The 71,272-nt window shown below is 41.6% G+C and overlaps 3 protein-coding genes across 6 annotated transcripts; 1 reads left to right on the top strand and 2 right to left on the bottom strand.

The window, feature by feature from the left end:
• Positions 1 to 16,779: 16,779 nt before the first annotated feature.
• LOC103713333 (probable plastid-lipid-associated protein 14, chloroplastic) lies at positions 16,780 to 27,662 on the bottom strand. Its single transcript, XM_008800220.4, has 13 exons — positions 27,163 to 27,662; positions 27,033 to 27,076; positions 26,842 to 26,920; positions 26,599 to 26,715; positions 26,165 to 26,347; positions 25,989 to 26,075; positions 23,100 to 23,206; positions 22,906 to 22,993; positions 21,737 to 21,817; positions 21,542 to 21,618; positions 21,128 to 21,263; positions 20,797 to 20,859; positions 16,780 to 17,591 (listed from the first exon to the last, which is right to left on the bottom strand). The coding sequence occupies exons 1-13, from the start codon at positions 27,487 to 27,489 to the stop codon at positions 17,013 to 17,015; spliced, it is 1,968 nt and encodes a 655-aa protein (XP_008798442.2). The 5' UTR covers positions 27,490 to 27,662; the 3' UTR covers positions 16,780 to 17,012.
• A 6,733-nt stretch (positions 27,663 to 34,395) lies between these two features.
• LOC103713330 lies at positions 34,396 to 48,873 on the top strand. 2 transcript variants are annotated; one of them, XR_005511367.1, is made up of 5 exons: positions 34,396 to 35,449; positions 44,061 to 44,736; positions 45,802 to 47,247; positions 47,344 to 47,433; positions 48,198 to 48,417. XR_005511367.1 is itself a non-coding variant. In XM_008800218.4 (5 exons), exons 1-5 carry the CDS (start codon positions 34,762 to 34,764, stop codon positions 48,807 to 48,809), a joined length of 3,501 nt encoding a protein of 1,166 aa, XP_008798440.2. In that variant the 5' UTR covers positions 34,397 to 34,761; the 3' UTR covers positions 48,810 to 48,873. The 2 variants fall into 2 exon arrangements, 1 of the variants encoding a protein (XP_008798440.2); XM_008800218.4 differs by having other exon boundaries at positions 34,397 to 35,449; positions 45,802 to 47,236; positions 48,198 to 48,873.
• A 3,905-nt stretch (positions 48,874 to 52,778) lies between these two features.
• Positions 52,779 to 70,292, bottom strand: LOC103713329 (histone-lysine N-methyltransferase ATX4). Of its 3 annotated transcripts, none has more exons than XR_003386831.2 (25): positions 68,678 to 70,292; positions 68,460 to 68,515; positions 68,176 to 68,386; positions 65,139 to 65,252; positions 64,936 to 65,004; positions 64,576 to 64,667; positions 64,370 to 64,447; positions 62,775 to 62,913; positions 62,243 to 62,336; positions 62,018 to 62,117; positions 61,741 to 61,865; positions 61,253 to 61,398; positions 60,993 to 61,097; positions 60,007 to 60,071; positions 59,351 to 59,552; positions 58,564 to 58,650; positions 58,397 to 58,453; positions 58,220 to 58,309; positions 57,319 to 57,405; positions 55,284 to 55,358; positions 55,088 to 55,188; positions 54,007 to 54,141; positions 53,608 to 53,821; positions 53,386 to 53,518; positions 52,779 to 53,278 (listed from the first exon to the last, which is right to left on the bottom strand). XR_003386831.2 is itself a non-coding variant. In XM_026807046.2 (22 exons), the coding sequence occupies exons 1-22, from the start codon at positions 69,647 to 69,649 to the stop codon at positions 54,051 to 54,053; spliced, it is 3,156 nt and encodes a 1,051-aa protein (XP_026662847.2). In that variant the 5' UTR covers positions 69,650 to 70,291; the 3' UTR covers positions 53,854 to 54,050. The 3 variants fall into 3 exon arrangements, 1 of the variants encoding a protein (XP_026662847.2); XR_003386832.2 differs by having other exon boundaries at positions 54,051 to 54,141; XM_026807046.2 differs by lacking the exons at positions 52,779 to 53,278; positions 53,386 to 53,518; positions 53,608 to 53,821 and having other exon boundaries at positions 53,854 to 54,141; positions 68,678 to 70,291.
• Positions 70,293 to 71,272: the final 980 nt, after the last annotated feature.

The raw sequence follows: 71,272 nt of genomic DNA, 5'->3' as shown, positions 1-71,272 counted from the left end.
TGAAGAAGGGAGATGACTCGGGGAGTCGGCTGCCTTTCGGCCCGTGGTTGACAACATCCAAGGTATGGCAGCCGAAGGCGAGTAAGCCTATGAAGAAGGCCAACGTGACGAAGGTTGGCCAGACTGTGCCGGTGCGAGATCACCCCCCTGAGTCGGAGCCGAGGTCTCCTACTGCTGCGCCGAACGTCCTGGTGTCACCCACGGATACAGACGGATAGCAAAAACCCACTAAACTGGCTAGGAGAAGATCGCCGGAGATGAAGACGAAGGGTGTTCCGGCGACGGAAGCCGAGATGACCCCACTCGGTGGGGTGCTAGGGTCCGACCTGGACTCTGTTAAAGGGTCGGGTTCAACCAGTTTCGTGGGACAACAGGGGGGAACGGAGCTGGGAACTATTCTGGGCCTGACCCACACTGGCGGTGACGGGCTGGACCTGGCGGAAAAGAGCCTGGCTACTGCGACTGGGCTGGCCCATGGACAGGGCAAAAGCCCGTTGAAACGAGTCAGAAGTCCGGCTAAAGGGAGCGGTGGATCGGGAGCGGGTAGGGCTGGGTTGACTCAGTTGGCCCGGTCGGCGTCTTCGACTTCTCTCGAAGACCCTCGACTACGCCGGAGGGAGGAAGGTCGGAGGCACTTCCGGAGTGCCTCCCTGCCGCCGGCGAGAGCCCCCAGCCGTCCGAAGACGGGCGGTGGCCCAGCCGTTCCTGATGCTGCGGGGACCCGACAAGCGGAGGAGGGCATACCTGTGGCGAGTGCGATGATGGCAGCAGGCGAGGTTCCACTCCCGGGTGCGGTCGTGGCTGACAACGGCGGCAGTGCTCCAGCTAAAGGGAAGGAGGTGGCGATGGACCTGCAACAGCGGAGGGAGTTGCTTCCGGTACCGGGGTCGCAGGGGAAGGCATCCTCTTTGAAGGGTCAGAGAGACAAGGGGAAGGGGAAGAAGGAAACAGTGGATGTGGAGGAATCCCTCAGCCCGCTTGCAGCTCCGGTAAGGCAATCCCCATCGTCTTCTGCGGGGGTGGTGATGAGGGGAATATTAGGGGGCATGGGACAGAGCACCACTTCTCCTATTCAAGAGCATGGGAAGATAGTGGACTTGCTACGTGCAGCAATTCAGGGAGAGGGAGATTTGGTGAAGCAGGATGGGACTGCACATGTTGTGGGAAGCCCGAGTAGACAGGGCCACACCTCATCCCACAGTGTTAAATGAAGATTTTAGCTTGGAATTGTAGGGGGGCGGCCAAGCCTTCATTCATGTCTACTTTCAAAAGGTTAGTGCAGCTTCACTCCCCAGAGATCTGCTTTCTTTGTGAAACGAGGGTGTCTGGAGAAGGGTTGCGTCGAGTGCAGCGACGCATAGAATTTGAGTGGGATTCCTTTGTAGTAGAGTCTCAGGGTATGTCTGGTGGTATTTTGATGCTGTGGAGGCGAGGGGTAGCTTCTGTGGATGTCTTTCGTAATTGTGCTCAGCAGGTGGTGATGGTCATCTCAGAACCGAATGAGCTACCATGGGTCCTGTGTGGGGTGTACGCTAGTACTGATTACCGGTCGAGGAGAGTCCTTTGGGGTGAGCTGACCGGTTTGTTGACTCAGGGAGTCCCGACTGTGGTGGTGGGGGACTTTAATTGCATTCTTAGCCCTAATGAGAAACGGGGTGGTAGGGCCTACTCTGATTCAGTGGACAGGAGGGAGTTTCGGGAGTTTGTTGATGATGCCGGCCTTGTGGACCTTGGCTTCTCCGGGCCGCGATTTACTTGGTGTAACAACCAGCTTGGACGTGCGCGAGTATGGGAGCGGCTGGATAGGGCTCTTGCATCTTCGGACTGGATCCAACGCTTCCCATCATACCAGGTTAGTCACCTTGCTCGGGTTGCCTCAGATCACTGTCCTCTTTTGATTTCTACAGATCCGTGCTCCAGCCACCATAGTCCATTCCGATTTGAGAAGCTATGGCTGTCGTACCCCCAATCTTGGGAAATAGTTAGGGGGGTCTGGGGCATGCCAGTGCATGGAGACGCCATGCAAAGGGTGTCGCGCAGATTGGAGCTTACTAAAAGACGCCTTCGCAGATGGAACCGGGAGGTTGTGGGCAACATCTTTCGGAGACTTGAGGAGGTGGAGGGGTTGATTACGGAACTTCAGGGAAGAGAGGATCGAGATGGGGCGCTGGAGGAGGATGAGATGGCAGACCTACGGCGTCACTTGTCCTCTCATCACTCGTTACTGCATCAGCAGGAGATCTTCTGGAGGCAGAAGTCGAGGGCACAGTGGGTCAGGGAGGGAGATCGAAATACTAGCTTCTTTCATCGATCGACGATCATCAGGAGGCAAAGGAACATGATACGATCTCTGAGAGTTGGGGCGAGTCAGCGGGTGGAGGGGGACTCGGCAGTGAGGCAGGTGATGTTCGACTTCTTCAGGTCTAGATGGACGGAGGTGGGGGGGGCACATATGCTTGGTGAGCTCCCTAGGCCGGCGGTTAGGATTGAGGAGGGTGATAATGAAGCATTGATTCAGCCAGTGTCAGCTAGAGAGGTGCAGGAGGTTGTATGGGCCTTAGCAGAGGACAAGGCTCCTGGACCGGATGGATTCCCACCTTTTTTCTTTCGGAGATATTGGAGCATCATCCGGTGGTCTGTGGTGGAGACAGTGCAGCTATACTTTAGCAGGGCGGTGATGGCAGATGATTGGCAGGCTACTTATATTACTCTGGTTCCGAAGCGTCAGGATGCGTCGGAGCCGGGCCACTATCGGCCTATTAGTTTGTGTACTACTTTGTATAAGATAGTGGCAAGGATTATGGCAGGGAGGATGAAGGCCTTGATGCCTAGCATTATCAGTCCGGAGCAGGGTGCGTTTGTGGGAGGGAGGAGTATCTCAGATAACATCTTACTAGCTCAGGAGATGATGGGAGACTTACAGCGGGCCCCGAGGAGGCGATGTTTGATGGCAGTGAAGCTGGATATGGAGCGTGCTTATGACCGTGTTCGATGGGATTTTCTTAGATGGGCACTGGAGAGCTTTGGGTTCCATCAGACCTGGATTGACTGGATCTTTGGCTGCGTGCAGGGGTCTAGATTCTCCATCTTGGTCAATGGTACGCCATCGCCCTTCTTTCGAGCTTCTCTAGGGCTTCGTCAGGGGTGCCCTCTATCCCCTTACCTGTTCATCATATGTTCTGATGCACTATCTCGAGCTTTACATGTAGCAAGCGAGAACCGGGAGTTGGCTGCTTATAGCCCAGCCCCGGGAGCTCGCCCTATTTCTCACCTCCTTTTTGCAGATGACTGCCTGCTACTAGTCAGGGCGAGGGTGAGGGATGCGCGAGCCCTCCGGAGGGTTTTGATGGAGTATTGTGCGGCATCTGGACAGAGGATCAATTGCCAAAAGTCTTCCATTCACTTCAGTCCGAGCACGGAGCGGAGAGTCAGACACGAGATCAGAGCGATATTGGAGATGCGGGAGCAGGAGGGGGCATTGGACTATCTGGGAGTTCCCATCACAGGGAGGAGGCTACGGACGACTGAGTGTTCCTTTTTGGTGCAGAGGGTGCGGAGCAGACTCGAGGGCTGGAGAGCCTCGTCACTCTCCATGATGGGCAGGTTGACGTTGATCAGGTCTGTCTTATGCTCTATGCCTGTTTACATTATGGCCCATACTACTGTGCCGAAGACGGTGTTGGCAGGGATAGAGCGGAGTATGCGCAGCTTCCTGTGGGGCTCCTCTGGGAGGGGTCAGGGGGTACACCTGGTTGCCTGGGGGAGAGTTTGTCTGCCTCTGAGGGAGGGGGGCCTGGGGGTGCAGTCACTTTTGGCGAAGCGTGAGGCACTCCTGGCGCGACGAGCAGTGCAGGTTGTTCTGGAGCCACACGGGCTTTGGAGTCAGGCCATGATAGCGAGATATGGTCGGGCTGGCTCAGTAGGCCAGGTGGTGGGCGGCCGGAGGGCGTCTTTCATGTGGCGGGAGGTTGGGAGGTATATGCATATGGCTTTGACACATACTAGGTGGTTGATAGGCGACGGACGGAGCATTGATGTGATGGAGGACCCTTGGGTGGACGCACTCCCGCTGAGGCTGTGGCCGACGATGATCAGCGATGAGGAGACTGTTGGGCTCCGAGTGTACGATCTCTTCAGGCCTGGGGAGGCCGGGTGGGATGAGGACAGGCTGGGTCAGTTATTCGGGGAGCACTTAGCTGAGCGGGTACGGGGCCCTCCCTGTCCCGGGATCAGCAGGTCCGGATGTTAGGGTATGGAGCACCACTTGTACAGCCAGTGTCAGGGTTGGTGATGTCTCTCGGGTTATTCAGCAGGAGTCGGAGCTGGAGAGGGACTGTGGCTGGGTTTGGAGATTTGGGCTACACCAGAGGGTTGCATTATTCCTCTGGAAGGTAGCCTGGGATCGACTGCCGACGAGCTTGGTGCTGAGCCGACGGGGAGTTAGCATTCCTCCTCTATGCCCGTCCTGTGAGACAGAGGAGTCGACGGACCATGTACTATTCCAGTGTGTCTGGGCGCAGTCGGCTTGGAGACTTTCTGGGCTTCCGGAGGCTGCATGGAGGCGGAGGGACTATTTTCTAGAGGAGGTCCGGGGTGGTCCGGTTCCCACCAGATGCGTTCTGTGGCCATTAGGGCGTCCTGCATAGTCTATCAGATATGGTTGGCCAGGAACGCCTGAGTTTTTGGTGAGCCTAGCCTGTCCCCACGATTTGTGATGGAGCGGGCGCGGGCATAGGCAGCTGAGATTCTTCAGGCAGGTCCGGATCATAGACCTTTGACAGCTCAGGACATCTGGGGCTCCCATGCTGCTTTGGCAGCCTCTCATACGGTGTTTTTCACCTGGGAGCCCCCACCCCTAAGCTTCCTCAAGGTCAATTTTGATGGCTCGGTCCGGGATGGTGGCAGGAGGGGAGGAGCAGGGTTTGTTATCAGGGGGCCGAGTTCCAGCACGGTGGCAGCAGGGGGTTGTCAGATCTTTGACACCTCGGTCCCTGGGGCTGAGCTACGGGCGGCTTGGATGGGCTTACGATATGCACGACATGTACTTCGGGCGAGTTCCATTCTCTTGGAGGGTGACTCGACCACGGTGATTGGCTGGGTCCGACAGGGCCCCCACAGAGGTGGAGGGGCTCATCCTTTGCTCCGTGATATATGGTTGATGGTGAGGGAGGGGTGTACTTTTCAGGCTAGGCATATATACCGTGAGGCAAATGGGGCAGCTGATTGGGTGGCGTCGTATGTGGCGAACCACTCAGGAAGCACCCTATGGGTTGGGGTGGATGACTTGCCCGGTGCATTCCGGGACCTTTTGTTTGCAGATTCTGCTGGGTGTATTCGTACCCGTGTAGTATGATATGCCCGTTGCTAGCAAAAAAAAAAAAAAAAAAAAAAAAAGAGGCACACTTTCTTGGATTTGTTTGGGAAAGTGAAGATGATTGATGCAATAGCTAAACAAAGCATAGTTGTTGAGGTTTGGAGGATTAGTGAAAACCTTGTCTGTTAAATGAAGGGAAATGTACGAAAGGTTGCATGCTTTCGGCCTATCTAGAAAATGTTAAATCTTATATTTGCCTGATGGGATGGCTTCTTTTTTTTTGCTACAGGTGGACACCGAGTTGGAAGAGCAGCAGGCTGATGGTAAAGTACTTGGATGGGAAAACAAGGGGCTGGAAAATGGGCATATTTCATCACAAGAGTATGTGATGATTGATCTTGATTATTATAGTACTGGAAGAATTTATGGAAGTGGGCCCTGAAAAATTAAAAGAGGTTTCAGTTCTTCCCCTCCACCTTGTTTACTGTTTAGAGCTTTCAGTGTCGGTAAGTGTTAGGCTAATAATGCGATGCATCAGATGTATAAGCCTGGATGTTGCACCATGGTTCTAAAATAGGTGCCTTACTGGTTATTCATTCATATTGTTTACTATCTTAAACCTTTTATGGTTATTTCTTTTCCCTGCAGTGATGAAGGAAATTATTTGCTAGGTCTTAGATGCTCATGGATTGAAAACTGGCAGTACACTTCAGCAGCATCAGAGCACATTAACTGGCAGTACTACTCAAATGCATTTTGTTCAATATGGCAGTTCTGTGCTACTTAAATATTCTGGAAAAACAAGGTTGCTGCCAATATCTGGAAATTAAAAAAACCTGGCATGAAGTTTTTAAAGATTCAAAAAAATTGAATGTAAATCTGATTATTAAATTTTCTTCAGAAAAGTTACAAGATGTGCTATTTTAAGTTTTTATCTGGCCATTTAGGTCTTAACATGTGAATCAGTGAAGCTAAAACAATTCATCCCACTTGTACTATTAAATTATCAAAAACATTTTAGATAATGCTTTGACAACTAAATTCAATTTTAGTTGTTCTTATGAAAGTATATTTCAACATTCTATTACAGATCCACACCTCCAAGTGAAATGTATATCTTTAACAGTGTATTTTGGTACTAGATTTTCTACAGATTTGCGGGTTCTTCATATATTATGTGAATGTCTCTTGAGTTCTGGTATCCAGAATCTTATTTACAAGCCTTTAACAACATTTTGTGTTTTCATTTTCATGAGTTACTTATATTACTGCTATCTTCTTAATTGTTTTTAAGAAGTTTCGCTCAACTGCATAGAGTGCACAACCTTTCAAATGCAGATATACCTTGATTGACTATTTTATCTTGCCAGTTTGAGTTATTGCTGTTTTCTTTGATTCTTTGTTATGGATCTTATAGAATATATGATGTTTGCAGTTTAAGTAGAGTTACTACTACCAGCAATGCTTGTCTTAGTGATAAACTGCTACTCATAATGTTTTATCTTGGCAACCTTGATGGTTTCTACGTCCATCTTGGAATCACACCATACTTGTGAGTTGTGACATTAATATGCTTTGAGTAGTGCTACAGTGATTCAAATATCACTCGAGAAAAGTTAACACATTGATGTGTTGCTTTTCAATCGATCCAGTTATCGGCACAATGTCTGGTTCGAGGTACATGGGAAGTTAGTCATGGCACCATTGGTAGTTTATATTATGTAACTTAGAAGTTTTGTTGCATTGATCTCTCTTTCATCATATAATGCTTTTACATGCAGTTATCATATAGAGCTAAAATATTAGCTTTACATTTGTTTTGTGTTTACTTTGATATGTTGCTACATGGATTTTATTATGAGTTCATGTACATGGTTGAGTACACTTTTTTTATCTTTTTTTTATTATAAAAGTAACAATTATTGGTTTCTTCCTCTGTTTCATCTCAAGGAGATTGAGAATTGGGTCATAGATGGGAAGGTCGTCATAATTTTATCTGCTGGTTCATAACCATTATTAGTTCTGATTCACTTGCTATTTGATGATCATATCATCTTTTTCAGGAATTCAAGCGTGAAATATATGGGAATTAGTTATTGGGGATGACGGACATTTGGGCGTCATTTCAAGGAGTGCCGGCACCAGCATGGGATGCGTTGTCTGTGTATATACCTAACACTAAGAACTTCACTGAAATTAAATCCGTTCAGGTACAGATTTCTCTTTTTCTGCAAGTTCATTAAACAATAACTCATTCTGTTATCATCGATCTTGAGATCTTTATTAGGTTCTTATGCTTATAGATTGAAATTATGTGATCTCTTTAGCCTACTGACACTTAAATGTAATCTTTGGCCATAATGGTACTTCTGTGATAACTAATATTGTCATGCAGTAGAGATATTTTTTTAAAATCTCTTTCTAAATTTCCAGCTAACATCACTAATACCACATAACTATTCAAAGGGTCAAAAAGCAATCACCTCTATCACCTAACTACTGAACTTTCTTAAGATTTGTGATGACATGACTGTTAGCATATAAAACTTTGTACCAAATGTAAAGGTTGGACGTAATCTTAGGTAATATTACTCCGAGCTTACTCTTCTCCATGGTGTTGCCAAGATAGTGGTTTGCAACTGTTAAGATTTTATTTTTGAAGGATCATCCCCATAAGCATGAGTCTTAAAGTCAACTACCTATTACATGAAAACTTACATTTATTGTTTAGTTTGAATTTTTCTTTCTGCTTGCAGGGTAAAATGAAGCAGCCTCTAAAATGTTTCCAATGCATGAACTTGCAACTATACTGGTTCACATGAGCAGGATTCAGGAAGCAAAGGATCTGTAGGATAAAATACAAGAACAAAAACAATTGACCAAGTGGCGGCCAGACCTTGAAGAAGAGCATGAAGACGGAGGGTAACATCTATAAGAAGAAAACATACCCTGACGTTTATCACGAGGGCCTCATCTAACAGTGGTATTATGCTCCCCTTAACACCAAGTTTCAATGTTTTGCCTCGTTTCTTTTGTATTCATAAATAACATGAGGCTAACTAACTCTTGCATCTTAAACTTCTTACTGATTGTATGAGATGGAGAGGGATCTTCTGAAGACTGTTTGATCATTACTGCTTCAAGAGCAGGACTGTAGGGATAACGCCATTTCTAGCTGCTTGGTTTTTGTATTAAAGTAGGGGATCTTTGTTTCTAAATCTTAATAGGTTTCATACTGCTATTTTAGATAAACCTTTGACTGGGTGCGGCAGTTTGCAACTTACGTGGTCACACTTTCTTACGCTGCTCTTTCTTGTAGTGCATACTATGGGGCCATTAATTTCCTGTTCCAAAAAGAAAAGCATGGTGCTTTGTTTTTTTGATCGTTGAAAGTTGAAATACACTATAATTCTAATATGAAGTACGTTCAGTGTTGACGAGTTAATTCTTCTTTTTCTATCCTATATCAACCCTACTTCTTCAGGGCTGACTCTAGGCAGAGTAAACCCGTTCCATTGCCCTAGTGGTGAGGGTGATACCACCGGAGCAAGCGCTTGGTGGTGTGTACTCGTTGCTGCTGTATGCTCCTACCAACTGAAAGCCTTGCTAAATCGAATATGCAACGAGTTGTCTCTCTGAGTGGCCTAAGGTGTAGAGATGTGCAGGTGACGTGGTTAGATCTATGTCAATCGTATTCTGTTGCTTAACAATTGATGTGTATCGAAAGAAAATGCATCATGGAGCATCGGGATTCTCACTGAGGCAGCACTCGCTGCATCAAAAATCGTGCAAAAGGAGACCACCTATTGGACGCCTGGTGGGCTACGCCGATGGCAGCCCACGCTTCCGGCTTGCCAAGGGCCAACAAGGGGGCCATCCAACCGGTTGCTCCTCCGGGGTGGCTGGGACCATTCCTAAGTGGTCAAACGTGGTGTAAGGGGCCACACGGCAGCTGGAGCAGCCTAACCCTCGAATTACAGAAGCCGAGTTGGTGGAGCTTCACAGCCTCTGCCTCGAGGTGGTCGTGGTCCCGACTGAGCGGGTGGCGCGAGCAAGGGACGCATGGGCGGAGACGGCCGTCATCGCCAGAGTTGGTGGCGCGCAACCACCAAAGCTAAGGTAAGCTACATCATCCCATTGAAACTTTTCCTATGGTGGAGGGCCTCATGACGCTCCGGTTCAAGACTGCTGAGAATAGGGCGGCGACAATGGCGGCTGGCCTATGGTTGGTGGCGGGCCAGTTGCTACCCATGGAGGCTTGGCGGCCCAGTTTCATCCCCGGCACACACACTGTGAGCCGGGCACTAATGTGGATCCGCCTACCCTGCCTACCCCTTGAGTTTCGGGACAATGACACCATTATTGAGATAGCAGGGGCAGTGAGACGACCAATGGCGCTTGACGTAGTCTCCAGCGAGCGACAGCACATCAGGTTCACAAAGGTCAAGGTGGAGGTCAACACTCTTATCCATGGCTCTGGGAACCTTTGTGCAGGGCAAGCCGACCCGCTTTTGGTAGGTCTTCGTATTCACAAGGGTCAAGGTGGAGGTCGACACTCTTGCCCATGGCTCTGGGAACCTTTGGCAGGGCAAGCCGACCCGCTTTTGGTAGGCCTTCGTTTATGAAGACCTGCCAAGTCTGCAAGTAGGCTTGAGTTAGGCACTAGGCAAACGCCTGTTGGTTCACTGGATTTGGGGCGGCGTCGGAGAAGACCGGGGCCTTAGGCACGACGGAGGGGCCAGAAGCATCGTCGGGGATGTCGGAGGCCAGATCCGGGGAGCAGGGAGGCAGGACTGTGTTCGGCCCATGGATGACCGTCATCCAAGCTCGCTAGAGCAGGGTGGCGCCGCCACCACGACTGGGTGCTCGGTGGGGAAGAAGAACGAGCCAACCCTTGTGTCAACTAAGGGCTGTCTCCATCGCATCCAAGGCCGAGTGTGCCCGACTCGCTGCCATACTTAGAGGGCTGGCAAAAGCCCAAAAAGATTGCCCGGTGACACTCGTCGGAGAAGGGCGGCGGGACCGACGACTGGGCACTTGGCACGGAGGATAGACCAGCGACTCAGTCCGAGGTGAGGCTGGGTCCACCTCGTTCGGGCAAGAATCAAGTCCAGACCAAAGGCCCGGGCCCTAACTTGCGGAACCCAGTGGGCGGCCCCGTCGAGGCGGTGGAAGAGGGTCGGGCCTACGCTCTGGGGAGCCGGGCTGGGTCGGGGCCGATATAAGATGAGGGGCCTAACTTAGCCCAAGGGGCGGGCCCATTGACCTCAACGGGCTAGAGCGTGGGGACAACAGAGGCGGGCCTGGCCCTAGTCCAAGGAGGTCAGGCGGGCCCAAGGTCGGCAAGCGCTTGCTGTGGGCCCAACCCGATGAAGCGGACCAGAAGCCCAGCGAAGCGAATCGAGCCGATGGACCGGGGGCTACCCAACGAACTAGGGCTAGCTCGGTGCCGGGTGGAGATGCAGCATGCCTCGGGGAAGGGCGCCAGAAATTTTGCAATTGCAGCCACTCGCCGGCGGTCAGAGGAGCGATGTGGCTCTCCGGCGACAATGCATGGCGGCAACGGGTGTATGTTGGGCCTGTTTTTCGATGAGGGGTCGCGGTCCACGTCGGAATTAATGCACCGGGGTGTGCCCCAATGGAGCCAACCACGGTGGCCGGCGGGCAGCCCTCAGCCGGGGTGGCCACGGACACGGTGGGGCATAGGCGTGCAGGGAGGCAACAGGAACAAGGCAGAGGTAGCGAGGCTGGGCAATCTGAAGTGGGTCGGAAGACCTAGGAAGGGCACTTAGGGGTCTCAGTGGACAACGGGGGCCTAGGTGTCAGTGGACCTTCGGCTGGGCCGGCGCACAACGTTGTGGCCCAGCAGCTGAGACGGGCACTGGTGCCATCTAGATATGAGGAGCTAATGGTTTGTGGTGTGGTGGGGGAGTTGCAAGACCTAAAGGATGCAACAAGCCTTGCCAACCCCCAACCTTCGACATGAAGATCCTCTTGTGGAATTGTCGGGGTGCCGGCAAACCGTCATTTAGGCCGGCTTTTAGCAGATTGGTGGACCTGCAAGATCGAGGTCAGGAAATTCCAGGACTTCATCCTCTCCAACGGGCTAGCTAATCTTGGCTTCACTGGTCCGAGATTCACTTGGTGCAACAATCGTCTGAGGCAGGCGCATGTTTGGGAGAAAATCGATGGGGTTTTTGCTTCGGCGAGTTGGATCTAGAGGTTTCTAGATTTTTGGGTGTGCCACTTGCCCAGGATCGCTTCAGACCACAACACCGTACTGGTGAGTTCTTCACATGTATTTCCATCCCATAGTCTTTTTCGTTTTGAGAAGGTATGGCTCGCCTATCCCTGATCATGGGATGTGGTAAGGGAGGCATGGCGGATGCCAATGTGGGGGGACGTGATGTACAGGGTGACACGCAAGTTGGAGTTGACTAGGCGCAGACTTCTCAGATGTAATAGGAAGGAGGTAGGAAACATCTTCAGGAGGGTGGAGGACACTGAAGCCTCCATTGCCAAGCTCCTATCGCTAGAGGACTGTGGGATCGATCTATCAGATGAAGATCAAAGGGAACTCAGGGGATTGTTGGTCAGGCATCATTCTTTACTTAGACAGCAGGAGGTATTCTGGAGGTAGAAATCCAGAGTGCAGTGAATCAGGGAGGGTGATCAGAATACGAGTTTCTTCCACCAATCGACTATCATGCGGAGACAATGGAACAGGATTGGCAGGATCATGGACAGTAGCGGGCAGGTGACCGAAGATCTAAACGACGTCAAACAGACCCTAAAGCAGTTTTTTGGAGCTAGGTGGACCAAGTCACCGGGCAGGACCGAGGGGGCCTGTGGGCCAGGCCCAGCATCAAGGATATCAGTGGACGAGAATGCTGCTCTGGTTCGACCTATTTCTGATACGGAGGTCCAGAAAGCGCTTTGATCCCTGTGTGAAAACAAGGCCTCGAGTTCGGACGGATTCCCCCCAGTGTTCTTCAGGGGGTATTGGTACATTAGCAAAATGGAGGTGTCAGCGGTTGTTCAGCAGTTTTTCTCTCTAGTGGCGATGCCCGATGAATGGAAGCGGACCTTCATCACCCTGATTCTGAAGAGGCAGGATCCGGTGGAGCCTAGTGATTTCGGCTAATCAGTCTGTGTACCACCTTGTACAATATCGCGGCGAAGATTCTGGTTCAGAGGATGAGGGGCATCCTACCTAGACTCATCTGCCCTGAGTAGGAGACCTTTGTTGGGGGTGTTTCATCTCCGACAATGTGCTCATTGCTCAGGAGTTGATGTCCGATCTACAGAGAGCGCCAAGGTGTATATGCTTGATGGGTGTCAAGCTCGATATGGAGAGAGCCTACGATAGGATGAGGTGGGACTTTGTGACTCATTGCTTGGAAGGTTGGCTTTTACCTATTGTGGATCAGGTGGGTCCAGGGCTGCATTCTATCCCCGTCCTTTGCCTTGTTGGTAAATGGGTCCCCCTCGCAGTTCTTCGAGTCAATGGTGGGATTGAGGCAGGGACGCCCCCTGTCATCTCTGCTGTTCATCCTATGCATAGATTCTTTGTCTAGAGCTCTCCGGCAGGCATCTGTGGCATAGGAGATGGAGGCGTACAATCCGACGGTGGGATCAGCTTAGTTATCTCACCTATTGTTTGCAGATAATTGCTGCTTGCTGGCCCGTGCGACGAGGAGATCAGCCATAGCTATCCACAAGATTTTGGGGGTGTACTATGAGGTGTCCGACCAGCAGGTCAACTTGGCAAAATCAACTATCTACTTCAGCCCGAAGACCAACCTAGGGACGAAGGCTTTTGTCATGAGTATTCTAGAGATCGACAAGCAGGAGGGGACCCTTAGGTACCTAGGAGTTCTAATCACTGGATGGCGCCTGAGGAGGGGGGAGTATACCACCATGGAGGCGGGCATCAGGCACAGACTGGAGGGCTGACAGATCCATGATGGGTAGAGTCACTCTAGTACGGTCGGTCCTGAGCTTTATCCCCATTTATTTATTGTCCAACACCTTGGTGCCCCTAGCAGCGCTGTGGTGCATGGAGAGACTGTTCAGGAGCTTCATTTAGGGGAGGCGCGGGGATAGAGATGGAGTTCATCTATTGGCCTGAGAGACTTTATGTCAGCCGACCAGCAGCGGGGGGCTGAGAGTTCATCCTCTGCTTGAGCGCCAGGAGGTCATGGTGACCAGGCTAGTAGCCAGGTATCTTCTAGAGTCGAAGAGTCTCTAAGGTGCTATGATGAGGGTGAAGTATGGGGACTCGGCTGATTTGTCAATCATCTGTAGCAGACGAGGATGTTCTTTCATTTGGTGAGAGATCTGTGTCAGAGCTCCGATCGTGCCCCGATAATTAGATGGGGATCGGGGACGGACGGTCTATCAATATCCTGGAGAACAGGTGGTTATCCGAGATTCCACTACGTGGTTGGCACACCTTGATTGATCAGAGCTGGCTGGAGGGACGCAGAGTCTTCGAGCTTTTCACCCAGGGGAGTGGAGATGGGACGAGAATCTTGTTCGGCAGGTTTTTGGGATGCAGCTTGCAGAGTAGGTACTGTCTCTACTGATCCCTTCAGGAGAGGCAATGGATTGTTGAGTATGGAGTATGACTGGGAGGTCGGTGGTGCAAGCTCGGGACTTGTCTGGGTTGGTCGGGAGGCTCTCAGTTCAGCATATTGATGGGAGGTGGATCTAGAGGATGTGCATTTATCCCTGTATAGCATTATTTATTTGGAGGGTGGCTTAGGGTGTCTGCCTACTAGAGGGGTGTTAGCGAGGCAAGGAGTGAGGATCCTGTCGACATGCCCGGTATGTCTGGAGGTGGAGGAGTCCATATACCATGTGCTGATAGAGTACCTGTGGGCCAGTCAGATTTGGGAGTATGTTGCAGTCGACCCCGACCAGCGGTAGAGATGGATGTCGATCGAGGAGTTGTTGCACTTCCTGGTGGCCTCCCTGTAGGGACCCAACTCCCTGGAGAAGGGGACGCGGGCACCATTGCTGCCTATCTGGCTTACCATTGCTGACTGGATAGGAACGCCCGAATCTTCGAGAGTGGCAGCGCTCCTTTGAGGGTGGTGGCAGACAGAGGCCTACTGCAGGCAGCGTAGATTCTTGGCACTACTGCGGCTTCACCTTCTGGGATGGTTGAAAAAATCTGGGGCCCCACCCTCTTGTGGCGTCCAAGGACTGTACTTGTCTCCTGGGTGCCCCCACCCTCTGGCCATCTCAAGGTGAACTTTGATAGTAGCATTGGCGACGGCGGGAGTTGTGGCGGTGTGGGCTTCGTCATCAGAGAACATGGGCCAGACTGGTGGTGGCCGGAGGTTGGCGTATCGTTGACACGTCTACTGTCTGTGCCGAGCTCTGAGCTGCTTGGGAGGGCATTACCTTTGCGAGGCGCATCTTGGGTGCAGATCGTCTCCTCTTCGAGAGCGACTCGACGACGGTGATCAAGTAGATCCGGAGTCGGAGAGCGCTGCGGAGGGATGGCCGTTGCTTCACGACATTTGCAGACAACTGGGGCAGTGTGACTCCAACACGGCCATGCATGTCTATAGGGAGGGGCACGGTTGACTGGGTTGCGTCCTTTGCTACACACCACTCTGGGGGCTTTGTATGGAACAACCAGGAGTCCCCGCCGAAGCCTTTTAGTGAGCTTCTGTTTTTTGATTTTGTTGATCGCATTCACACCCGTTACGTATGAGCCGCCATTGTACAAAAAAAAAAAAAAATCAATTTGCTCTTTATGTTTTACAGTAGTTGTATCATTTGGTTTTCGTAGCTTATGTATGTGATACCATTGAATAAAATACATGGGGGAAGAACCACGCGGCGAGCATGTGCCCATGAACGCTAGTATTTTGCATAGGGAGAGTAAATGAACCGAACACAGGCGGGCTGAGATCTGGTCGGGCTAGGTTTGAAATTGCAGTGGATAAAGCCTGGCTAGACTTTGACCCAGCTAAGAAAGTCTGGCCCCGGCTTGCAAACAATTGAGCAGCTTAAGCTTGGTTCATTAGGACTAGAGAAGAAATGTAGCAGTATCCAAGCCAACGGGCTCAAGGTCAGAGATTGCTTAGGAGGAGCTCAAAAGAATGGAAGGTGCCCTCCTCTTCATCCACCGGTCACCATCTTGAGGTCACAATGGAGAGATGGAGTATGCAACAATTTGTCATACTGTCCTTATTGACCACCAACCATCACCATAGCCACCTTTCTTATACTGTAGCCTTAAGCTCAAGTCTCAACCCATGCATGAACCAAAGTCTCAATTAAGTTTTTGGCGGAGTTTGCAGCATATGGTATTAGAGCCATACTCATCATGCATCGCAATTTTTATTAGTCATATGGACCTCTCACCGGAGAATACCAAAATCGAGGACTCGGGCTATGGGTGGCTCCTCCAGTATCCCCTCTCTCGAGTAGAAGCCAGTCGTGATGAGGGCATCGCGAGGTTGGATGGGGGACAATATTATAGTCCCATATTGACTAATAAAAAGGGTGTTCTATGAATTTATTAGTTGGAGCCGGTCTTCTTCCTAGCAGCTAAAGTTTTTGGGTGAGTTCATGACACTCAACGCTCTTAATCTCCATCCTTCACCGGCAATAGGAAAGGCATCCTTGGAGGGGGTTTTTTTTAATTATTATTTTTATTTTTTACTACCGTAGGATGCAGGCTGAGGCGATTGGTTTGACATAGGCATGCTCAAATAAGCTGCCTAATCTATGAATCCAGCAGAAGATTTATAGCCTAATTCTATTGGATTATCTACGTAGCCTCTAGGCGAGAGCAACATGGTTGGAGGAAGCACTGAGACATGACTGACTGCTGAGGGTGGAGGCAAAGATAGGCCGTGGTAGAAGCCAAAATGGAGACCATGATGCGAAGGTAAGGGCTAGTTTCGAGCTGAAACCAATCCAGCTTAAGTTCAACTAGTTTACCATTCAAGCACGCAAGCTGAATTTTCAGTCAAATACTAGCTCATTTGCAAGTAGCTTGTGAATTACACCCGTCCCTGTCATTCTGCAGCTAAAACTCAAGTTATGTACCACAAAAGTGACCCTTGTTTTATTGTGGCACCGAGATCCTCCTACAGGAAATGTTGCAGATGAAAGCTTGGGGAACTTTTTATCCACTTTGCAGCTCTTGGCATTTCCTTGCAGGCGCACCATACCTCACGCACCATGAATTCATTTCTCGTCTATTTTCGCCATGTAGTCTGTATCACAATCCTCAATCTTTTCTTCGGTGCAAGCAGAACTAATGGATAATATTTACAGTAGTTATTGAAGGACTCCAGTCAAATATCCAGATGAAGTAAAAAAGTTCTGCTTGTTTGAGTGCTTGAGTTGGTGACTAATGAGAAGGATAACTCGTTAACAAAATTTAACGTGATCCTATTAGTTAGAAAATAATTTTACATAAACCATTTGAAAGGAGATGCTGAAAGACAGGATAAAGTAGAATTAATGGTTTGGGATTATACAAACAAATGTACATGTCAAGAAAAATAATGGAAAATTACACCTGAAGAAGCTATTAGTAACACAACAATTTGATAGGAGTCCATTTGAAAGAAGAGATATTGAAGGGAGAGGATAAAGTAAAACCAAGGGATTTGGGATTATACAAAGGAATGGACAAATCGAGAAAAACAATGAGCAATTATGACTTTCATGTAGTTGTCAAACAAGATCTGGTGAAAAGCAAAGCTGATCCATTGACCCCACGAAGAACCATCATTCTTGAGTCCACGTAAGTCCCACAAACAAGTTCGGACACATCAAACATTTCAGGTGGGATCTGAGTTCGAACCTCGTGAAGCACACTCTTGGCGGAATCAATACTTGATGAAGAGCCAATCCTCATTGATATATCAATTCCCTCTACAAGAAGTTTAACTGCAGGGAGGCTGGATGGAGGCTCCTTGATGTGACCAACCCTCTTCCACTTGGCTTCAGTTTCTTCTTTGAGATAAAACCTTCGTCCAGGGGCTATTCTGACTGAAGACTTGATATCCAGACTTCCAGGAGCACCGGCCTTGTCATGAGGCCACTGAGATTTGGGCATGACTTTGAAGCTGATGTCCGAAACAATTGAAAATGCAGGGAAATCTGAACCAGTAGATCTTGTAAAGGTGAGGTATGCATTGCCAATGAGGACTCTAGAGGAAGGTTGACGAAGTGTCAGTCCTATATGTCTTCCTGTAGAGTACACTAGGCGCCACCTACCAGGCAGGAATTCAAGCCAGCTCTGCAGATTTAAAAATATATATAACAATCAATCTATCTAATAGATGAACCATCATATTTGCATGAGGTATGTTCGTATGTGCATTATATGTATATATATGTACAAGCATGCATAAAGTGCATGCGCGCGCACTGGTGGGTGGGAACGTAAAATTTCAAAAAAAAAAAAAAAACAGTCCCCATCTCTCCCTCCTTTCTGTTCTATAAACAACTATGGACACTTATTTAATCATGATTGAACTGCAAGCCTTTTTTGATAAAGCTGGCGACTGAAAAGGGCTACCACTTAAACTGTTTGTCACCAAAAATAAGATGGACCGATATAGCATGGGTCAACAATCATAAATTGGTCATAGCTTTGGTCAAATAATTCATGAACACATGCACGAAATCTGAAACAGATCATTATTGGCCACTTGTCACATATTTAAAGAGGCCACATGGAGGTGGTTTCTGCTGAATTTTACCACCAAGGGGTGATTTTTCATGGGAAAAACTACCTAGGGAAGTTACTACCAACAATAACTACCATTTCTTCCTATCATAAAAAGTATGCAGATGACTTCGATTGCCTCTCTCCTTCAACACATCTACATATAACATTTCTACAGTCAGCTTTTAAAATCTTATGGAGCACTTGGTCTAACGACTCCCTCCTTGGATTCTTGGATTCAAAGGCTTTCTTGGCGGTAAATGATCTTTCAATTATCAGTGCAGCTCCAAGTCTGCCCAGAGCACAAAGGTTCAGTTTGCTCTCACATGGATGACGAGCGGCCCAAAGAGTGAAGGTCCAACCTACTTTTGCATAGATGTCGAGGTTTTCGCAGAATGAACGTTTAATCTATTCGCACATGGAGGTCAAGGGACCTATAGGGTGGACAATCAACATGCTCATGCATAGAGTTAAGATTGACTTGTGAAGTTGGTGGCGAACATCTTTCTGTTATCAAGAAAGCAGCATGAGTCTCGCCTACAAGCAAAGGAGTCGACTTATTCTTCTCTCTGGGGTTCAAGTGACAGAATTGGTCCGTTTGAAACCATGGTCTGCTATGCTGGTACCGGATACCGAATCGGTTGCCCGATGGCACAGGTCGGTATGGCCCCGCACCGTGCCGGGCCGGGCCCGGCTTGTGCTGTGCCCGCACCGACATAGTAGAGGAGAGGGAGAGGACGAACGAGAGAGAGAAAAAGCGAGAGAGAGAGAGAGAAGGAGAAGAGAGGGAGGGAAGCTGGTGGAGGGCCGTCGGAGGCCGACACTCGATCAAGAGGTGGAGGCCGCAGCCAGGGTCCCTTGTTTCGTTTGAAACAGGGATCTTGCTGTTAAAATTTCGCGATTTTTAAGTGAAGTAGGCAAATCATTTGCCGATTTTACTTAAATATCGCGAAATTTGCCGACTTCACTTAAAAATCGCGAAATTTTTTAGCTGTTGGACCCTTGTTTCGAACGAAATAGAGAACTCAGCCACGGCCTCCGCCTCCTACAGGGATGCCGGCCTCCGCCACCCTTCGTCGGCCTCCCTCCATCTCCCTCCCTTCCCCACTCGTTCTCTCTTTTCCTCTCTTTCCTTCTCCTTCTCCCCCTCCAGCAACGGATTTCGTTCCGTTGCTGGAACCGTCCCGGTCCACTGCCGGAACGGCTCGGTATAACTAAAACCATCCGATTCGGGATGGTTCCGCTGATCCTGATTGGAACAATGGAGATGATTTATTCCTCCTTTTGCCATGATTAATTCTTTTATGAAGTTATATCTTCAGTCACATGTATTTGTTACTTCTCTCTATCTATCTTCTATTTTCTTTATATCAATCATTCACCAAATCTAAAGTCCTCCAGAGGCATTAAAAAGATCCTAGACACACTACGAAAGGGTTTGCTACACCAGCCAGGTCACACCTTGTTCCTACCACAAACAACAGAGGAAAATGGTTTGTGATTCCCTTCCCTACTAAGGGGTTTGATTTTAAGATCCAAAATAGATCTCCAAGATCTGATACCTTTTTTCACTTTATTGAGGGAGAGAAAAGAGTAGGTCAAATGTTTACACCATACTTTAAATAGATTGATATACTGTGAGTCAACAATGGTGATCGGCCGTAGTTTTGGTCAAGTTATTCATGAACTTATGCATGACATTTGGAATATATCATTATTGGTCGCCTGCCACATGTCTATGAGACCAAATGTAGGTGGTTTTGCTGAATTAAACCATCAAGGGATGGTATTTCACGGAACAAACTGCCCAGGTGAAGTTATTTTTAGCAATAACTACCCTTTCATCCCATCATAAGAATTACCTTTGCTTCAATATAATCAACACATACAACAGTTCCACTGGTAGCTCATTGCCTTATTAGATTACAATTCTATGGAGTGCTTGGTTTGCCGTCCCCCTCTTAGGATTCCAGGATTCAAAGCCTTTCTTGGCAATGAATAATCTTTCAACCATCAACAGGCATAGCTCCACTTCTACCCAAAGAGCAAATATTTAATCGGCTCTCACATAGCTCCACTTCTACCCATGGATGTTAAGGTTCCCATAAATTGAAGGTTCAACTTGTTTGCATGTGAAGGTCGAAGGACCCATAGAGTGGAGAGTCAACCTACTCATGCATGAAGTTTGAGTGACTTGTGAAGTAGGTGGTTGACATCTTTCTATCATAAGGAATGCATCTCTAGTCTCACCTACAAGCAAAGGCATCGACTAACTCTTATATGGTATTCAAGAGATAGAATCGATCATGATTGAACAGTGGCGACTACTTGTTCTTCCTCCTCTTTTATCATATTGTATCACAGTTATTTTTAATGACATCTATTCATTACTTCCTATATATCAATCTTTTACTTTATTTATATCAATTGCTCAACAAATTTAAAATCCTCTCTTATTGAGGCATGAAAAAGAACCTAGACACCTCTGATAGATCTCATCCATGATCAGTTGCAAAGAGGAAAATTTAAAAATATAAAAACAATGCCTAATGATCTCAAATATAATTAAAATCAATTATATATCCTAAAGATATCAAGATAAACATGAAAGAAGAATAGTCTCATTTGTGGAAATAGCAACTTCTGATTGCCAAAATTTAACTCCAGCTTTGACAACATGGATGCCTCATACGTGTGGGAAAAAACAAATCCAAAGCCCTGAGAAACCTAGCAAAAACAGGAAAAATCAAGAAGAGTTTAGGCTGGTTTTTACCTTTCGTCTTGGATGGGGGTTTAGCAACTCCATCAATTCAATGAAATAAGATATCCGGCTACGCTGTAACCACAAAAAAAAAGAAACAGTTAAAAAATCTAATGCAGTGATAAAGCATCATGAGTTTATCATGGTAATGCTTTATATACCACCAGCTTTCCCTCTTGTAGGGCCAATACCTCTAAAGGAGGGTCTTCTCAGTAGTCTCTAGAGCATTACCCTTTTCATAATTATATTACAATGGATTTAAGCTAAACAAACTTGTTCGAACTGCATTGTAGCAGAATCATCATGAAGTTCTATCTTACATATATATCAGGAATTTGGATACCTGATGTTGGCCATAGATGTAATCTTCTGCCATCCGAACAGCTGTTGAACCTAAACCCCACCTGATGACGTGCATAGATGGGCGTACACGCCATCTAGGCCCACACAGAAAGGGATGCCTCAGCGCATCCAAGCAACTGTTTGAAAACGGACAAGAATCAGCATGACTCGTAGAAATGTAAAAAATATGTGGAATTTGATGTATGATGTGCTTACAAATCATTCCCTCTCATGTAATGATGGATAGGAACCAAGAAAAAGTAACTCTCCAAAGGGCAAGAAGATAAGGTCTTAACAAAAAGAATGTGTTGCATAACTGAATTGTTGACAGCATTCACATGATATACTAACTAAACAAGGAAAAATAATAATCTTTTCTTTGCTATATATAGTGGCTTTTTGCTACAAAATCTACCTTATCCTTGCAGAAGGTTTTGTTGCTAGCAGCAGTGACAGAAGATTCCATCCGGCACCCCAGTTCCTGTCCAGCATCTAAATAAAGACAAAAATCATTTTAACATATTATAGATATGGAGGTAAGAAACCATGTTTACTAAAGTTTCCATAATTCAACTATGCTAGAAGCTATAGAATGTAAATTGATATTAACTTGCAAACCAGCATTTCCAGATGGAGAGTCTCGGCATAGAATTGGCAAGAGAAACTCACGCAGGCATGATGGGTTATTCCCCTGTGGTCACACAATCATGATGGTTATTCCATGTTAACATGGAGTCGACTTATAAAAATGAGCAGAAAACGAGGGCCAGAAGCATTCATGTTCTACACAAAATTTATCCATGTTGAAAGTTTTCAAGGTCTGATTTCACCATTTAATAGATGAATCTAATAGTAAGATTTGTCCCAGCTGTTTCTTCTTCTTCTTTTTTGAAAAAAAAAGACATGAGATCTGTCATAGCTGTTTTATCTTCTGCACCATCCAGGGGTATCTCAAAGGCATGAGAATTCAAAAGTGATGATTATTTTATGGACAGACAATACAATATTACTTTCATCAAATGAATAATTGGATCAAACCATAGGCACCTGAATTCATAATCTAACCCATTCCAGTTGTCACTCCTTTCCACCTACATTCCACTAGACTAGATTGCTAAAAAAGTCCTACAAATATAAATAGTTTGACATGTCCCCTTGGTGTTAAATCAATACCCAATGATTTCCATCTCCATATGTCGGTTTCAACCAAAGAGTTTAGAGTTACCAAAATCAATTTTCATAATTGAAGAATATTGTTCTTAAAACATATACAACCTGTCTGGAATTTCACAACAGAGTCCTTTACAAGAATGACAACAGCTACTGCTACTGCTACTAGTTTTGTAAACTATCCCATGCAACTCATTCAATCCCAGAAAAGCCTGAATTGAGTGCTCATAAACCTATGCTGCATAACCAAATTACAGCTTTTTAAATATTCACAGAAAACAGCTAATGAAGGAACCCACACAACTGAGCATTCTCGGAAGGACACTATACATGAAGTGCATATCAAACTAAAATGACTGACATGGAGGTTGTGAGGGCATACGATAACAACACCATTGATACATATCATGGGTTCAGTTGAAGTACTTGCACAATAAATATAGGAAGTTATGCTATATATTTTACTTCAGTTGCAAAGCAATAAATGAACATCCTAAAGAAGTGCCATGTCAATATTGTGGAAGAGCAAGAGTATTTACAGGTAACTTTGTACAGTTTCTTTTTATTTATAAGCAAGAAAAATTCTTCATACAAAACTAAGAAACAAACCTTATTCAAAAAAGACTTAAATTTCAGGAAGACTGAAGCATCCATGAGCTCCCTTAGGACCAATTTTGCCATGATGAAACCAACACATCTAGGCAACAGATTGAAAATAGAGTTTTTCAAAATTGCAATGAGATAAGGTATGTAATACCATAGACCTTTACAAACCCATTAGCTCAAAATGTTTGCTTTCATACCTCATGTCAAATGCGATCATCAATCTCCTCCTGTCAGTGTTTCCCTCCACCATGCTATCACTTGAACTGTTGTCAAAGAAATCAACTGCATTTCCAAGAATGCCCACCTAATACTAATCGTATTAATAATGTCTGCATTACTAAAAAAAATGCCAAAACTACAACATGAACCAGTATATATATATATATATATATATATATATATATATATATATATATATATATATATATATATATTAAATGACTGAGCCCACACTGAATGCAACTTCAGAGCAATATTTCATTGCCCAATATAGGCCCATATCTTTAACACAGCACATTTGTTTTTGCATGTGCATGCATGCATGAACAATAATATGTTTGTATATTTGTCTTTCTACACACGTACACACAATTTTTTAGCTAAACTGTTGATACTTGAACTTTGCCTTACCTCCCCTACTCAAGAGTAAAAGTATCCATCTTCAAGTGAGGTTCCATAAAGTTTTGAAACTGATATCGAAATGGCATGCTTGTCCCTTGTTTGATTAACAAAATGCCCAAAAATTTTAACTATGAATATTTATGTATGGCTGGGGTTCAACAATCACATTGAAGGAAAATTTAGAGTTCAAAGGGGTCAATAAACTAAATCATAATTAACCACTGCTTGCTAAAATGACCTTACTCCTACAGGCAGTGCTTCTTATTCCAACCCTAACAATGCTTTAAATTTAATAAATCCCCAATTTACTTAACACGTAATTGACCTGAAACTTTGCTAATATGATCTATATCTCACGTATCTTCTAACATAATTGAAAAACGAAAAAAAATATGTAGAATTTCTAAACTTGAATATACATGTACCATTCTTGAGTTGGTTTACGATGCAAATCAGTTCAGTGTCACAAACAATAGTTACAATTTTACATAATATTAGACACTTCCTCAACTAGAGTTTGTTACTAGCCTATCCCAAACTTAAGAGAAATCCATCCAACCTTAGACTCTAAAATAAAAGGAAAACCACATCAGAAAATTTATAATCCTAAACCTATTAATTACAACAAAAAGAATATTGTTTACTATAAAAACAAGGTTCTAGGATCTGTACCTCGTGCATCAACTGCTGATGGTGCACGTAATATCTGAAGATGAACCAATTGCTTGCTCCATATTCATAGGTCAACATTTTGCACTTCAATATTCATAGGTGTTTTACTGAAGTAAAACACTTCCAATCTTAAGGGTGTTGGGTTGCTTGGAACTTTCAAGAAAAAAAGTCTTCTTAATGAAGCTTACTTTTGTCAGATATATATATGTATATCCTCTCTAGTGTGAAAACACAATGTTATTTAGCTTTCTATAATCCAATGTTGCAAGAGCTGCTTAGGCATGAGAGATTGATGTTCTGTTAGAAATCACCACCTGGTAGGATATTAATTATACACTAAACTCAATATCTCCCATGCTTCCTTGATAAACTTGCTATGAGTAATCCACTACAAGTTTTAAAGGAGTAATTGTATAATAAGAACTTGCTGATATGTTGTAAATATATACTCTCATCAATATCGATGGTATTAATGTAAGTGGTATGCTCACCACTGTGAAGTATTTCACCAATTATTGTTGCTACACAATTGGGCCATATCCAAAACATACATTTTTGACGACTATGACTCCTTGCAGTTCCAAGCATAAAAGTCTGTTATTGCTGTTCATATGTCAAGATATTCTTTATCAGGAGATCTTCAAAGTTCAGTTAAAATGGAACTCCAGTTAGCAACCTGAATAGCATAAGTTGTGGAAAGAAAGTCAAGTAAACATGTGTAAGATTAAAGGTTTCTTGCGCCATCAACCAAGGCTAATGGTCGACCAAACAGGATCAACGTAGGTTGATTATTTTTTATAAAGGTTCATTATAGATTGAATTACCATATCAGGCCTTGATAAAGTTATTTCCCATGAACTCCATCAAGAAGATTTTGCTTGGTTGCATTTCACAAGGGGCCTGGGTGATCAGAATTTATCAGACCACTGACCATGTTCCTTGCTTGTATCAATGTGTCTAGTGAAGCTAGAAGAGGCTTCACCAGAGAAAGAGGGCGGAAGATGCACATGAAAACTCAGGAAAATGTTGGTTGAGTGCCTGCAGCATAAAATAATAAAAGGTAATTCATCTAAATACTCCGTTGATCTGTCACTGATTTGCTTGCATCAAAACAGATAAGGACTGAATCCTGAGAGATATTGTATCATATGAGGGACTAATACCAAAAGGTACTCTCTGGATCTCCAAAGAACAAAATTTGTGTTTGTGCAATCTCCCAAGCAAATGAGAGTTGTCCAGTAAGATGAAATCAAGAACAAGAAGTTAAAGGGCATATAAACCTAAAAAATTTAGGACAATGGAATCATGAATTTTTTGGTATCCCTGAAATATTGGTATAATGGGTTCTACGACCTCAATTGATCCTCAACTTCCTTCACCTTCTTACTTCCTTTTCAAAGTCTTTCCTCCACTGGTAGGTAATATCACAATGGTAACATAATCATGCATCCAAATGGCTCTTAAGTTGGTTGTAGTCCATAGATACAAAACCTTCTAATTCCTGATATAGATACTAATACTTTGACATCATATTGCATTTGAAGTCTGAACTGTTTGACTATACTTTATTGTATATTGGTGCAAATCAATGGTGTCAAAATGTGCGTCAATTGTTCAAAATCACATTAACCTGCTCTAACAAAATTAAAAGGAGTATGATTCTAAATTCCAAAATCAATTGAATGCGCAACTCTTCTGCATTAAACCCAGATCATCATATCTAAACAACTTCTGCAATGAAACATATGGCATTACTATTTAAACTTTAAAAGGTGAACCAAATATCTGCTTACTTTGACATGTTTGTCAACTGGGCTTATATGCACATTTTCCAGCCTTAACTCTGTATGGGCCAACCCATGACTATGTAAGTAATTCACCTGCAGTCCAGATACAGCAGACATATAATAAACAGCAGCAGAAAATTACTGATATCCAATGCACTTATAAGTGAAAGGAACATGCTTACACCAATCAAAAGGTCTCTCATCAAAATCCTGGTAAGACGCAGTTGTCGGGTAACAGCAGGCCCTCCTACTGTGTCATCCCCTACCCTTCTGACATATTCTTCATCCAATGCCAGGGTGGCTTCCAAGGTTGGAAGCCAATCTGAGAGCTGAAGCCAGTGCCTTAGAGAATAACTTCCATGATACTGCAGAATGAGAGTAACCACATCATCCTCCATTTATAACTGTCTTCAAAAAATTAATTCCACAGCAAGGCATACCAAATTTGTTTATTTTCAAAGTCAAGGTTCACGAACATTAAACATAACTGAATCATGAGAGTTAGTTCCTTTAAAGATCGACGTATCTTGATGAAAAATCTCTGGTCTAGCAATTATCAACTAAAATATTTGCATATGATTAAGAAGTTATAGCAGCAGAGGACATAGGCACACACCCCGTGCACTAGGGTGAAGGAGTCATCATCCCCACTGCCTGATGGAGACACATAACCATGAACTTGCATTGCATATGAGTGATACATGATCCTACGCGGAGCGAGCTTCTTCAGCACCTGAACGGCATCAGTAAACAAAAGACATTTAGTGTAAAATTTTTCATTTGAAATCGGTCCTGATAAAAATCAAGACTGTACTCGTGAGATTATTAAATCTTGCTCAATGAGTCAGATCAAGCAAACCTCTAATGCACGTCGACCTCTGCGCCTCGCTTGCATGCTGGTAAGCTGTCGAAGTACGACTCTCGAATTGTACAACGGGCTGTACAAAAGTCCACCAATCCGCAATCAAAACTTTCAGCTTTTCTCCAATTTTAGGCAAAAAGAATCAAAAAATCCGCTGAGATCAAATTTCCACAACAAACTCTACTCACCTCTCGGGATCTCTAACTGTTGCCTCAAAGATCACCTCGTCCAACTAAACATGCACTACTACAAATAATTAAATAGGTACATTTATATTTAAATCAAGATTTAAATACGAATCCAAAGAAAGCCGCGCACCCTCCCTTGAAGGCCGACGCTGACTTGATCGGAGACGGCGAAGTCGGACATCTTGAACTTGATCACGGGGCCCACCTCCTCCTCCTCCGGGAACGGCGCGCCCTCCACGGCGGAGGAGGAACCGCCCGTCCGACCCGCCGCGCCTCGGGACTCGGGCCCCGACGCGATCTTCCCCAAGGAGCACCTCGCTCTCCAGCCCCTCAACGGTGGCGATCCGACCAAGAACCGCGGCGGAGAGGGCTCGCCGAGCACGCTGGACCAGCGGAAAGGCCGCGAGTCGCAGCCATCCGCCACCGGGTGGAAGGCGGCGATCCCACAGAGGGCCATCGGAGAGGATCAATGGAATTCGGGCGAAGGAAACCCTAGAAGAGAGGAGGGAGGGAGGCCTGAGCCTCGGGGAGTGGAGAGGAACGGGGGAAAAAGAAGCGAGGGCTAAGGGTGGTGACCAGACCATATATATAGGGAGAGGGAGAGGGCGGGGGCGCGAGAGCACCGCGTGTCGGAAAGCAGCGGAGGCGTTGCTCCATGAGCTCATCGCGCGTCTACCTCCTCTCCCCTTCAGTCGCCGAAATATCTTCTCTAACTCGGTTCGGTCAACTGAACCGTGGTCCGGCTGTGGGTCAGGACATCGGACCGGCTCCGCCGGCCCCGGGGAATCGAGTGGAATGGTGGACAAGAGTCACAAGTGTCGGCTTGACCGGTTTGAGCCGGTACGGTCCAAGTCGTGTCATGGTCCGGATGATGCGGAACCCGGTGCGTCGACGGACGACGAGTTTCGGTAGCGTAACGCACGTGACGAGAAAATCTGTGGACCACAAGATGAGTATGTGGGCCCACGATTTAACTAGAAGGATAAGTAATCAAAGACGGATTGTCCCCTGTTTTTTTTTTTTTTTTTTTTCTTTGAAAGAAAAGGAAAGGTGGGAGGAAGGAACAAGCCCACCCCCATCCTAGCAGCCCCTACTAGGCCCCCATCCTGCTAAAAGAATGTTTGATGCGGACAAAAATGATCGTGTGTTGGACATTTCGTTCGGTTTTACTTATATCCTTTCCGCTCGTAGGTCCGACTCGGTGATCTCTCTAGGCTCCAGCATGAACCCTCCGTGTGAGTACGTCACACCTGATACCACCGAGGCTATCCCAATAACTCTTCCAAACTTTGTGTCCGACTAGGAAGCATCCAGTCTCCATAATTTAATGGGCACCCGCACGTTTCGAACACGGAACCATTTGGATTCGTTGTTCGTTTAAGGAAAATTTTTCCACGATAATATCTCGAGAAAATTCCAACGACAAACCTCCCTAGTCTTCTATTCTCTTCATCTTCTACAACACCTTGCAAAGTTTGTGTTGTTTCTCGACTATTCATGCTTATCAAGAAACTAATTAAGTTGGTGACTATTTACGGCAAAAGGAAGCCCTAATCTTGGACTGTAATTTCGTGCCTCTAACCTGAACTGAGAGATTTTCTATTTCAAGGAACACATAAGAATGATTTGAATCTGCTCTCTCTAAAATACAAAATTCTAAATACATCCGAAAAGAATTGCAAGCAAATGGAAACAAAAAAAACGTAGAAACTTATAAGCAATGGCAGCCTTTTTTTCTTTTTTTAATGAATATTTTTTTTCTTGCCCTCTATTTATATAACTAGCAGATTAGAAATATATAAATGACTAAATATTCATTAAGGATCATAAAAATTAGAAATATATAAATACCTAAATATTCATTAAGGACCGTAAAAATAAATATTTCTGTATATGTATGTATGTATGTATTATACAGAGATTGCAAAATATATAACTTGCAATAAAGGATAGTTTAGTGCTCAAAGATTTTACCATTGTACGATGAAACATCCCTGAAAGAGAGAAACCAAGGCACGAATATTGTAAAGAAAATAGAGGGCAAGAAAACATACGATGACCTGCCAGGAGTTCAAAACCAACTAGGCCGAGATGAGGCTATAACTCTCATCAACTGGACGATGAAAGGGTTGAGAAGCAATCTAAGCCCGACCCCGAGAGTTTCATCATACATGCCAAGCCAAGAAGGAGGAGGATTAATCACCCGGCCCTGGACACCGGCGAGCTCAAAAGTAAACTCGGGAGGATAAAATGTTGAGCTCAGAGCAAGTCCATCTTCTCTTAGGTAAGGACCGACACCTCGTACTTCGGGCTGGAGTGGACTTCGGGATTAGCCTTGCTTGAATGTGAGGAACGTCGAGCTCAAGGAGATTGGTCAGACTACCAACTCCTCATTGAGATCTCAATCTCAGCCTTGCTTATAGTGTAGAAACTAGAAAAAGACAAAAGAGGAAAAGAACAAAAAAGAGAAAATCCAATGGCCAAAAGCGGAAACCCATTGGTGACGTCGGAAGAAATCAAGTAGATGTCGAAGCCGAAGGAAAAGAACTTCGCTAGAGAGACACGCAAGAGAGAGCTTGAGCTACTAGGGAGGTTTGCAAAAGATGCAAGAAGTGTAAAAATGATGGAGGGGGTTACCCTTATATACGGGTGTGAAAGGATCTGATTAAAGCAACGGTTCGACTTCCCGAGCTAATTCAACCACGTGTCAACTTGGGATATGGCATAAGCAATTCAACTAGATCACCGCATTAATAGCACCTTCGAAATACTCTAAAATAATGATGTCTCGGGATAGCCCCAATATGATGGCATTTCAAGAAGATCAATCGATGCATTAAAACTTCCTTTTAGATGCCTTGTCCTTGATCAAAATGATGATACGACTTCCATCACTTGAACTTAGATATAATTCAGCCTTAGAAGTAAGGGCAAGTGATAGAAAAAAAATATGGGACATTTTGACCTCCTTAACCTCGGTATTAACTGAGGTGAATAACTTCAGTGAAAATCGAGGTGCCACTTTGCTTGTGCTAATAAGGATCGACAGTTATGGTAACAATACAGTCAATGCATGATCGATATAATTACCGCCGTGTGCTGCTCACGCTGGACAGTTTTCATGTTGTTAACGTGCATCCGACCGTTGCCTTGCTATTAAAGCATATTGCGCCAAATCGGGTAATGGATCAGTATCTACCCTATATAAAGCAGTGGCTTTGGGATCTTTAGAAAAGCTCATTTTTGGAGACTACTTCTTATAAATTTTCTTCCTTCCACACTGTTGCTCTCTTATTCTGACTTAACCATTGGAGGTTCCCCCGCTCAAAATTTTTGGCAAGTGGACTTCTTATAGATTAGTCTCGAAGGTGATCAGATCTTCCTCAACTCGATCTCATCTGACCTCATTCAACTCGGTTCTCACTGATCTCAAAGCGAGCTGAGCACCGTGCCGGCTTCAGTTTAGAATCTAGCAGAAACACCTATCAATTCAAGAGCTTCTAGAGTGGTGTGTCCTGTTGGAGCATGCTGCTCGGAGCCACCTACAGAAGTGGCAATATCCAGGCTTCCCTCGTTCATTCGATCAAGGTTGGTGGGAAAACTAAGCAAAAAAATGGAAGCAGAGTTCTAACTTAAGCCCTCTTGAGTAGGGTTGGAAATGGGCTTGGGCTGGCCTAAGGCCCACCGGGCTAGGATGACTTCAGGTCGGGCTACAAATTAAGCCCAAAGAAATTCAGATCGAGTTTGAACTTAAATATAGAGCCCATTTATTTTTCGGGCTAGGATCAGGTATGTTCTTAGGTTAACCCTGGCTCAGCCCGAGCTTGAAAAAGGCCCGAAATGGAGCCCAAATTCGGGTCTGGACCTCTTTATTTTTGTACGTTATTATTTGGAGAGAATAATGATGAAGTAAAGGATAAATCAAGAGTTTAGCTGAGAATAATGAATGTATCATGTATCATTTACTTGTGTTATAAGAGAGCCTAATTTTTAGCTGGCTCATTTATTTATGGCGCAACATTATAAAATATTAAACTTCAATCGGGTTCAGGCCAGATCTATTTCTGGCCCAAATGAGTAATTCAAGTTGGCCCAATCAAATCAGGTTGGGCTCATGCCTGAGTTTGGGTCGAGCTCAGGCCCGGATTATCCAAAAAATTTCAAGCCTAAGGCTAGCTTAAAGCTCAAAAAAAAAATCGGGCTAAGTTTAGGTAGGGCATGGCCCAGCCCACTTCCAGCCCTGCCCTTGAGAGGTTCTTAAAGGATGATCTCACGATCAACCCTCGAGCCCTACCATGGGACATGGCAACCAATGTAGGTTGCTTTGGGAACAGAAGATTGTCAGCGTCATAAATTTGGATCACAGTCAAAGCCATGGGCTTGGTATAACATGCCATTTAGCAACACCATTGGTTCAGCATATGACGCTGAAGGCCGACCTTCTGGGATTGGCCGCAGCTTTGGGTCAAGTAGATTGGTCGCATGACCTAGAGGCTAAATTTGATGAGGGGCTAGACTCGGACCCCACAATAGCTAATAGTCAGCCATACAGGGATTGCTCCATTCAACGACGGATGATGGCACATGCATTGGCTGTTGCAAAGATAAAAGCAGCTATTGGTGCAACATGATACAATGAAGTATCTCCAATTGGTTCGGACGATTGCGATATCCTACAATCTCTTGGGATGTCTACCTTGTGGAGCGCTTTCTTTTCTTTTCTTTTTTTTGGTAAAAAAAAAGAAAAAGGAAGGGGGGGTGAAGAGCCTCATCCGTATAGCAGCCTCTACTGGGCCTCTCTTCTATCAAAAAATGTTCCATACAGGTAGAAAGTTTCTCATACCCTTTCCTACCCATGGGTTACCCCACGTGTGAGTAAGTCCCCCAGTACCATCTCAGTACCAGAGGACCAGTAGCGCTCCCAACGGACAAGTCATGCGGGGGGCATTCGGTCCCCATATTTAATCGATGCTCACGCGTTTCGGAATTGGGTCACTCCGTTGAAAACAAAACTCTGTTTTAATTGTGCTACCATCTCGGTGGTTGGAGCGCTTTCTTTAACCTCCCAATTCTGTCCACTCCCAACCATCGAGCCAATTGAGTCAGCTAGATTGTCATGTTTGTGCGTGCTCATGCAATGGTTAATGGTAATGCTGAAATCAGATTGGATACGATTATAGGCCAATATATACATATCCATATTTGTTTTGTTTGACGAATATATATATATATGAAGATGAATATTAGTCGCATGCAAAAAAATCACATACATATTTATTTTAAATGAATGTAGATACAAATTGAATACTAAAAATATGGATATAGATAGGAATATAAGTCAGATAATTAAATTTTATAACCACATAATCAAAGATATTACTAAGTAAATGCTAGCCTATTAATGTGGTTATATATATATATATTTAAAAATTTATGAGCATTATATCAAATCAAATTAGATTATAAATAAAATTTGATATTCAGATATGGATTGGATAGTTGTCTATCCATATCTATATGCATTTTTTTTTATGGATATGGAGATAGATTCAGATATTAGTTAGAATCAGATATGGATAATTGTCTATCTGTATCTATATTCATATCTAAATAGATTAGGATACAAAAATAAATTCGGATTGATATCATCCTGTCCACGTTCACTCCTAGTTAATAGGTGTCATAGGGCTCTATTATGTTTCCATTGGTTGGTATCCCCGGTGGTAGTCTGGTATTTGGCCCTTACTCATATTACATAGTTGCTTTGCTCAACATTTAATATCTTGATGGTGTTACTCCCTTTTGGGACTATCTATCGTGAACTCATGGACTTAGCCGCTTTGAAAAGGGTGCGCACGGGAAGCTCTACCTCGCTATGGCTCTTTATCATTTCGCATGGCACTCCTCGTAGCTCTCATGAGACGACCACCCGCGGGAGCCTACACCAAATCCTATGCAATCCAACGTGGATATCTCCATGGCACTATGGCAGGACGCAGTCTAATAATGATTCACCTATAGGAGCATATCTTCTTCATCCTCTTTATCGAGACATTTTAGCCCTGACACGTACGAGCCCAGTGAAAAGGTCACCGAAGGCCTTTGTAACCTTTCACCCGTTCGGATCAGATGTCCTCGCGATCCACCCGCACACCCGACCACCCCGACACGATGAAAAAGCCTCCGCCTCCCACTCTGCCCCTTAGTCTGATCGTACATCCAAAGTAAGTCGGACATTTTAGTATCCGACGCGTTATAGTCCGCAGATCATGCCTCAAGATACGCACGAAAAATGAAAGATGTGCGACAGATCGTTCTGTTGACCGTTGGGCATCAAAATGTCCGACGAGCATTGTTTCGAGAACGGAAAGCTCGAACGCGCGCACCGTGCTTGCGGTAATTAGGTAAATTGATGAGGGCATCTTCGTCCGAGAAAAGGGGGGCCGCCGTGCTCAGATCCATCGTCCCCTCTCGCGGGTAGTTCTATATACACCCCCCCTATTGCTCAGGACACCCCCCAAAAACCAAAAAGAAAATACCCAAACTAACCTTTAGTGTAATTACCATATTGCCCTTGAAATTTTCTCATACACCCCCCTCCTCCTCCTCCGTTTCGTTTTGAAAAGAAAAAAAAAAAACACCCCTCAAACCCCCCTTAAACTCCTCCTCCCCCGTTCCCCCTTCTCCCTCTCGTCGCCGGCATTCTCCCGATCTCCGACCACCTCGCCGGCTTCTCCCGGAACCACCTTGCCGGCTTCTCCCGAATTTTTTTTTTTTCACGGTTCGTGCTCCGTTCGGCACTGGATCGTCGAACAAAAGGCTTCTGTTCGGCTGAACAGTGCCGAACAGAAGCCTTCTGTTCGGCAACCCTCAACCGAACAGATCTGTTCGGCTGCACATCTGTTCGGCGATCCAGTGCCGAACAGAAGGCTTCTGTCCGGCACTGTTCAGCCGAACAGAAGCCTTTTGTTCGGCGATCCAGTGCCGAACGGAGCACGAACCGTGAAAAAAAAAATTTCGGGAGAAGCCGGCGAGGTGGTTCCGGGAGAAGCCGGCCAGGTGGTCGGAGATCGGAAGAATGCCGGCGACGAGAGGGAGAAGGGGGAACGGGGGGGTTTTGGGCGTTGGCGAGGTGTTTTGGAGGGGAAGAGCGGGGTGGGGGGGGTTTGGGGGGTGTAGAGAGCAATTTAGATGAGGGGGTGGGGAGGGTGGGGGGTAATTTAGGAATTTTTAATTTTTTAGGGGTGTCCTTAGCAAATGGGGGGGTGTAGAGAGTATTTAATTTTTTTTTAATTTTTGGGGGGTGTCCTGAGCAATAGGGGGGGTGTATATAGAACCACCCCCCTCTCGCATTGCATCGTTCCAAATTGTCCTCTTAATTAACCGAACCCCCTCCCCCCTCTTTTCGCCTTCTCCGCCGCCTCCTCCTCCCCTCTCTCTGCCCGATATTCGCTTCTCCGATTGATGTCCGCCCCGCTCCGGAGAAGGACTCGCTTCCCTTTTCTACGTTCTCGCCCCCAGTTTTAGCTGTCCGTGGATCGCTTGCCGCTGCGGCTTCTGCTTTAGATTTCGAAGTTTTCCGACGGATCCATCGATTTGAGGCGGAGATCGGTGGGCCGGCGGTTTCTTGAAGGGATTTAGCTGGCTTGTGGGAGTGTTTCTTTCTTTCTTTCTTTCTTTCTTTTTGATTCTTGATTTGTGGAATTAGGGTTTTGAGGGTTTCTTGGAGATGCCGCGGAGCTCTCGGCACAGATCCCACAGGTCTCACAAGCACAGGGACGAGAGGGATCGGTCCGACTCCGAGGAGGATGGGAACTCGAGGGAGAGGCAGCTGAGGGAGGAAGAGCCTGCTGCCACTGCGTTAGCTAGGGTTTCTAGAGATCTGGAGCCGGAGAGGCGGAAATCCACAAATTTGCCTCAGGGGAAAGATTTGATTGGTTCCAGCAACGGTGATATTACTAGGGAGCATGGAAGGAAAAGGAAAGAACGGACTGAGGACGTGGCAGTGGCTGATCGGTGGAATGGGGCAGGGGAGGATGATCTTGTGGCTGATAAGAAGTCCAAAGGGGAGGAATTTGGACCTGTAGACTTGGATAAGAGCTCCAAGTCAAAGCTTTCGGCTTCTGATTCAAAGAGCAGGTCGAGCCGAAGGTGTGAGGGCTCAAGTGAGAGGAATGAGGAGAGTGGAGGTAAGGTTGCTTCGGCAAAGCGGAGGTTGGAGAGGGACTCGAGCCGGAGAGAGAGTGATAGTCAATATAAGGAGACAAAGGACAGGGACAGAGAGCGGGCATCTGACAGGGATAAGAAGACCCAAGATTCCAAGCATGCCAGGTCTGATGATGTGAGTAGAAGGTATAGCACTAAAACAAGAAGTCCTGAAGAAGAACACGCAACAAAGAAGGATATAGAAAATAGTGGTAAGGTACCTGATACCTTTAGTCTTTGTTGTTGTTGTTGTCAATATGATTGTGGTTGATTATCTATTGTCATCTGTTCCTTATGGCATTGGTTATACTTGGTTGATCATAGATATGTCATGATGTTTTTTGTGCAGAGCTGCTGACAAAAAGTCATTGACAAATCAAATATGCTATGCACACATTTGTGTAGGCTTGGCACATTTACTTACATTGTTTTGTTCTTTACAGCATAGTCTAGACATTTGACACCAATTTAATCTAATTGAACAGTTTCAGATAATTTAACTATAACATGTTGTGCCAGATGTATCATTTTGTTATGAATGTACTTTCTATAAGCTTAAGATATGACAAAAACTGATTCTTGAATTGTTGTTGTTAGATCTGAGATTCATAATAGTCATCCCTGTGGCAGCAACTTTTTCTTGTTGACATTCATATAAATGATACATTGTGCTTTTACAGGTTGGCAGAAAAGGTAAAGTGAAAAATATAAGCACAATATCACTGTTTGTTGTCAGAAAAGTCAAATACTCAAATCTGAGGGTGCATTGAAGTCATCCTTGCATGCAATGGAGGTTTCTTGCCTTTGTTTCTGTTCTGATATGTTAGGCATCAGGATGTGTTATTGGTTTCGGGCATGTTGACGAGATATTTCTTGGCTGTAAATGCAGGCTGTGCTCTTTATTATGTTGGTACATATATTGCAATTCATTGTCTCTTTTACGCTTCTTTTAGATTGGGCCAAGTGGCCAACTATAAGTAACCATTGGAGGGCTTTGTTTACACATGTTGTGTGCTTGTTGGTGAGGCTGTGGAGCTCTATATATAATTCATGAAGGAAATATAGGGCTTTCAGATGTAGTTTGAGTTCATGGGAAATATCCCAAATCAGATTCCTTTTTTTTCTGTCTATTTTGGGAAGGATGGAAATAGAAAAGGGTGCTTTTGATGGCATCATATCTTGGTGGTTGACATGGAGTTGCGCCTCTAAGATGTGTGGAAGTTGAAGACTATTGATATTTAGAATTAAAAGTGCATGCAAAACTAGGAGGATTAGAATTAAGGACTAATTTATTAATGTTAAGGCACCAATATAGGAGGTTTTTCCAAAAAAACTAATTAAGATGCTTAAAACTTGTGTGATTTATGTGAAGGGCGGTCCTGATAAGAAATAAAAGGGACAGGCGCATTTGATTAGGGAAGGACAAAGGAGCATTGGAAGTATTTTGATATATTGGGTGTCTTCTAGAATTTATTCTGTTCTTGGTGGATTGAAGCCATCAAATACCAACTTGACAGTTTGGTTGGTTTTTTAAGCATTATAGTCAAAACCCTTGTTGGAGAAAATAAAACTTGGGATATGACTTTGGGGACCTTCTCATGTGAGCTTTTGACAAATTTCAATGATGTGAGCATCTTGTTTGGTAGATGTGGTATAAAGGTTGCATATGCTCATCAACTTATTTTTCAAAAGTTAACGTCTATGTTGGTTGGGTAAGTAGTTGAGCGTTTTAACGGACTTATCTTTGAATATGAGTTTGAGATCTGGGCGATCATCATCATGTTAAAATTTATTCAAAGGTTTTGCATTTAGCATGTTGCTAGAGATATTTTTACCAATTATTTTCTTTGGAGACTACATAATCATTTGTAGCTTTTCTTTTCAACTAATATGTATGCCTAGTGAGGTGTGATTTGGGGGTGGGCATCAAGGCAATTGTAAGAATCTATTGTATTGGGAGTCAGTGTTACATTGAAGTGGTCATGGGAATTGGATTTGGGTGTGTATCTTGGCAAAATGAAAAAAAAATGATACAGGGATACATAGTATTTTTTTTAAAAAAATAAGATCATTTATTTTTTTATAATATTATAAATTATAAAATTTTAAGTGGGGTATTTATTAAAATACAATATTGATTGGAAGAGACTATTTTGTTTTACTTTTTGTATTTCAAATAGTCTGTTTCAAATTTTTGTATTCCAAAAACTTTTGTTGCGAGACTTACTTTGTTAACAATTTAGTTACACAAAGGTCCCACACAAAGTTGCAGGTTGATGTGTTATCTTGCTATTGCTTTTTTATGGCAGCTGCTGGCTACATAATCTTTTTTATTTCTAAAAGCAGATTTGTGATAGTGGGATGCAGAACGATATAATTGGCTCTTTCCTTGAAACTTTGAGGGCAATTCAGGCATTCTAGCAACTAGAATATCCAAAGTTCCAAACCCTCTCCAGAACATATTCGGGTTTGCATCATGTCACTTCTCTCCGTTCCCCTTTTGTTTTTGGTAAGAAAGAAGAGGGAGGGGGGGGGTGTCAAAGACCCGCAACAAAGCAACAAGTCAAAATCTAAAATAAGAACAGCCAGAGAAGTCTGAGAGAGAGGGAGAGAAGAAGGGACAGATCATGATGGATGGTCGAGCCTGATTGTATGTATTGATTGAGACACCTGCCAGCAAGCTAGTCAGCAGCATTCCCTACACCTTTGGCAGCATTGCCAAGTAGGGAGAAGTGGCATCACTCTCTTCCTTTTTCTTTCTCTTCTAGCAATGATAGGGAAGCAACCCTCTCCTACTCTCTCCCTCTTGCATATGTATGTGCTCTCTCTCCCATTACCCCTAATTTATGCTCAATATGCCCCCCCCTCTCTCTCTCTCTCTCTCGCTCACTCTTTCCTTCAATGGGCCATATCGGACTTATCGGAATTTCTATGTTGGTGGAAATTTTGGTGTAAGTTTGAGCTCTAGTGTTTTTATTAGTTAGTTTTATTAATGAGGTTTATTCCAAGAGCAGTTGGGAGAGAAGGGGTGGTTAAACTTTTGATGGGTAATGAATTGTGGTTACTGGAGAAGTGCACACAATGCTAGAGGTCTGATGCTTTATAGGATAAATTGTTTAGGTCATGTCAACTATGTCTACTAGTTGGCCTAAAAGTAGACCTATTCTCCTAGTGGGCTGGTCAAGATAGGGCTATGAAGTCTGGCTAGACTAGATTGTCGAACTTATTGCGGGTGCCTTTCTCATCATTCTCTTGACAAGTATTGGGTTGGATTTGGCTATTGATGCAAACTAATAGCAAATTCGGTTGGAGATTTTGGTCTACATTTGGGAACAATATTGTTAAGATCGAACTTGTATTGTAAATCGTAGATTAGTCGATTGGGATTGAATCATCTGGGGGATGCAAACTATAAGGTTCTTTCGGATTTATTGTAAATATTAAAAAAAGGTTGCAACTGCATGAAAGGTAAGGAGGACATCTAAATTGTCATTTAACCAAACAATGTCTTAGAAAGCACGGTTTTGGTCATAAAATGTTTCAGACAACCATAAGGTCATAAATATCATGTCCCAAAAATGAATGTTATAAATCGGCAGAATATCTTAATCTGAGTTACTGACCTTAAAATGTATATAGCTTTAGTGAACTCAATTCTCCTCCGAGGTAAAAAATTGAAGAAGAAATCAAAATTTTAAATTGGTTCCAAGACAACCATATCTATTTTTTCTTTACTCTTAAAATTTGAAATTTTAAAGGAGATCTCTTATTTGATGTTTTGAAAGTTTATGAATGATGTATTGGCCAGTATAGAAGTCAGAAATTAATTGATATTAAAAGATTGATGAATATACAAATAACTTTAGTTTGTAGAATTGTGACCTGGATCTGGATGTTACCATGCAAAGAATTGTATGATCCACCATCCAAATCTCTATCTTATGATCCATAATAATCTCAATCCAAGGATCTGATCCAGACCATTGAGGGCCAATTTGATTTGGTCATATGATCTCAATCGTGGATGATAGGATCTTGACAAGTGTTTGGGACCTTCACCCAATTCTTAGGACTAGATTTTGGGTCTAGTTTGGTGTGGGTTTAATCAGTTGTAAACATCACTCCTAACCTAGATATGCAGGGTCGATGGAGATTTATATATGATGAACACCCCCGACACATACACGCACTTCAGAAGAAAAGAGAACCCCCCCCCCCCCCCCCCGCCCCGCGCGAAAATTCTAGTCTCAGTGAAAATCTTGTGCAAGGATGGCTTACATGCTCTACCTTTATGAGATTTTGCAAGAAACTCAGCTGACCAGACAATTGCTTAGAGAAATGAAATCAAATTCGAGGATATATTTTACATGCAAAGGCAATACTTTTTCATTTTCTTCCCTTGTGTATCTTGTTAGGTTTATCCATCCTTGACCTAAAACATTTTACCTTGTAGTATATTATGGTTACTTTTTTACCTGAAAACTTTTAAGCATAGATTACAAATGGTTTAATTTAAACATTTAAGATTTTTCTTCTGTATGAATGTATTTTTTAATTAATTTTATAGTTTTGTTACTCCTTACCTACTCTCTGAGCACTTTCTCTTATAATTTTCTTTAGAGAGATCTGCTCCAAAATCTGCTTCTATGCTCATTCTCGCTTCAAGTAGTTAAGTTTCTTTGAACCAGCTAATATTCAAAATCATATTATTATATTAGGTCAAGATAACTAAGTTAAGGGGATGTGTTGAAGATTTTGAAATGACATATAGAAAGGCTTTTGCAAAGGAAGGATCTGGCATGGTTGACTTGGGGGGGGGGTTGTTTGTTGAAATATGTGATTGGTAGGAAGTTCTTGATAGTATAACAATTCATAGATGATTTATCTCGAGATTTAGACCAGAGGCAATGTGCTTTTAGGGAATGAAAGTCGAGGATGAAAATGTTTATGTATGGAGCCATGTTTGTGGTCAAATGCTTGAAAGGCTGTATCCACACCCCCCCCCCCCCCCAAAAAAAAAAAAAAAAAAAAAGAAAAAAAAAAAACTGAGATCAGAACATTTCTGCCGCATCAGAGAAACTTTAGTATAACTATCAATACGTGAAAGAAAGAACATGGTATAGTTTCAAGCCCATCAAATCAAGCTAATAGACTGCTTGGTTTTGCAACTTGGAGATAGTAGTTCTTGGGAATTAGATAACACCAAATATTGAGAAGTTTCTTGTGACAAAATAAAGGTCTCAGTTCAATTTTGCTCTTCCAAACCCTCGAATCTTCACTGGTCCATGTGTGATTATCTTTTTATAGGTTGTGGTTGGAACATGTGGTGTTTGAAAGATGGATCAGAGGGTTGTTGGAGGATCATGAGGAAGGTTTTCTGTCAACATTGTTATTGGGAGCTTTGTTCTCGTTGACAAAAAGCCCATAAAACTATGTAAAAGATTAACAATTGATGAGAATGGTGTGAAAGGTTATGCTGTGGGAAAAAGAGGTCTCTATATGGTTGATAATGGCCTGAATATGCATTTTGAGGGCATCCATGAAATTTACTCAAAAGACCAATGTGATTTAGGAGGATGATAAGGAGAGAATTTTTAAATTGGAGTACACTGAGTAGCTGAAGCGAAGCAATTGATTGAAGATAGAGATGATAATAATTTGGCTTTAGTAAATGAAATACATATACTTGACAAGGTGACTAATAATATAAGAAATTTTATGGATTGATGTATATTTAGAGTGTGATAAGTTGATTTGTTTCCTTTACCATTGGGCAAAAGAGTGTAGACCAAGTTTAGAGGGCAATATTTTTTATGTGGGATTGGGGAGTTAAGCTTGTCAATGAGTTTGCAAGAAGCAGAGGTGAAGGAGGATGTTTGTAAGATGAAAGGTGAAAATAGTTTTGGGGCTAAAGGTTTTCCTCTTGTTGTTTTATCATTTGATTGTTGGAGATATGTCACGGGAATTTTTTGAGAGTTTCACGGCAAAAGTTTTTGAGTGGGTGTTTTGACACTTCCATTGAAGCATTATGTGTAAAAAGGACTTGTGGTGGTTAAAGATTGTAAATTATTTAATTTAATAAATAAAAATTATCTGTAGAAAAAATAGAAATTATAGAAGTGATTGAGGTGTAGGCATCAAGATTGAAAGGCAAAGCTGAAGGATCAGTTGTTGGGAATCTAAGTGCTTCCATTAGTAGTCAGTGCACTAGTGTTAGCTCCTGTATTGCTTTTGAATGTTTGAATGCCAAATAATTTCTGGAGAATGGATTTATTTACAAAAAATAACCTAATAAAATGCCATTGATAAAGTGAAGCAAGAGTGCTTGTGATATCCCTTGAGAAGGGCAAGTTTTGGAAAGAATGATACACTAAATGGAGATTTGTAACATCTAGTACTATTTGATGTTTTAGTTTAATGGTCTCATGAAAGTTTAATTATTTCAGCTTGATCTTAATTTGGAAGGCTCTATGCCCCTTTTCTAAGATAGCTGACTTCACATGCTTGGAACCCTGGAGGCTCCACCAGTGACTACCGACTAGGTTGTGGAGCTCAAATAATGTATTTTGGTGGAGGGATAAAAGGTTGAGTCACAAGAGGGAAATATAGTTGTCATGGGGTATTCTGTGTAATAAATGATGTTGGAGGCTTGTAGGTGTGAAGTTTTTTTTATTATGCAGAAGGAATTTGGAAGGATAATGTGTGGAAAGAGAATAGTTTTGATACTTGTTTTAGGGCTTAAGGTGGCAGGATGGATAATTTTTAATTGTCTCTTTACTTTGGTAGTTGGGTTTCTTAAACTTTTCACTCATGAGTAGTGCCAAAAAAGACCTTTGAAAAAAGGAAATGGACTCCTAACTCCATTCCTGGTGTACTGTGTATGTCTCTAGATTTCTAGGCATTTCCATGTTGCTATGAATTCAAAAGCATAGATGCGCATTGGAGTCTGTTTTAAGAAAAAAATGAAAAAGATTGGAAATATAGGCCAACTACCTTCTTATTTGTACTAGTTAAAACAATTTTCTAAAGTGCTTCCCTAGGTATTGGGCATAGGAGATGGGGTGCTTGGTTGTTTATGGTAAGTTAACCACTAATGTGTTATGGCATAAGGTCTTTATTCTTGGATCTGTGCACTTTCTAATTCACTTTGAGCATCCCAAAAGTTTGGAGTGCCGTTCCTCTCCTGATCTGTTGGGAATTTAAAGAAAAGTGAAAATGAGAAATTGTTGAAAACTTGAAATAAATTGGTTGGAATCCAGGATGTCTACAGTTAGCCTTAGCTCTACATAAATGGCTAGATATTGAAGAAGAAAGTGAGAGGATCAATAGAACTAAGGGATATATGATAGGATACTTTTTGGTAAGTGACTATAAATATTAGTCCAAAATTTGTGGAGATAACCCTATGCAAACAGCCATATTTGCTTGCATGTTTAAGAAAATTCCAAAACAGGCAGTTTGACTTTACATAATCTGAACATGCAATGTGAGAAACTTCTAGCTATGTAACTAAAGGCACTAAACTAAGGTAAATGGCCATATTTGCTTTCATGTTTAAGAAAATTTCAGAACAAGTAGTTTGACTTTATATAATCTGAACATCTGAATTCGAAAAACTTGTAGCTATGTAACTAAAGGCACTAAATTAAAGTAAAAGTCTGTAATTGTTACAGAATATGATTCAAAATAATTATTGCCTAGGCACCATTATAGCCGGCTCTTGGTACATATAATTTTGCCTATACAATCTACTTAAGAGCCTTTTCAAACCTTCTTGGTTACCGAAATTGGACATAGGGGTTAGAATATGTTCCTTATAATAATGCTGGATGTATCATGGATGGTAGCGCTTTCATCCTTGGGTCTGATACTTTTTCTTGAAAAAAAGGCCAGGGGACCAAAATTTTGTAACTCAAACTCCGAATATAATTTGACCTTGTTTTCTGATTATTGTTGATGGATGTTTTTCCCAGCTCAAACTAGTTGGTACAAGGGTTATTTGTTGTCGTTCGTGTCATCCTGGAAATACTATTGGTTGTTTGTGTTTTTTCTTTTCCTTTGTCACCTTTCCTGTTATTCTTCCCTTCAAGCCCTTGAAGGTCTGGGTAGGTTCATGGAAGCCGGTTTACTTTGTGATGAAACTCAATATCATATACAAAATCATCCACCATAAGACTAAAACTAAGCACATTTTTCAATTTGTGGCCGTTACTGATGCTTACGTCATATTTTCTCTCTATTTAACATGTAATCTTAAGAAATTCAATCTTCTCGTCTCTAGATATACTGTTTGGACTATTTACAAGGGATCACATGGCTGCTTCATAATTCTCCAAGCATGTAGCAAGTTTCATTGGGATGCTGTTGTTTTGTCATGAGATTGCTTTTACAATAACAAGTTCATTGCCCTTTTAGTTCTGTTCTTCCATTGCTCTAACATGTCAATATTAGTGGTTACAAGCACTCCGTCAAGATAAAGTTATCTGGACTGATTATTGTGAGCTCGATCAATGACTTGTCTATTACTAGAGTTGTATGGGTTCGTTTATCATAAATCATTAAATGGTTTTCTTTTGTTATATTTCCTATCTCTTAATCACTGAGTGGTGACTAATAGATGGGATGATGCTAGGAGGTGATGACTATGGTTTCACTTATTTGTAATTTTTCTGCTAGATAATGCCTGCAATAAATGTACTATGTTACATGCCATAAATTTTCTTCATACATTTTTTATTGTAATTTGCTATTCATGTATAATGCATCCCGTTATCGAGTAGTTTTTAGGTTTAATGAGTATCTTCCTTCTGTATGGTTTAACAGAATGGCAAATACAACATGACTTGCACAATCCTGATTTTGAAAAAGAGCTTGAGAAACGTGTTAGGAGGTGGAGAGATAACTCTGAAGATAAAGATAAATGGTTAGGTGATGGCAGAGACAGTGATGATAGGAGCGATACGAGACTATATTCTAGAGATGACCATACTAAAAATATAAGCTACAAGGATGAAAGGCATGAAGATGGAAAGTATAGAGATAAATACAGGGATAATGTCCACAGGGACCGAAAACACTGGGATGACAAGCGCCGAGATGAGCGCTTGTCTCAGGATCATGTTGGTGACAGGACTGACAATAAGCATTATAGAGATGAAAACAAGCCCTCCGAGAGTCATTATAAAAAAAATAAGCTTCAGGACAGTGATCATGATGGCATCCCGTGTTTTGAAGATCATGGCACCAAGCTTAAAGATAACAGGGGAAGGAAAAGGTTCTCTGAGGGGTATGAGGATCATGGTGATTCAAAGACTCGTGGTGCAAAGGAGCCATGTGAAGATGGGGGGAAAGTTTTATCCAGTACTACTAAAATATATGCCCATACCGATAGATCTAGGACAGAGCATCAACACTCAGACAAGGTCGATTCTAGTCCAAACAATAACAGACCAAAGAGCTCTGCCAGCTCCAGTGCTTATGCTGTCAAAGATCATAGCAGGTAATTTTGTTCTCTCTCATTTTCATCCCTTCTCCTAAATTTCTTTGTATTTGTAGTAGTTTCCATGGAAGGTAATTAACTATAATCTTCCCTTGGCCCATATCAATTGTTTGAATTAATAAGATAATCAATCACATTTTCTGATAACGTCTTGCCCTCTTTTATGGCCAGCGCCTTTTTTATTTATTTTTACACTGTTGCTATTGGATAGATTACTTCCATTTCATTGTTATCAAAAAAAAATATGTAACTGGTGTATGATATTGTAGAAAATTGTAAGTATGGAGTATGGACTATATACTGCTCCTGACCTGGAGTATAGGTCTCGAGAAATATTTAATTCAATATTAATGGCTCTTTTCCATTTAGAAGTATGCTGCAATTTGAGAGTTTTTTATGGTGACATTGTAAAGATATGGAATCCGGATCTCAGGAACTACATTTTGAGAAATTGTCATATTTTCAAAAATGTTTGTGAAGGTTATGTCATTATTCTGTTTTTATATGGATCTGTTTATGTAAGCATGCACAAAAATGCCAGCAGCTTCATGGTCCGCATGATGGTAAACTAATGGAATTATCTATATATTTTCAGTAGATATATATGGGTCATGTACTGATGGTGTGGTGCCCCTCACTTATAGTGATCGGTTGCTCATGTTTTGGCCATCAACCTTGTCAAGACTGGTGGAAAAGTGCTTGTATTTTTTGAATTTCCTTGGTGGTCAGGACCTGTCCATGAAAAATCAGTTCTCGTAGATATCCCTAATTTATAAGTTTCTCTTACAGTTTCTTTCTTTTTATTATTCCACTTTATATATTTATTTCATGTCCATTTAGATATATTCTTGAGGTCAGTTACCATTTTAATTCCATCGATTTATTGTTAAGATTGCCTGATATTGTCTGTCAGGTAATTGCATTTCAAAGTGTGATTTCTCTGGGAGCTGATAATATGTGATACATGTTATTCATATTGGTCAGTGCATAGTTGTATCTCTAAATGTACATTTGAAATCGCTTGATAATATATTATTTATTTTTGTATATCTATTCTAATTTCAGGCATAGCTCAAAGCAAGCAGATTCTAAATTCAGAGAATCACCATCCGAAGAGAGAATTCGCCCTAGTGCTGCTGCTTCAGGAGATCGTGCAACTGCTGTTAGAGATCGTCAGCGAGTTTCTGAGTCTCGATCAACTGATAAGTCTAAACCAAGGGATCACATCCATTTGATGGAAGCTGCTGCTTATTCTCAGTATGATAGGACCCCAAGATCTGATGCTTATACTTCACTGAATAAGTTAAAAGACAAATCTCCATCTACTAGTGAGAGACGGTTTCCAGATAGAACCAGTGCCAGATGTAGTCTTGATGCTGAAGTAGGACAAAAGCACAGCCGTTCCAAGGATGGAGATCGAGAAAGAGAATTGCCTCTGGAGAGACCGATTCTGGATGACCGATCTCAAATGGAGTTTTGTAACAGGGAGCCCACTCCTGGTATTTCATCATCTAACCGAGCTGGTCACTTCTCCGGCAGTTCACCTAATCACCTTCCCCCTCCCCCGCCTGTCAGGCTTGGGTTTGATGGTCCTTCAGTTTTGGGCTTGTATGAAGATGACAATAGAGTCCAGGTTGGTGATCGTAAACTCTATAACCGTCAGAGGAAGAGCAGTGATGTCAGTTTGGGAAGAGGTCATGGAAATGCTTGGAGAAGTGGCCCGGCCTGGCCTTCTCCTTTAGCAAATGGGTTCATGCCCCTCCAACATGGTCCAGCTCCAGCTGGATTTCACCCGGCTATGCAGCAGTTTCCTGGTCCTCCCTTGTTTGGCCTTAGACCGCCAATGGATTTGAGCCACACTGGGATTTCCTATCACCTACAAGAAGCATCTGACAGGTTTACTGGCCATGGCCGCACATTTGGTTGGCACAATCCAGTTGGTGAATCATGCCCTCCTCACTTGCAAGTATGGGGTGGTAGTAACGGTGTATTTGGCGATGAATCCCGTATATATGGGAGGCCAGAATGGGATCAGAATAGGCATGCTGTAGGCAGCAGAGGTTGGGAGATGAATGCTGATATGTGGAAGGGACAAAATGGTAGCATGAATGCAGATTTTCCTGTACTTCAGAAGGAACCGGAACATTCAACACGTGTTCTTGCAGACGAAGCTTGGGTTGGGCAACCTGGCCAGCAGTCCTGTGGTGAAGGGGCCCAGTCAGAACCTATGTCATCTGAAGGTATTGATGCAAAGAGATTTAGTGATACACCTTCATCAAAAAATGCTGTTGAAAGTCCTCCAAAAACTCTACAGAGAAAGATAGCTGAGTCTTCTGAAACACCAGGCGACAGTAATGCCAATTTTTGTGCCAAGTACCTGTCAAGGATTGACATCTCGCTTGATCTTGCTGATTCAGAGTTGTACAAGAAGTGCATGCCCCTATTGGGGAAACTGGACATGACTTATGCTTGCAATAAATCTAAGCATGAATACTCCCAGGTACTGAATATGTATGTATGTTGCTTGAAACAAAATCATTCTCATATTTTGTTTTACAATGTATCATGTCTCTTTCCTGTTATGATGGCATATATCATCTGTTGCAGGATAATAAAGAAGATATTAAAGTGAGAAGACAAGGCGCAAGTCGCCTCTTGAACTCACTCTTTCCCGCAACAAGAGATGCTATTTTTCAGGTATAGTAATGTTTAAAGTTGAGAATTTGTGCTAAACTTAAGCATATATCTACTAATATTTAGCATTTGCAGTTCAAATAAATATAGGCATGTTCGAATCAATCTTATGCATGACATGATCTTTTTGTCATTGTTATTATTTTCTTGGTGTTCCTTTATATGCGAGCCTTATTTGCCAGCTAGATGCATGCAGATTTTGAGCTTATGTGCTCCACGTATTGATATCACGGAATTGTAGGCTTTTAATAATAATGTCTTAAACACATTTGAGCATTTAGAAAGCAATTCCTTTGTTAAGATTTACCTTGTTCAAAGCCAAATGAGATTTAGATCTAGTTGCCAAACAAGAATTCTGTAGACTGATTATCTTTGATTTTTTAAATCTTTGGAGTTTGGACCTTTGCCAGCATGACATGATATGCTGGTATTCTTAACCTTTTTCTGAATTCATGATCCAGGTTTTGGGGATATGTAAATGGGTACCGTTTGTTCAATTATCCTTTTCTGAATTCATGACCCACTTTTTGGGGTTCCCCACAGCTAGATCCAACCCATTTGCAGCCTATTAGGAACTTTTATGGTGGTCCGTTGACAAAAAGAAAGGTCTTGGTTTGTTATTTCATGCAGTAGACTGCCTGTTTGATTTACTTTAAAAGCTATGAAGTATTCCATTCAAAACAATATGTTGGGCATATTAATTTGAGGAAAATATAAATTGATCTCTGTTAGATTATTTATTTCTTTTGTTGATTCTATTGTTGCAGAGAGCCATGTTGCTGTATAAGAAGCAGAATGAAGGATCGAATGTGACCTATCTTGCATCACCAGCTGCCCGTTCAGAAGAGAAGAAAGAGTGTCAGCAAGCTTCAGATGAGGGGAAAGTATTGGAAGTTGGTGAGCAGACATCCTCGGAAAACATGGCTTCAGCAAATGAGGGAAAAGACACGACTGTTGATGCTGATGTTGCCAATTCCCCGAAGAATATGGAAGAAGCAAAAAGCACAGCCACAAATGCAGATGTTGCCAATTCTGCGAGTAATATGGAAGAAGCAAAAAGCACGGCTACAAATGCTGATGTTTCCATTTCTGCTAGTACCGTGGAAGAAGCGGAGAACACAACCACCACTGATGCTGTTGGTGCCAATTCTGCTAGTAAGGTGGAAGAGGTGAAGAACACGGTTACTGATGCCTGTGGTGCTAGTTCTGCTAGTGACATGGAAGCAGCAAAGAACATAATTACTGATGCCAAGGAGCAGCAATCTGATTTTGTTTCTGATGCTGCGTTTGCCAATGGTTCTCAGGCTTGTAAGGTTTTAAAGGCAGAATGTAGGGTAAATTTAAGTCGGATACATGATTCTTCTGAAAGTACACATTGAAACATTTTCTATTTGGTTTTCTAATGCCATCAGGGTCAGGGGCCCTTTTATGCCTGTTTTTGATGTGCCTGTCCTCTGCTCTTTTCTGCATGCCTTCTTTTAGTTCATTATATTATTTTTATATTTCCATAAAAGTTATCATTAAATAATATTCGTCGTTTTGCTTTCCCTCGTTCTGTTGTCGGCACGGCATTGCACAGCGAGTTGCTTTTCCCATAGTTTTTCCTGTTTTCTGTATCATTGCTGTTTTGGCTGCCCTGTCAATTTGACCTTGACCGACCATTTCGTTAGTCCCAATTGCATGACTTACCGGGAAGAAAGCAACACGGCTGAAGCTAATCAGTATGAGTGTGAAGTTTGAAGCACTGACTTAGCTTCTCAAGTTTGTAAGAAATTCTCCACTCTTTTATTGCACATTTTGTAATCCTTTCCCTTTGTGTGATTTTGCCTTTTGTGTACATTTTGAAGATCCTATAATATTCTTTTTCCTGTTTCTGATTTCAGCTCGGGAACTTGGCTGGTTGAGGAAGATGGAAAGAGTATGCAGCAAGAGATACGCAAGGCGAGAATTCTATTATTTTACTTCAGATGTAGTTCTATATTATAATCGTAGGGGCCAGTTTTGTTTTACTAAAAGAAATAGTCCAAAATTAGAGGTTTCCGTATTTCTTAACTTATTTTATATTAAAAATAGAAAAAATTACAGAGATATCCGTTCAAGTTTGGTCATTAACACTTAGACTTTAAAAGTTTAATAAGTTTCAATTAGCTATCAAAATTTTGTTTTTGTTGCAATATAGTCCAACCATCTACTTGGATCTTGATTTTATTAGTAGAGTGAGAAAAGGACAAAAACACCCTTGTTTAGAGAGACTGGATCATGGCTTTCATGTGATCTCATCTTCTACGATTCATCTACTTGCACAACTATTAAAGCACTCCATCTTTTACCATTTATTCATCTGCATAGATCTTAAGGTGCTCTATTCTCTATCATCCATCCATATACATAGGTTTCAAAGCATTCCATCCTCTATCATCCATCCATTTGGACAAATCTCAAAGTGCCTTCATCCTCTATCATTTATTCACCTGCACAATCTCAAAAGGCTCTGTTTGTCATCATTTACTTGCACAAATATTAAAGCACTCCATCCTCTATTATCCATTCATTTGTGCAGATCTTAAAGTATTTTATTCTTTGTCATTTATCCGCCTACATAAATCTTAAAGCACTTCATTCTCTACCATCCATCTATCTACATAGCTCTCAAAATGCTCTATCATCTTAACTATCTACTTGCATAGATCTCAAAGCACTCTATTCTCTATCATCCATCTGCTTGTATAGATTTTAAAGTGCTCGGTCCGCTATCATTCATTTGTCTATAATCCATCCACCTACATATGTCTCAAAATACTTCATCGTTTATCATTCTTTCACCTGTATAAATCTCAAGGCGTTCCATCTATTTTCTATTCACCTACATAGATCTTAAAGCACTACATTCTCTATCATTCATGTGCTTGCACAAATCTCAAAGCCATCCATCCTTTATTATCTATTCACTTGCATTGATCTCAAAGTACTCTGCTCTTTGTTATTCATCTAGATGTATAGATCTCAAAGCACTCCATCCTCTATTATTCGTCTACTTGCTTGGATCTCAAAGCCCTCGATCTTCTATCATCCATGCGCCTACATAGATCTCCAAGTGCTCCATCCTTTATTATTCGTCCACTTATACAGATCTCAAAGCATTTCATCCTCTTTCATCTATCTGCATAGATCTCAAAGCACTCCAGCCTCTGTATTTTTCTGCTTGCACAAATCTCAAAGTACTATATCCTATATCATCCATTCGTCCGCACAGATCTTAAAGTGCTCTATTCTTTATGATCCATCCGCCTACATATATCTCAAAATGCTTCATTCTCCATCATCCATTCTCCTACACCGATCTCAAAGTGTTGCATTCTCTATCATTCATTCACCTGCATAGCTCTCAAAGCATTCCATCTTCTGTCGTTCATCCATCTGCATAAATGTCAAAGTGCTCCCTTTCAATTCATGCAAAAATATGAGCTGCTTGCTAAGTTAGTGGGAAGGGTATTTCTAAAATCTTATAAAAATTTAGTTCTTAGGTGACCCTCGTGTGATGACATTTTGTAATGGAGATGGATGACCGGGCCATATTGCAACAAATTTGAAGTTTTGATAGCTAATTAATATTTTTTAAACATTTGAGATTTAAGTGTCAATGAGCCATTGTTAGAGGGTGTTTTCATAATCTCTTTTTTTTTTTTTTAATATGTGGTAAAAAGAGATGATTTGACTTGACAATTCGTGATGAAACACGATATATCATGTGGTCCGTGGTATGCCGAGTACGGAGCGTTAGGCAAAAGCCTAAGCAGGTTGCAACCTTCGTTTTGGTTTGAAGTGGGATCCGTCGTATTTGAACTTGGATTGCATCTGCAATATATAATGCTGCAAGATCAGCAGAGAATCTTGTCTGGATCAGATTTTGCCATCCCTCCTAACAACGACTTGTCTGAAATTACGGAGTTTTAACCGACGACGTAGTTTAGAGAAGGACAGAGCTTAGCTGCAATGCCTACGAAGGAGCATGTTGGTGTGGAGCATGAGCCTTTCTACTTTCCTTGTGAAGAGAAATTTATGAGTGAATGTCCTTCCAAGAATGAACTTTGGTTTCAATATGATCTCGACATCATGATTTGAGCCCTACAGCCTTGGTTCCATACAATACGGCCTTTTAAATTCTGTTAGCCAAATCAGGTCATTGATTTTACATGAAGCAAAGTTCTTCTTTTTCTTTTTTCTTTTTCTTTTTTTAGAAAGGGAAGTGTTGGGGTTGGCGGGGGAGGGGGGTGGGTTGAGGAAGGAATCCATTCTAAATTTATTATCCATGCCGAAACTTTAGGCTTGCACCATGCAATATTCGAATCTTAGACCACTGCCTTTTGAGCAGAGAGATGCTATGACTGCGACAAGCGTCGGTTCTTTTATGTAAGTAAACTAGAAAACTAGTTGGTCAGATGGCATGATTATGGCCGAATGCCTAAACTAACTGCCGTAGGTTCTATTTCGGCAGGACTCTCATCCTCTTTGAAGACTACACTAGAAGTCATTGCAAACTGAAATAAAAACAATTAGGCATCGATACATAAGTATTCGTCTGGCCCACCAGAAAAATTTTACCTCACCGGAACATTTTTTTTCTGAAAAATTGATGTCTGTATATATATACGATGCTTAGAAAAATAATTTTTGCATATTTGATTGACAAAAAAGTAACATATAAGAATACACTTTTCAGAATAACTTATATTCGGTTGAACATCTATTTTTCGAGAAAAGTTATATAAAATATCTATTATGCCTTTAATAAAGTTGTGTCAAATATCTATAAAACATTACATGCATAATTTTTAATAGTTATTTTTAAATAGTTTTAAATTTAAAAAGAATAAAAATATTTTTAAATATTTAAACTATGTATTAAAAATATTTATTAGGTTGAGTTTAGAGTTCTAACCATTTTTAATAGTTAGATCATTTTTTTATATTGTGGTAATTTTTGGTAATTATTAATATATTTTTAAATTAAAATTTTATACTTTTTTAATAGTTTAAGATTAGCTATTAAAATTAGGTATTAAAAGGACTATAATGATACTTTTGGTAAAAAAATAATCATAATTGTCAGCTCATGAGAAAGTGATTTTTACATGTTCCATAAAATTTTTATTCTCCATAAAATATAAAAAACTTATTTCTATAAAAAAGCTACTTTCCTATTGCTTTTCTTTAAAATGTCCTCCAATCAAATGTGGAAATTTATTTCCACGAAAAGCTTCTTTTTTTAGGAAAACAAAGGAGATTCTTCTATATTATAATTATCCAACTCTCAACATGTTTTTTTTTTTGGATAATTAAGTCTCAACTTTTGAAAGTACCCAAATTTGGCTATCATTAAATAGTCAATATAGAACAATATTTTCTTCGTTACTGTTTTTGCATTTAGCATTGGTATCAGCTGTGATGTTATGCAAGACAAGGAGAACATACCACGCCCATTTGCGGTACCTTACAAATCTTTTTGTCTTCGTTCTTTCCTCCCGCGGCGTCTTCACCGGCGATTCCACCGTCCCACGCGATACCGCTCCTCTCTCTCGAGCTCAACACCAGCTCGGGCTCGGACCTCTCCTCTCTTTCCCCCCCTCCAATATCTCCTCTCTACCATCAGAGCTCAGCGGCAAGACCGGCCTCCTGTCTTCTTGCCTACCTCCGGATCTGAACTCCGTCGCTGCTTCATTTGGAATGGTGGCTTTGTCGATCGGAGAATTGACGGAGTTGAAAACGTGAGAAAGGAGAGACGATGGTCGGGCGAGCGTTCACATCAGTGCACGGTTGGGGGTATAGCAGTACTCCAATAGCGGCAACCCTGGATTCAAACAAATTATTACTACTCAAAAGACTAGTGCGAGCATTCCCAATAAAAGCTACCCAAAGAGAGATGCACGCCATGTAGAAAGCAGGACGGGACGCTACCATTCATAGAGTTCGTGTGGGGTGAAGCTCCGGTCCCTGCACGACACCTTATCAGTCGGAGCTTTTCTCGGGAACCAAGGCTTTGGCCTCGAAGCATTTTTTCCCCCCCCCCCCACGAGCATCGATAAGTTGACTGCATTTTTAAAGGCCGAGCTAGAAATTAGATCGAAGTGTTTTTGAAATTCCGACGAGTAGGAACCAGGAGGCTTTAACATGCCGTACCATACATATAATTCTTGTCTGTAGTAGTCATGAAACATCCCCCCACCAACCAAGAAAAAAGGTGGATATATGGCCATCAACACACTTGCAACAATGGTAAGCAGACATCAACATCAATTCTGCCTCCAAGAAACAACAACAGTCTCATGGAGAACAAAATAAAGCAGATGTTGGAACTCTCCATCATCCATGAGGCAAGTTCATATGCAGACCACTGGATTGGTAACCAGACCAGTTGCGAGGATTAAAAAAAAGAGAGAATGGTAAACTACTATAGTTAATAAAAAAATGAATGCAATTTACAGAGAATGTGACCCTTGTTACTCTCAAGCTTTAAATACTTTAAATTCATAAAAAGGATGTGTAATTGAATGCAAAATCATTTTGACAGATCAGAACCTTAACAGCTTCGTGCGAAGGAACAAATGGGCGCGTACGGATACCTAGTTCATAAATTTCCGACAGTTTGGAGCTTTGCAGAGACAGGGAACTTTATATTCATCACCTTCATCAGGGTCAAACAAGTAGTCATACCTGTACAACACAAACAGATTATAAAAAACTTAGCTTGAGAATAAGCTTTGTGCAGTCAGCCACATGGGCATCTATTTACAATTATAAGTGCATACATTGATGCTTTTGAGTAGCGACCGGTACTGTTTTTCGGTGGATCCATACCAGGCCAGTATTTGACCCATTTCAAGAAGAGCAAAAGCTAAGAACAAAATGGTTGACTGTGATATTATACAGTATACATATGTATAAAGGAAGTATATTTCATCGTTTGAGAGTGATTTTCAATTTCATAGAAGCAATCCAAGTCAATGATCCCATTTATGAAGACTTATCACCAACATACATGACCCCATGTGAGCAGCACAAGTAACTCACAGAGTGTAAGATGAAAATCACAGTGCGCTGTGATTCGCATGTTATGATATCTAGATACTTCTACAAGCTTGACGTATATGCGTTGAAGAGATAACAAATGAATGCAAAAGCATACATTTTGTAAGCACTTAGTAATATTCAGTTTTTTGAAGGAAACAATATAAAGCTAAGATGAAGTTATTCCACAGTATTTTCATTTATATTTGTGTGCCGTGACTTAGCATATAAATTTGTTACATACATTACCAGTATTCATATCATATCCACGTCATTAATAATGTCTGTAGATGTCTTGTTGTATCTTCGTTCCACAACAGATCCATATCCATGTCAATATTTGGGCATCCTAGCCAAATCATAGCCTCGAAAATTGGCTAGGCAATCTTCCCACAGAGAAAAAGATTTTCCTTTTGGTTATTCATAAAATCTACCTTATTATGCACCACTTTAAGTACGAAAGAAAAGTTTGATGGAAGATTCCACAAAAGACTTGGCGACATCATGAACCACAACTCATATGAAAGAAAAGACAGAAATAATTCAACAGAAATGAGATTAGGATTTTGAGAGAAGAGGAAAATAAGAATACGTCAATTCATCTCCAGCAGAAACATTTGTCTTAGCTACTAAAACAATCCTGCTCTCATCATCACCCACGCTCATAATTCTTGCATAGCAATTGGGCATGCACTGCATAAAGAGTTTAACATTACATCAGTATAGGCAGCATTCTCTCTACAAGCAATCAGAAGAAATTGGAGAAATTTTATGGAACAACTGCTTACAGAATGATTGATTAAACGTGCTATATTCCCTTTATCTGTAGCATCGACCACTACTTCTTCACTGATTTTAAAAAGCTGCAAAATATGAAGAAAACATGTTTCTAATCCAAATCCAATTCAATGTGTACAAGTAACAAAGAAAAGCTCATCTCTGCCCATGCATACCACTACTCATTCTAAGCAAATGTCACAATTTGCATAAACTAGATCAAAGAGTTAGTACCCCAAGAATCACCAACCCTAAACAAATGTACCTTAGCAATCTTAACAAGTGGATCATTTTATACGAATCAAACATATTTTTCAAAGCAAAGGACCTAGCCATATAAATGAAGGATCTGAGAAAGAGAACCCTTTGCACGATATTTTAGCCCAACATAAGACCAAGCTAAAATTTCTTGATCACAGAGAACTGGAGGGTACAATACATACTTCAAGTTGTGTTCTTAGGCATGGTCAATAATTAGTTACTTGTACCAGCACTTTTTCTAGTCAGGTTAGTTTTACAATCATATATATATATATATTGCCTTATATTCAAAATCAGGAATTCCATTGAAAATCCAAAATTTTCCAGGTTAAAATTCAAATTAAGTCAATTAAATTATTTATGTTAAATAGCAATTATAACCTTAGATTTATCCTATGATGATTATATTAAACAAGGGGATTGGAAACGTGGATCATTCAAGGAGTTTGTGTTATAACAGTAGGAAAAAAATGAAGCTATAATTGCTATCTAACATAAAGAGATCTAATTTGAATGCGGTTGCAAAAGGACTAATATGTTTGCAATAATTGGAAGAAAGGACTATTTTGTCCCATTCACAAAAAGGTGGGGGGAGCTAAATGCCTTTTTACCAGAAAAAAAGGACTACTTTGAAGTTGCAAAATGATTAATAGGTCAACGTCCATTAATTTTTCCCTGAGGCTGCCATAGATCGCAGGACTCATCAAGAGTTTTGGAGAGAACTGAAACTGCATACTTGAGGCTGCTATAATCTGAGGCATGAGAAGAGACATACTCAACTCCATGTTTCTTTGCCTCCAGATGCCAAAACTCAAAGGTTCAGTCTGTTTAGCTAAAGTGACACCTTGAGAGTAGCCTTAAAAGAGTATGGAAATAGATGAGGGTATTAAATACATGTGTAAGTGGCAGCATTAACATGAGCATCTGTCATTTCTATCACATGCAAGAATTCATGTTCTTAGTTGCTTCATCATAGTGAATTGTAAATAAAATTAAAACATCTGATGGTTTTCTGTCTAAATTTTTGGGGAAAAAAGAACTGACACCAAATACAGATGTATAGGTTCAATCCTATGTTTTCCTAACTGAGATAGCAATTATTGATCCACTTAGCAAAATGGATTTACATAGATAACCTAAAAAGCAGCACCAATTGTAACATCTACATTCAGATACACTATCAAGCCTGTACATAAATATGTTAAGATAATTTATCACATGAATATTAGCCAATGAAAGCATAAGTAGAAATTTATAGGTTAGCATAAATGCACTAAAAATACACATTTAATACTTTCAAGTTACAGAATTAGCATAAAATAAAAGGTGCTGTCCAAACTCCAAACAGACAGATCAACATTCGAGTAAGTGTGTCCTCATTATACAAAAGTAATAAGAACTACTCTATTATATATCAAAGACTACACAAAGTCAATATGTCATTAAGATTTAATTTCCACAATTTCAATGTCTGTACAAGTGCTAATTATCCAAAATACAACAAGCAGAACGTTAGCATTCATGAATTTCTTTTTTTGGTGGTAGAAGTTACTTAAGATCTTCCATCAAGACAGCCAAACACATTTACCAAAAAGCTAATATCTTAACTGAGTACCCACAAATTTTAAGTAGTACACTTATTGTTGTTTTGTCAGTATATTCTACATGAATTAAGAAAATTTCAGAAAAAAAGAAAGCCCGACTTCAGGTTTGTCTTTCTTGTCATTATCATCACCAGACCACTAATAAGAACAAAACAAGGATAGGCACAGAAAGATGACTCACATAGCAATCTTTTCCTTCCAACCGATAACGTGTTTCCCTCAAATCCGCAACGCTGCATCTGACCTGCTCCCCACGGTATTCAATGACCTGATTATATGTTTCAAACTGTCATACTGCTTTTGAAACCAAGGTTTTTACCTTGTCTTATACAACCAACTTATATACAAGCAATGCTCTAAACTTTTTGTTAAGCTATACTAGCAAAATCTAGACAGCAGCAAGATCTAGCACACAAACAAATTAGTCACAGGGGGCTTAGAACAAAAGATACACTTAACATATTTTTTCTACATGAAACCGTGCTATTTCCTGATTACAATCATTTCTTCATAATTTTCACATAGTTTTATTTCACATATCAGCACGCCCACATAGATAATGTTAACTTATTTATGTTTATATGTACACCTGTACACATATGTGTGCGCACACAAAGTGATACTTTCTAATGCTTCTAAGGCATAACCATCGTAGAAATGCCCTGGTGCCAGAATGCATGTTGAAATGAACCATCAAAACTGAAAGCATGCTACTCATCATGTTTTAAATCCTCCAAATGCTTAGCAATCAAGAAATGATATATATGGGTCATTTCACAGTTCAACAAATTGTCAAACAATAAATAATTTTCAGTAACAAGAGAAAGAGCATATTCTGATCCATATATAGTATCTATTATTTGTAAAGTTTGCATTTTATGAATTTCAGATTGTAACAGAACATGTGGATTATCAATTTAGATGACATATCATGCATGCTGGCACTAAACATAACCATACATGGCGAATACTGAATGCATCAAAGACAATGATGAATTAGCAGGTAAATTTTGATGGACAAAATAATAATCAAGTTCTCTTGAAGAAAGAACATGAGTGAAAATTTGTAGTTTGAATAGTACCATTTCTCCTTCTTGAATGTTCCTACGTGCAAAAAGGCCCCATCCATGTATTCCAGATCTACCAAAACAAACTCTGCTATTCTCAGTCATCTAAAAGCATGAGTAGACAAAAGACCTCATGAGGATATTGAAATTAATATGTGAAAACATGTGGAACATAGTGCAATAGACAATTACTTGCAAATATTTAAGACGCTCCCTGAACGTAGAAAATGATTCAGGATCCTTCTCATCCTGTTTTGCAAGAACATATACATTTCTCATGAATGCCCAATTGCTCAGCATTGAGTTTTAAAAAGAAAACCATGTGAAACTGTGGAGTATAAGAAGAACAAGAGAATTACCCTAGGTGTATTATAGCATCTAATTTCATCCAGAGTATGATGAATAGGCCCCATCACTCTGTGGGCAATGGCCTCTTCTTGTTTTCTCTATACAGCAAACAAATGTAAGTAAAAACTGATTTTAGTACTTGATGTTAAATAGAAGAAATTTATCTTCATGAAGCAGAAATCATTACTAATTTAAAAAAGAATATGAGAATGAGGCTAAGACTAAAAGATACAATGACTAAAGATGATTATTATCCAGACACAGCAGAGGAGCACATGAAGCATCAATTGTTATAACTAGCTGCTCATGACGTTATATATCAAACCAATCTTTTACCATATCATTACTATGATCATGTATGAATGGATGTTTTAAAGTAAAGCACAAGTAATAAACATGTTAAGCTCCTTCGATATCAAAAACATACACCCATGCATGTATTAAAGAACAGCTACCATATCCTATTAGAAACAAAAACAAATTAAAGACTAAGTCTGCAAACACAATAATTTTAAGAAATTCTCCTGCCATGACAATGACGCTACCCCATTAGAGAAGATGCATTATTTTCTTGTCAAACCATCATTCTCAGGACAGAGGCCAAGATTCAGAGAGAATGTTAAGTTCCATGCACCCGCTAAGAGTGTTTGAAGGCTTTAGCCAGAGGGGAAAACTGGAAAAGCAATATTAAGCATAGCAGATTGCAAGGATAGCACCAAATAGATCATGTTATAATATATGCCGCACAATAAATAAATTTTTATCAAAGATAAGTCCAATGTTCTATGCTTATCGTACCTTAGTTTCTATTCTTTTATAGATCAGACACCTTGCTGCAGATGAGATTTCAGAATATTGAGAAGGTAAGGTTGGAACTTTGGGGATGTCTTTCCTAATCAGCCTTGACCCTCTCTGCTTTTCGTTAGTCTGGAGCAACTTTTTGGAAGAGAATACCCCTACCGGGGTCTGTATGATTAAAACAGTATCTGGGTTTGGAGCCCTGTACAGAAAATAAAAACTCTGCAGTTGCATTACCTCAATCAAAAGATAATTGATGCAAATTCTTGACAAATTCTTAACAAGCAGGTTTGGAGTATAACACTGCAAAAAACAATAAAAGATGATCCACCCCCCTCTTTTTACCCTTGATGACAACAACTGAATATAAGTATATAACATATACTGGACATTAACATCCATAGAGATGCTTTCTGACATGTCATTCAGCTATTTAAATGCAACATAATATGGATTTTCAACATTGAGAAACAGACCAGTGTTCAAGACACATCGGATAATTTGCTGGTGTGGCAGGTTTTGTTTCTAAATCTAAAGTCTAATGTTCACAGATTGTTTATCCAGCAATTTCCAAAAAAGAAACAGATGGTGATAGAGGAAGGTATCAAGAAATATAGAAACCATTTCATTACTAACTGCCACCAACAGAAGCTTACCGGTGATTCGCGCAATATGAGATCATTTTTGTTATCTGTTTCCCATTTCTCGCTAGGCAGTGCAACTGCAATCCATCAACAGTGTATCAACATCAAACGATTTCTTGCATAAAAGATTAAGCTTTGTGCAGTGGGTTAATTCAATTTTAAATGAAGAAGTAAAACAGAAACCAGTATTTTGGATTAGAAGAAGTGCAAATATGCCAAACATAACTACAAACATAAAGGTGTCTTCAATGTGCACAAGTCTTCATAGGAGGATGCTAGTGAATCTCTTTTGCACAATTGTACCGCTGAGAAATTAAACACACATGCCAGCAATACTGCCTCTCACTAGACACCTCAATGGTGCAAGACAATTCCGTGTGATAACATGCCAAGTTTTTGCACATTTACGCCACCACAGTACAGTTGCAGTAAGAAATCAAAGAAAATTAAACTGCTTATGATTGATATCCTTCTCTCACATGAGTTGGTGGAGACAAGAAATAGTCTTCAGTAACATTTTGATAACAAAGTTTTGCAATATCAAACAATAGAAAACATATGACATATTACTTATTTACGACATTAGGCCAGATCTTCCTTTTGATATGATTATGCAGGTTAATGAGGGTAGCCAATGGCAAAATCAGCATTGATTTAGCGTAAGGGGAAAAAAAGAATTGTTATAGCAGCATGCCTCATGCACATCCACCAAATAAATTATTACGTACAGGAAGGACCTCTGCTTCCTTAGTATGTATGGACCCTATCATTTGTAGAATTATTGGGAAACTTCAGATTATTATGATTGGTTAATATATTCATGTCATTTTAAAAGGCAAAAAAAATCTGACTAAGGATTCATCAACAGCGAGCTCATATCAAAATCATCATTAGAATTGATGGGAGTCTTTGAAATAATACTAGAAGCTCCTAATTAACAAATTCTATCAAACACTCAGCTAGAGGAGTCAAAATAATTGTTATTATTACTGATCTACCTCCATGCGGTATCCCGCTCTTGATGCACACATGGCATGATAATAAGTGGAACATCTAAAGCATTGTGTGCAAGAACCATGCATTTGCATGCATATGACACAAACCTGGAGACACATGGAAAGCAAGGTATCAGTTAAATCTCTAATTTGATGCATATTATAAGATGTGGAATAGAGCATAACAGTTTCCACATTGGGAGAAGGTCTTGAAATAATTTTCCCAGTAGTCAGCATAATATAATCCATAATCATATCTTAACCTTCACAAAATACTCGGATGGAATGTTCAATATGCCAACAGCAGGCTCCATTATTTCATCACTTGCAAAAGAAACTTGAGGCTGAAACCAGGCACACGTGACATGGACCCATAATGCATCAATGTCCGTTGGCTTTAAAGCACCACCTGAGGTTTAAAACGATCAAATCACTAAGATCTGGATTAACTTTATAATATTTAATGAATAAAACCAATAATTTCACATCAAAAAAGAAAAAGAAGAAATAATGAGACTCAAGACCGTGTTTCAAGCTATATATACTTATAAGCTGAGGATAAAGTGGATTTTATTTGTGAACCTGGAAACCAGAAGAGCAATTCAATTGAACTGTCAGCTTTTGGATTGAGATCTCTAGGTAACTCGGTAACATGACTAGTAAAAATTTTCATCATAACGCACAAAAGAATGCAGAACCTCATAGATGACAAAACAAGCAAACAGTGCATGTCTGATAAAAGAGATCATACCTTTTACAGGACAAAGGCAGCATTCCCGCTTTTGCTCTGGGGTTTCACAAGCTCGGCAAACCCAAGATGTGAAATCTTGTTTGCCTCTCACTCCATAGCATTCCTGGTGAACTGCTATTTGACATCTGGATATTTATGTGACTATTTGTTAATTATTCACAACTGAATCTTTTTTGCTTTCCATTTAGCATGGACACCAGGAAGCAAAAATTATTAAATCTGCATCAAATAAGGGCTTGCAGAATAGGTTTAGGATCCACATGATTGTATGAAATACCTGTTACAGATAATAATTTTATTGTAATCCCAGTCCTCAACCCATCTGCAGATTGCGCATCGTTCTGTTGTCCATCTGACATACACTGGGTCATATGCTTCTATCAAAAATGAAAACCATAAGCACCATCAGTTAATTCAAGGACTGGCATGGGGGCTGCAACTGCCAAATGGGGTATCTCATCAAAGAACAAATACTCAAATAGTATTAGAAAAATGGAATTACCGTGCAAGGAAGCAAGTATCTTTTGTTTCCTTACTTTTGGAGATGGGCGTTTAGCATGGTGTGCAGAAACCATAGTAGCCTGATAACGTCCTACCTGCAAGTTAGCAATATTTATAGTTAAACCACCCAGCAAGGATTTAACACTAATCTATGTGATCATTGATTGCAACAGAAGTCTACTAAATCTAGATATATCAAAATGGAATGTCACAAATATTGAATATAAATGCCTAAAATATGATTGAATCAGAGTGATGCAGCAGCCAAAGTGCCAAACCCACAGACCCCATCCAGTACAAGAGAAACAAGCATACTAAGTGATGAAGAGCTTTACATAAAAATTCTTATGTATAGCCACTAATCAAATTTTTGATTTTCAATAATCAATAGTCTTTATATATAAATAGTAGTTTAAATAATCAACAGAAGAAAATTCAGGAAAGTTCAACCTGAATATGCCACACAACAAAAAAAACACTACAATAAAATTTATCATTGCCTTAAGAAGAAAGTTTCTTAATCAAGTACAAACCCATTTTCCCAGTGGTGACATCGCGCTCTTGACTTTAACACTAGACCTCCAGTTTTTAGTTTTAGAACCAGTATGTCGCTCCCATTCAGTAAGCATGAACTTTTTCTGCCCCTTGCAAGAGTCACATTGACATGAGATTCTGTCCACATTTACAAAATTTAATAAGCATAATCAGCAGACATCTGAGAAATAATAAACAATTAGACTGCTTAAAACATGAACTCAAAAAAAAGGCAAAATAAGATAAGGAAGAGGATCAGGTTCACTAATGCATAGTTCAGGCAAATCAATACAGTGCTTTACAAAACTCTCCCTTGTCTAGATCTTGTCTAAAAGAAAAAGATGAGGGGAAGAACATGGTTTTGTTAAGGTGACAGTCAAAAGGATGAACAATCTATTCCCAACCACAAGCTTAAATACATGATAGCTACTGTTAATATGAGGGTGGTAATTAAAACCAGCAATACTTTATTTGTGCATCAGTTAAGTTAGTCAGTCCATCTTCACTATTTCATCCAGTCAAAAGCTAAATACTGTGTCAAAGGTCTTTTGGCTCATCCAGGTTCTCTAAGGCCCCCCTGACCCTTGTTGAAATCATCTTGGGAACATCTTCCAACAAGAAAAACTAAATATGACATTAAAGAAAACCCCTTCAAACTTTCTTACCGCTCCTACCATTGCTCCATCAAGGTGTTCTAGCATCTAAGGTCCCTGAATCCTCTTTCCAACCATGCTAAGTGAATTTGAACCTCTTTCTTACAGGGCCTTTTTAAATGTTGAGAACCACTTAAAGATCCTATCAAGATATGAAACACATCCTAAATTATCATTGCATTCATGGTAGCATTTGAAAAAAAAAAGATCCAATCAATAAAACAGCTTGTTATCAGTGTGGTCACAATTAAGGTATAAATTTTTGTCAAGCAAAGCTATCTGATGACCCAACTATGACATTATAAGTCCGGTAACCTATGATTACTTAGTCTTCTACACAAGGTATGCAGTGCCGGTACCGGGTCCCGTATCGATTGCTCGATGGCACGGGTCGGTACGGCCCCGCACCATGTCGTGCCGGCCTAGAACCGACACAATAGAGGCTGGGGAGAGGGAGAATGAAAGAAAGGAAAAGAGAAAGAGAGAGCAGGGGAGGGAGGGAAGGAGGGAGAGGGAGAGGGAGAGGAAGGAAGAGAGAGGCCGGCCAGGGCTCTCTCTCTCTCTCTCTTCCTCTTTTTCCTTCTTCTTCTCCCCCTCTAGCAATGGCATCTCGGTTTCAATGCCGGAACCGTCCCGATCCGCCGCTGGTATGGCTCAGGACGACTCGGGATGGTTCCGCAGACCTTGCTTTTACATGTCGGAATGGTAATTATTGTAAGTATAAATAATTATGAATATAAAACAATTCATTTGGTAATTATTTTGGTTCAACCCATATCTTTCCTCACAAAGAATAAAATTGGCTCATATTCTTTAATGATTTATTAGACTTGACAGAATCTATGATGAATAGCAGATAAATTGAATGATATAAAGTACAAAGAACGACTACTTATATCAAGTTTTGCCTTTAGTCAAATTCACAAATTTCTAATACTTACACGTGTTGCTCTGGTAGGTAAGCCCCTTCCATCCCAAAACAACAAACAGTAATTTTATTGGATCTTGTGTCTGGCCAACTGTTATTATAACATGTGCTTAGAAGGTTAAAGTAGAAATAACTAACGAAAATCCAGTTATCCTGATTATAGATGGAGTATAAAAAATAAACTGTATATCAAACAACCCAATAAGAGCATAGGCATACCTAGATTCTGAGTGCTTCTTCTCCGTTTCTGATGATTCAAAATTTAACTTTGCCTTGCAGTCAGGGCAAAAATAATGAGAGTCTTCCATATCCTTTGACATTAAAAACATGATCAGTCAACCTCATTTTTCATAGGCTTTGATAATATCAGGAAATCATGATTAATACAATGCTTTCAAAATTAAGCTGAATCATAAGGTTACAGCTCAGATGGACCCAAGTTGGACATTCACAACAATGAACCTGACTTGATTAAGCCCAAGTATTAGACATTCAGGCCCAACTATTTGACATTGAATATAAGCCTTACTTTAAATGAGAAGTTAGCAAAACATTTTCAGTTTGTAGAAATCCTCTTACCCATTTCCCACCATCTTCATGATGCCAAATCTTCTTGCATATTCCACAATATTGTTTTGAACTCAAACGCTGTAAATACAGCAATGATGAAGCCACGAAGTGTATAACAAGTTCAAGAAGAAAGGTTATGACAACATCAGCTTTGGTGAATATTAGAAAAAAAGAAAGAAAAGTTATAACAGCCATAGATCTCTGCTTCAAACCTTAGCACAATATCTGCACACTAGTCGTTCAGATTTCTGCTTCATTTTCTTTGCACTTTTGACTGGAAGGATCAATCCACAACTCTCACAATGCCTTCCTGATTTGTTTACAGCCTGAAAAATAAAATAACATAAAAAAGAAATGAATTTTAAAAAAAAAAATCACGAGAAACTTTCTTCCATATCCGCATACACTCTGCATTAGCAAGGAAAACATATACCGCAGCAGACAAAAATTGCTGCTGCGCATAAAATTCTGGATGGATGGAATATGCTATAAGTAGCACCAGAAGGATCCATAAAAAAGAAATTTATAAAGATAACAGTGAAATATCTGGCATAAAAATCATATTTAACTGATGATTTTTTATTACAATCATAATTATAATCATAATCATCTAGCCTTTTTCTCAACTATTTGGGGCCGACATTATGGATTTTGAGTTTCCTGGTATTCGTATCTAGGGCTACCTCTAATGCTATTTGTATCTAGTTCAACCTTTGTTCATGCTAATTTCAGTTTTTCTCCTCCTACAATCTTCAACACAAACTAAAGTACCTATCCTTACAAGCAAGAAATGTTGAACTGGCCGTACCGGACGGTTTAGCCCGTACTGAATCAGTGCCGGCTCTAATCGGTCCGGTTCGATGTTAAAAACTGGTACCGGCCCGTACCAGTTCCAAATTTTTTTTTCGACTTTTGGATGCGTGAACCAGGCCGACTAGTGGTACCGGTTCAGTATCTGTCCGTACTAGTCCGACCCGGTACCGGTACCGGCACCGACCGATATGCGTATCGGTACCGGTTCAGCGATCCTTGGTTACAAGAGCCTCTTCCTGCAAGGTGAGGTACTTACAAACAATTTAAGCAAAAGCAATCAAGCCATTGTGAACTTATTTGGTGCTCTCAAAAAGTTTGATGTAGCTAAGATAATTCACATAGTGCATCAACAATCACCCAAAAATGGGATAAGCACATGACAAAATTACTACTTTGCATTGCTGAAATAATAAATCAATTTGCAAAAAGTTAATTTTGTAAGCTTTATAACTTCACAAAGATGTTTGCATGTACAATAGGTGGGTCATATGTTCATTTTGTCAGTTGCTAGAAATCCAATCAGGATATCTTAGCATCCTTTGACATCAATCCTCAAGCATCTTGTGTAAAGGAGCTCCAACAATTAAGGGTGTGCTTGTTTCTACATAAGAGATATTAGTGTTTGAACTTGAGTTCTATCTATCTGTTTTTGAGGAAGCTGGTGCATAGAAAGTAAAAATATTTAAGCATTAAAATGATTAACGAGTGATTTTAATGATAATTAGTATTTAAATACTGCTTAAATGACAACTTGTAACAGGAAAGTGAGTGAGAGGCAAGGATTAAATTATCGTTATATGAGGGAATAGTGCAATATGGCACATAAGTTTTATTTACTCATTGTTTGCTGATATGGGGCACTACGGCATGGGATGCACTGCAGTATGGTTGGTTTTCCAAACCTTGGTGGAAGGGCATTAAAGTAGCATTATATGCCCTAGTTAACCATATAGAACTTAACTTTGGAGACTGCAACCCTTCTCTCTCCGTCTCTCGCTTGCTGAAGTGGGAAACCAAGTTCCTCACTTTGGGCTGAATAACAGAGAAAGAAATGCCTAGAAGTAACTGTTTCTGACCTCAGTGCAGTTCAGGCTGTTTACTTGCATGGAAACAAACACACCCCTTAACAGAAGGTGACATGACAAAATGTCCTAGCATACCCCTCTCCATCTGCTAGATCATGACGAAGTGTATAAGGTGACTTGACTCATCTAACAGTCACCATCAATCCCACAACCCCAGTTGTCATTTTGGCTCAATGATGAGGACAAGGAGAATCGTTGATGGTGCTTTGGTAAAGTATGGCGAACCTTAAGAAGTAAAAGAGGTGATGGAAAGAAAGTCTCCGATCAGAAAGCATACAGAGTGAGGCATCATTCCTCGGATTGTAGCAAAAAAGGCAAAATGGTTAAAAGAAATAAACATCATAAGACACTTCCTAATTTCAGTCGACGTACACTTAATATTGCAAAAGATATTGGTGCCTAGAGTCCAAATTTTCAGAAGTTGTTGCGTGGACATTAACAAGGGTAAAGACAATGGATCCAATGGTAGTGCTCCCCTCTATAAGCACATCCTTAAATTGAAAATATATGATTATGGAAGTCTATATCTTCTGCTCTATGTGAAACTTAACAGTGTTGGGCACATGTAATGCACATAAAAAGTAGAAAACCTGTGCCATTTCAGCTTCCTTCTTTTGTCAGACTTGCAAGATGAAATTCCATAGAGAAAACGAAAAGGGTATTAAAAGGATAAGTAAAAGAAAAGGAGTCCCTCTTTGAATGCCACATCACCCCTTCCATTTCCTTCACTAGGCAGGTATTTATAAGATGCATGCAAAATATACATCAAGAGAAGCGGGGCAGCACAGGGGCGCAGGAGCTTTTTTTTATGGGCAGCAGCTATGCAAAGGCTTCACTATCTTGGCGTCGGCCATCATTTGGGCAAGAATTCCCATTATAATATATAATATGGAAGATTGAAAACTATATTATATGTTCTCAGTTAACACTATCAACCTTCCACGTTATGAATTGAGGTGTGCAATGTGTCTATATGAGTCAAAGATGTTTAAGTTGTGGCAAAATTTGCAATCACCCATTAATGCATATGTAAACTGAATCCAGATGTCTTTATAGAACTTATATACAAACTGAAAGTATTTGTAATTTAATAGCAAATAATTATCAAAGTCTCCTTTTCTGTTGCAACCTGAGAAATATGGTAACAAATTTCAAGCAAAGAATTCTTTGAAGGGTCCACAAGATTCAATGGAAGAGTACATTGAGAATGTGTTTGATCCTCATGCTGTAAACAACTTCTCTACTAGCAGATTATGATATTCTTGGAGGTCACAATGTGGCCACTGAAAACTTTCCACCCACAATATAATTATAGCAAAAATATCATAAATTTAATTTCAAATAAACTTGCCTGGATCTCTGATTGGCACTCCTGATCATGGTTCGAATCAGTGGCCTCTTGGATCCCTCTAGGACAGGACTGATGATATGCAGGCTGCTCAGCCGTATCATTGCAACCCACTTGCACTCCTAAGAAACCATGCTCAGCTAAGAAGGCCTCCTCCATAGCCAACCGAAAATCGCTAGGCTTGCTCTTATGCAACTCTGTCTGTCCCTGAAACCTAGAGTGGAACTTCAAGGTTTTAGCGTAGCCACTTCAAAATATTTCCATATTTTCCAACTCATGAAACTGACCTGTCTACGTAGTCTAAAAACGGAAAGATCATCCCCTCCTTCACCCATGCATACTCCTGTTTCCGAACAAATGCTTAAAATTAATTTATAATCATCACAGTAACAACAGCTATGACGATGATGAGACAGTATTAACAACAAGTCAAAAGCATAGAAGCACATAACGTTAGAAGGGGGGATTTTATTAAGAAAATGGATAAAAGTCGAATTTAATTTACCCTATGGTTTCCATTTCCGGAGTACCCAAAGAACATCACACAGATGGCCCCAGGAATGGAGGATTGCAGAACTGCCTCCGGAGCTTCCTGCATTGGATTGACCACGATCGCTGGCCAAGCAGGATACTTCTTCCCTAACTTAGCCCAAACGATATTACCCAGAACAAACTCCTCTGGCCGATAGAAATCCTTCCTCTGTTCTACATTCTCCTTCAGCATCCTTGTTTCCACCGTCATTGGATCAGAATCATAAACCAGTGGAAACTCCACATCAACCACCGGCGGCAACCACTTCTCAGCTCCCGCAAAACTCTCATGAAGAGACGTCAGAGTACTTCGAGAAGAAGAATTTTTCTTGAATTTTAAATTTCTGCACGTCCAATGGCGTTCTTCGTTGTCGAACAATGTGATTGAATTGGGGAAAACTGAGCTGAAGTTGGAATCTTTATGGATGAAACCTTGTTTCCTAGGTTCCATCAGGTCAGTCTTGATCTCAAAATCGGGGTCGAGCGCTTTCGCCTTGGGCTTCTCCTTCTTCCACGGGTCAATAAGGACGGAATCGTTAAACCTGGAAGGGAGCACCTGAACGCGCCCTCGGGACGTCCGAACGACCGGCGGTCGGGCCCGCGGTGGCGCCACCACCTCGTGCAGCCGATCCCTCTCTTCCTGCCTTCTCTCTCTCGACTCCGACTCCACCTCACCGGAGCAGTACGAGACCTCGGTGCACCAAGAAGACGCCACGGCCGCGCTGCTCATCTCCTCTCGCGCGTCCCCGCCCGGTCGCCGGAATCCGAAGGGGAATGCCGGGAATCCGGCGGCGGAGACGATCCCGAGCACCTCCAGCGGAAAGAACCCGTCCTCCCGCCGCCTCTTCCGCCGCCTCTCCCCGTCGTCCTCGCCGGGGGCGGCGCCCTCTGCATTGCACCTCTTCAGCTTCGGCATTTGCGCCCTCTGACTCCGCTTTATGATCATTCCGCCGGCGACGAGGAGCCCTAAATTCCGCGGAGACACCCCAGAATTCGATTGAGACGCAGAAACCCCAGAATTCCTCGGAATCGTCGATGGACGAAGAAAGAAAGAACGGGAGGAACGAAGAAACCCTAATATATACACAGATTTGGAGGAATTGGGAGTGACGGTTGGAAAGGCGAGCTCGGGGAAGGGTGAGATCGGGGGGGTCGGCCCTCTGCTATCAAAAAAAAATAGATGTTATTTTCCCCACATTTTTTTTTTTACGCGTCGGCTTCTCTTATGTTTTTTGATGGGATGATGAGCGTTTTATTTTTATTTATAGAGGTAAATATATTGTGACTTGGGCTTCAATTTTTGCCTGATGAAAACTTAAAGAGGGGAGAAGGAGAAAGAGCGGTGGCGGCGTTGTTTCTGCCGGGGTGGAAAGGATAACTTTTTTACGATTCGGGCACGGTCCAGTCCAAGGCTAGCAGCTTGTGATGGGCTCCAAGCTTGGGAACTGGAGAGGAGATGGGAGACAGCTTTGAGCAATGGTCGTAATCCATGTCTTCATTGCTCAACCTTTCCTTGTGTGTCAATGGGCTCTGGTTAGCTAAGGAGGTGGTGATGGTGATGCCGGTGGTGGTGGGCAGGGATGATATTCTCATCGAATATATTGTCGCCTTCCAGTTCGTTAACCATTTCCAGTTCTTAAAACATTGATCCGAGTGGCACTTGCTGGTTTTTTTTGATCTAGGTGTGTTTTTGGTGTAAGGATGATCTAGAGTATTGAGCTGTTGGGTGGAATTTAGATTCGAGTTGGATTGCTCCAAAGAAATGGGAGTGGAATTTTTATTTTTTGTTAAGGTTTTTATTATACTGTGGGTATTTGTAAGGCTCTATGTCTATGGCAGCTAAAACAGTGCATTTTCACGTTAATTTACACTTTTTCCTGGTAGAGGTTCATTTCTCGATTGCGCGATTGATTACTTGGATTTGCCGAGGTTCGTGTAACGGTTGCTTTGCATCCTCCTATTGTTTGATGAGGTATGGAATATTCATAAATTCGTCTTAGATAGTGGGAAAAGATGAACTCGTTACCTATCGGGGCGAGGGAGATGCTTCATTTGATTCGGGGGATTCGCATGTGGAAGGAAAGTTTAGGCTACAAGATCAGAGTTGCTCGTGGATTTTTTTTCTTTCTTTCTTTCTTTCCTTCCTCCTGTAATTCTGACTGTCGTCTTCTTTGAAAATTTGCTCCTCGTTATGTAATATTATTTTTTTATTGTTCTCCGGTACTTGTTAGACTTCGATGGGAGATGACACCACTTGTCTCAATTTTTCTTTATAATCTCGTTCTACCAGTGGAAATTTCGTATGGAGGCTAATCTCTGCGCGGTTGCATGAGATTGGTTACTTCTTTCCTAGAGCAGGGATGTAGGACAAGCTAAGAATGGAGATATTTTTCTTCTTTTTTTTTTTTTTTAACAAAGAGAAATGGAGAAGTCATAGATTAGTTTGGGTAAACTAGAAAGGTGGCCATGGCGGTCTTAAAGGCAAAACTTACAGTCCCACCTTGCGACGCCGGAGGCCGGAATCGGAATCTTCCGACGGCGGCGCCGGTAGGGGGTTCCACCGTGGAAA

Source organism: Phoenix dactylifera, chromosome 4, assembly GCF_009389715.1.
Source record: "Phoenix dactylifera cultivar Barhee BC4 chromosome 4, palm_55x_up_171113_PBpolish2nd_filt_p, whole genome shotgun sequence".
NCBI classification, from domain to species: Eukaryota; Viridiplantae; Streptophyta; class Magnoliopsida; order Arecales; family Arecaceae; genus Phoenix; species Phoenix dactylifera.
Note: the sequence above shows the minus strand (reverse complement) of the source record. Positions and strands in the feature narration are given on the sequence as shown.

What these genes read in the sequence shown, in the direction of transcription:
- LOC103713333 (XM_008800220.4), bottom strand. Translation starts at nt 27,489, where the DNA reads ATGGCCCTCTGTGGGATCGCCGCCTTCCACCCGGTGGCGGATGGCTGC. An exon ending in AAACCTTCTGCAAGGATAAG is followed by an intron (nt 21,264 to 21,541) that starts GTAGATTTTGTA and finishes GTTTTCAAACAG; the next exon opens with TTGCTTGGATGCGCTGAGGC. An exon ending in ACATCTATGGCCAACATCAG is followed by an intron (nt 20,860 to 21,127) that starts GTATCCAAATTC and finishes TTGTGGTTACAG; the next exon opens with CGTAGCCGGATATCTTATTT.
- LOC103713330 (XM_008800218.4), top strand. Translation starts at nt 34,762, where the DNA reads ATGCCGCGGAGCTCTCGGCACAGATCCCACAGGTCTCACAAGCACAGG. An exon ending in GAAGGATATAGAAAATAGTG is followed by an intron (nt 35,450 to 44,060) that starts GTAAGGTACCTG and finishes ATGGTTTAACAG; the next exon opens with AATGGCAAATACAACATGAC. An exon ending in CAAGAGATGCTATTTTTCAG is followed by an intron (nt 47,434 to 48,197) that starts GTATAGTAATGT and finishes CTATTGTTGCAG; the next exon opens with AGAGCCATGTTGCTGTATAA.
- LOC103713329 (XM_026807046.2), bottom strand. Translation starts at nt 69,649, where the DNA reads ATGATCATAAAGCGGAGTCAGAGGGCGCAAATGCCGAAGCTGAAGAGG. An exon ending in TACCTACCAGAGCAACACGT is followed by an intron (nt 62,914 to 64,369) that starts GTAAGTATTAGA and finishes AAATGTGGACAG; the next exon opens with AATCTCATGTCAATGTGACT. An exon ending in GAGCGGGATACCGCATGGAG is followed by an intron (nt 60,072 to 60,992) that starts GTAGATCAGTAA and finishes GATGGATTGCAG; the next exon opens with TTGCACTGCCTAGCGAGAAA.